The sequence below is a fragment of the Schistocerca cancellata genome, chromosome 9 (genome assembly GCF_023864275.1).
Source record: "Schistocerca cancellata isolate TAMUIC-IGC-003103 chromosome 9, iqSchCanc2.1, whole genome shotgun sequence".
NCBI lineage: Eukaryota > Metazoa > Arthropoda > Insecta > Orthoptera > Acrididae > Schistocerca > Schistocerca cancellata.
Genome location: NC_064634.1, coordinates 129,616,328 through 129,688,416, shown reverse-complemented (window position 1 = coordinate 129,688,416; position 72,089 = coordinate 129,616,328). Strand labels below are relative to the sequence as shown.

General features: G+C 41.1%; 1 protein-coding gene across 1 annotated transcript; it reads right to left on the bottom strand.

The window, feature by feature from the left end:
- Nucleotides 1–15,981: 15,981 nt before the first annotated feature.
- Nucleotides 15,982–66,334, bottom strand: LOC126100508 (uncharacterized). The gene is made up of 3 exons (XM_049911118.1): nucleotides 66,199–66,334; nucleotides 23,797–24,089; nucleotides 15,982–16,424 (listed from the first exon to the last, which is right to left on the bottom strand). Coding segments are annotated over exons 1-3 (717 nt in total). The 5' UTR covers nucleotides 66,200–66,334; the 3' UTR covers nucleotides 15,982–16,001.
- Nucleotides 66,335–72,089: the final 5,755 nt, after the last annotated feature.

Here is a 72,089-nt window from a genome sequence, read left to right as displayed (position 1 = left end):
TCTTCGGACGATAATTTTATTTTTTTAAATTTAGGACCTGACAGCATTCTCAAATTTGATGAATAGTAATGGATTTCTAGATTGTTTTCATGAAAATGCTAGATGTTTATCCTGCTCTGTGTGTATTACAGTGTAGCAAAAATATGTACATTTATTACGTGTGACTCAGTGGTTATCTCCGTCCTTAGCTGCCATGCTGTGAAGTCATGCACTGACCTCTTCCTGAAGCAATGATATTATTTATAAAGAGGGTAATCGTCACTTCCTTTCGCGGTGTAGCTTCGTAGTTGCAAGTACAATGTGAATACCCTTTTCACAAAAAAAAAGCTTTGTGAAGAATAGTGCACGTCCGTCTCCGTTCTCCTTTTGGAATTGGCTTTTCAATGAAGAAAAATTGCATTTTTAGAGGTTCAGATGGAAAACATTACAAAAACCGTATTTGTGAAATGTGTTAGCGGAAGTTTGTCAAAGGACAGTACGAGATACTAACGGTACAGTAAATTTAAGCACGATGATGTTTCGGTGAGTGTGGTTGTAGTTAATTATGTTGATTTAGGTTTACAGACTGTCGGAATTGATAATTATCCCTTTGTAGTTCTGTCTCATAAGTGACGAGATAGTCAGGCCTGGATTTAGGGGGAGGGCAAACCGGGGTATCTGCCCCGGGCAGCAATTTCAGGAGGCCCCAAATACATATTCTTGAAGAAAAAACCTTCTTTCACAAATGTCTAGCATCCAGTGCACTTTGGCCTATCGATTATTCATATGATTCTGAAACGTGTCCCAGTTCTTTTTTGAACATTTCTGAACGTGTCATAAGTTGATTTTTGAATGCGTGCTTAGTATACGTGATGTCTCTGTCATGGGAATCCTTACCGCATGAAGAAATAAAAAAACTTTCCCGCGGACAAAAGGGGCGGGGATATACGAACTAAGCCGAATAAACTCGAACGAGTGAATACTAATCGCTACTTTTTTATGTTATTGATTGGATGTGCAAATAATAAGCATTGTTATAATTGAAGTTAAAAATCTTCTGGGTTATTAGGCTTCGTCATATTTCTTCTAAAATGATCAACGTTTCGACTCCTCTGCTGGGATCTTCCTCAGGATCTTCCAGTGTCCATTACTGCTTGAACAGTGGAAACGTCGATCATTTTAGAAGAAATATGACGCGGCCTAGTAACCCACAAGATTTTAACTTCAGTGACAACGTCCACGAAAGCCGGCAGACTTACTTTGTGCCGGCCGCTGTGGCCGAGCGGTTCTTGGCGCTTCAGTCTGGAACCGCGCTACCGCTACGTTCGCAACTTCGAATCCTGACTCGGGCATGGATATGTGTGATGTCCTTAAGCTAGTTAGGTTTAAGTAGTTTTAAGTTCTAGGGGACTGATGACCTCACGTTAAGTCCCATAGTGCTCAGAGCCATTTGAACTTACTTTGTTATAATTGTTAGCGAAATCCATAGATTCGGACTACCACAGTGGAAATAAACGACTGACAGGAATAACAGGTAAGAAAGAGTACATGTTATTTTCCGGCGTATCCAAGAAAATGAAATTTTGACAGAAGATTTTTGCCAGATCGCTACATTACTAAGGCGTTGTTGTACAGTCCCCGGTTAGCAGCCCCTTAACTTCTATTCTCGCAATAGCGCGGGAAACGCGTTGTACAACATGTAATAACGCATAACCGGAGAATAAACGCGAGGTATCTGAACCGGTGAGTCTGGCATGGTTATCAAAATTAACTGGAGAATAAGTTTTGACAATGGCAAAAATAGTTACAGAATTAGTGATCACGAGATTGTTCGTTAGAACGCGGAAAGGGACGAAATGGAAACACCACACACATTATGTGGAAGAATAAGACAACTACAAATTTACATAAGAATTTCGTTCTACTATTACTCTTCGATCTTATGCTCGAAAAACTGTAGCATACGAATGAAATGTGAAACTATTTCCTAACATTAAACTTTTCGCTTATAATAGGCCTAACAGGCATTTGATATTGGTACTTCGAGACATATATTCTGTCGTGTTATTTATGTAAGCACGGTAGTTAAAATGACAATTGCCGGCCGGAGTGGCCGAGCGGTTAAAGGCGCTACAGTCTGGAACCGCACGACCGCTACGGTCGCAGGTTCGAATCCTGCCTCGGGCATGGATGTGTGTGATGTCCTTAGGTTAGTTAGGTTTAAGTAGTTCTAAGTTCTAGGGGACTTATGACCACAGCAGTTGACTCCCATAGTACTCAGAGCCATTAAAAATGACAATTTGTGCCAAAACAGTCTCGCGTATTTGTCGTGTGTTACAATTGGTGCAATATTAGAAAGACCTATTTCGTTTTATCTAGCAGACAGTGACAAAACAGACGTAATCAAATCGATAAACCACACCACTCTTTGGTACTTTTCGTATTAACAGCTTTTTCAGTGTTGGACAACGATATTTTGATTTTTCATGTTGCAAACAGTTTGACGAGCTTTGATGAGGTAATTGATTCTTTCGCAGAAAGGAAAGCACTCCGCGTAAAGCTGCAGCAAGATTAGAGAAAAAAAAATGCTGGGACATAAGGACTGGAGAAATGTCCACTGTCTTGCTTGTCTCTTGTCTTCACTGGTTTCACATTTCCTATCTTTAATTTTATGTCACACAAAAGAGAAAGATATTACCTAATAGGCAATAAAGAGTGCAAATTTTCCACAGAGTTCTTATTCTCAAGGTCACAAATAATTCCACCAAGTATTAACTGTGAATTTTTTTAAGAGGGTAGCATGTCAAACCATCAGACTGGGAGTAGGAGAGGCACTGCAGCACATTTTGATTTCCACTGTTCTGATCATAGGTTTGATGGCTTCCATTACAAAACATACTCGTTTGAATTACATAGAGCGAAATACAGTGATGCGCAGTAGAGTAATGCTGTGTGAAGAGCCATGGCCCTGTACTTTTGCACACGTTACACCAAATAAAAGTCTTACATTTCCTCGAAGATACATGTTTTATATATCAAACTCTTCAGAAAGGAGTGCGCTACAAAATGAACATATTTTGAAGAATAGTTTTTTTTAATATTTTGAAGGTCCTATATCAAACGCTAGAGTGGGACGGAGGGTGTGGGGGCGCCACTATCAAGTTTCTGTCCTAGTTCGGAAATATCGTAGAGCCGGTGCTGGAGATAGTCTGGAGATTTATGGCACTGTCCTCGATCTTATGAGAAATAAGTCGTCAGGTAAATTATGTGCTCTTTTTTACAAAAAATAAGTGAATAAATAAATAAATAAAATAAAACAACATGATAATTGCAGATACTCTCACACTAGATATAATGCAGTGACAATCATCAGTTTTCAGTACAGCTGAACGTTTATTTAACGATAAAACTACATTGTAATTAACATTACATAGCTTTATAATAGTTTCCCAGTTGACATCAGTTCGTGGCTGCTGTAGTCTTCACCCCTTCTTACTTTACTGTTGGTATCAGTAGCAAGATCTCTGCATTTCAGCTGCGCAGGGTAGCCGTGCGGTCTTAGGCGCCTTGCCATGGTTCGCACGGCTCCCCCTGTCGGAGGTTTGATTCCTCCCTTGGGCATGGGTGTGTGTGTGTGTGTGTGTGTGTGTGTGTGTGTGTGTGTTGTCCTTGGCGTAAGTTAGATTAAGTAGTGTGTAAGCTAAGGGACCGATGACCTCAGCAGTTTGGTCCCACAGAACTTACCACAGATTTCCAGTTTTCTGCATTTCATAAAAGTCAATAAACCTTCGTACGTACCTCTGTCAACTGATTCCGTGCTTTTATCATATTTTGCAGCTGTGAAGCGAGCAACCAAATATTTGAATTTTTTCCACACTGCTGATGACCTCCTGCCACGACCTATCGACAAATCAGAGCACGTCTTTGAGACAAAGATTCTGGTGCGTGGGACGGGTCAGCGAGAGGGCGCGCGTGTGCTGGAAAAGGGGGATTTCGACGGCGGCGCGAGGAGAGCCGGAGGGAACTGACAAGGGAATGGTCCAATAAGACATGTCGAATCGTACCCTGAAACTGTTTACGCAGGAAGAAGACAACGAAAGAAATGCACTGTCAAAATTTAGTTGCTAAGAAGCACTGCAAGTATTTAAAAAAATAGCTGAAAATTGTCAAATTCCTAGTTCGCCAGGCGGCGGTAGAAATATACACTCGTACTGGCGCGTAGCAACTGCACATGCGCAACTAGACACACACACACACACACACACACACAGACACACACACACACACAGCCGAGGTCGGCGGTTACATCCGTAAACAGGAAACACGTCACAACCCGATCGTAATTTGTAAAGGACGTTTCAGATTACCGTTCGTTGATAGTTCCTATGACATTACAGTAGACATTTACTATTCTCTCGAATTATCCACTCAAGTAATATCTATTACAAGTTATCAGTTGCTTCTTGCAGTAGTGGTAAGTATTGACACAACCGAGCGAGGTGGCGCAGTGATTAGCACACTGGACTCGTATTCGGGAGAACAACGGTTCAATCCCGCGTTCGGCCATCCTGATTTAGGTTTTCCGTGATTTCCCTAAATCGTTCCAGGCAAATGCCGGGATGGTTCGTTTGAAAGGGCACGGCCGACTTCCTTCCCTGTCCTTCCCTAATCCGATGAGACCGATGACCTCGCTGTTTGGTCTCTTCCCACCAAACAACCCAACCAAGTATTGACACTACAGATACAAGCTGAATTAATATTTATTGTACTTTAGTAAGGCATGCCTACTAATAGTACCTTTATTTTAATTCCAGTTTCAGAGTAATGGGGAATCCAGTTAACGTTCTCAATTTAACGATTTTATTTTATTTAGCATATGGCATTACATATGAACAGCGACTAGCAATTGTGGATTACATAGTTTTACAAAAACTTACAAAAATACATTAATTTCATAATTTATAATTTAAAATATAAGTCTATAAATTAATATCTAATTTGTTGATCCATTCAAGGACTGCATCTATCACTTCAAAGAAGCCTTATAAGTTCCCATGGTAGGCTCGTTTGCTGCAGCTTGTTGAAATGTGATGGATCGTCTGGTGTTCATTTTCACAATAACACTGAGAAGATGAAGCCCTTCCCCATCGGTAGAGGTTTTCAGCACACATGCCGTGGCCTGTGCGGATCCGATTAATTGTTTTCCAGGCACGTCGCGTTAGTTCCATACCGGCTGGTCTCGTGTCAGGTCTTTAGGGGGTCCGATGCTCCCCATGGGCAATAGTGTTCCGCATTTCTGTCCACTTTTTGTTGATACTGAAAGTAGCTGCCTGTAGCGTTTCTGCCAGTGGGGCAGATGGCTACCTAGATTTTAATCAGTTCTTTCGGAGTGCATGAATGTCAGAGTGTATTGGAAGCTGTGGGATTTTAAGTAATTTTTGGTATTCCTTGAGGAGGGCGTTCTGTCTTCGGAGGTCTGGTGGCGTAATGTTGCCTATAGGTGGTAACCAGTATAGAGGAGTAGATTTGATGCAGCCAGTTATTGTCCTCACTGCTGCATTTAGCTCCATGTGAATTTTTCTGACATGCGTGCTATTGAGACACACTGGGGCGCAGTATTCGGCAACACAATAGACCAGCCCTAAGGCAGCGCTTCGCAGTGTCGTAGCTCTTGCGTCCCATGAGGTACCACTCAGCTTCAGTATGATGTTATTGCGTCCCCAACCCCCCCCCCCCTCCCCTCTCTAGCGTTTCCCCCAGAAAAAGAGTTCTGGATGAAAGTATGTGTGGTAAAGTGGTAAAGTGTGTGGAGTGCGGGTAGCCAAAGTGAATTTGCAAAAGCAAAACCCGTACCATCTGTTTCTTTGTGGTTACATAGCGTATACATACGAAAATGAGTCCTGTGCTTTGTCAGTTTCCAGTTTAGTGGAGTATTTGAGGGATTCTTAACACCGCAGAAGCTCCGTCCTACTTCCTAGTGACACGGACCACCAGCAGAAGACCACGTACGCGACTATTTTGTCGAGGTGAAATAAAATCAGTGCATCATTTTCGTGTTAAGAGAATCAAGTGGCTCGAGTAGAAGAAACGAATAATGCAGTGAAAAACAAATGAATTACAAATATCGAGCACATCTGAGCCAGCTATACCGAAAACCGGCAAAAGTAATCTGGAGCAACAGCATCAAGGAAATTCAAATTAATAGACAGAAACAAAAAATGAAGCGCGTAGAACAGAAAAGAACTGAAGAAAGTCAGGAAGTAATTCATGAAGCGGAAATGGCATGTGAAAGTGATGCACCAATAATTATGAAAGAGGAGGAAAAGTGAGAAGGCACGAATGAAGAACATATGGCAAAGGGGCGAATAAGCTATGACGAAACTGGAACACACAGCCGCGCGGAATGGCCACGTGGTTTGAGCCGGCACGTCACGGATTGTGTGGCCTCTCCCGCCGGAGGTTCGAGTCCTCCCTCGGGCATGGGTGTGGGTGTTGTTCTTAGCATAAGTTAGTTTAAGTTAGTGTAAGTAGTGTGTAAGTCTAGGGACCGATGACCTCAGCATTTTGGAACCTAACGAATTCACACAGACTTGAACATTTGGAACATATAGAAATTATGATGTAATTCACTCTGAAGGCTGTGAACTGTAACAGCTGCCTGTGGTTGCTGACGCAGGGAACGACATCGTGGAACAACCGAAAAAGATGGCTTCACCTGACGCTACCAGAGAAAGATAAAGCAGATAACGCTCAGCGTCATCTCAAAAACAACGAACGACAATGTCAAAAATTACTGATACTCCAGGTGTTAGCAAAACAAAGCGTAACTCTGGAAACGAAGATAAGGAAGACCTATCACTCAAAGTTATCCACGCACAAGAAAGTGAAGATACGGGAGGTAAGTACCATTGAGAAATGCGTATCGTGGACAGATGAACCTCCAGATTCACAGAGAGATTGTAAATTTGTTTGTTTACAGCATAATACACTGGTATTTAATGGGGCAGAAATATATTGCAACAATTAATGTGAAAAATCTCACGAGTAAATTGAAAATATCATTACTTCCTGCTTTTCTTTGCTGCTATGTGCTATGTAGCTGTCTTACAGGAAGTGCGTATAGAGAAGAGGCAGGTGAAAGGGCTGTGAATCTTACCTGAATGTCTCTATGTCTGCTGTGGCAGGGCAGATATACAACTTAGAATATAAATTTTGTTTTCTGGCCGTGGACCTAATGGGCTTCCTTTTCACACTCCATTTAAATATATAGGGTGGCCAGAAACAGCTTGAAAAGATTGTAAGGGTGTTGCAGAAAAGGGTGTGCTGAGAAATAATTGTTAACAAGAAAATTCGATACATTGCGCTGTTTCCGAGTTAATTAGCATTGAAGTTAGCCAGTCAGGCAGTTGCGCGTGCGAATTCAAGTGGCACACAAGAGATGGGATCGCCAAACGTGTTCTTCATTAGGTTTTCTAAAACACAACTAGGGAGCGATACAAAATACAAAAATTGGACAAGCTATGGTAGCAAGGACCGAAACCGACCCAAGAGGCGGGCAGTCTCGAGCGCTATCATTTATGCTATCAGAACAACTGACACTAATTGTATGTGGAGGGCTACTTTAATTTGGGTGCGCACCGGCCTGATTGGCTAATCTCAGTGTTAATTATCTCGGAAATGACGCAACATACTAAATTTCTTTCCTAAATATTATTCTCATCACAACATACTCTGCAACACAAGCTTTACAGGATGTGCGTGACCACCCTGTATATTCGCTATTGGAATGTCAAAAGGAAACACATTAATTCTAAGGCCAGAACACGGAATTTATTCTCTCACTAGTTAATACACTACGCGATCAAAAGTATCCGGACACCCCCAATACATACATTTTTCATATTAGGTCCATTGTGCTGCCACCTACTGCCAGGTACTCCATATAAGCGACCCTGAAGTCATCAGACATCGTGAGAGAGTAGAATGGGACGCTCCGCGGAACTCATGGACCTCGAACGTGGTCAGGAGATTGGGTGTCGCTTGTGTTATACGCCTGGGCGCGAGATTTCCACACTCGTAAACATCCGTGGGTCCACTGTTTCCGATGTGATAGTGAAGTGAAAACGTGAAGGGACACGTACAGTGCAAAAGCGTACAGGTCGACCTCGTCTGTTGATCGACAGACACCGCCGACAGTTGAAAAGGGTCGTAATGTGTAATAGGCAGACATCTATCCAGACCATGGCAGGGGAATTTCAAACTGCATCAGGATTCACTGCAAGTACTAAGACAGTTCGGCAGGATGTGAGAAAACTTGGATTTCATGGTCGAGCGGCTGCTCATAAGCCACAAATCACGCCGATAAATGCCAAACGTCGCCTCGCTTGGTGTAAGGAGCACAAACATTGGGCGATTGAACCGTTGAAAAAACGTTGTGTAGAGTGGTGAATTAAGGTACACAATGTGGCGATCCGATGGCAGGGTGTGGGTATGGCGAATGCCCGGTGTACGTCATCTGCCAGCGTGTAAAATTCGGAGGCGGTGGTGTTATGGTGTGGTCGTGCTTTTCATGGAGGGGGCTTGCACACATTGTTGTTTTGTGTGGCACTGTCAGAGCACAGGCCTACACTGATGTTTTAAGCACCTTCTTGCTTCTCACTGTTGAAGAGCAATTCGGGGTGGCGACTGCATCTTTCAACACGATAGAGCACCTGTTCATAGTGCACGGCCTGTGGCGAAGTGGTTACACGACAATAACGTCCCTGTAATGGACTGACCTGCACAGATTCCTGATCAGAAGCCTATAGAACACCTTTGGGATGTTTTGGAACGCCGACTTCGTGCCAGACCTCACCGACCGACATCGATACCTCTCCTCAGTGCAGCACTCCGTGAGGAATTGGCTGCTATTCCTCAAGAAACCTTCCAGCACCCGATTGAACGTATGCCCGCGAGAGTGGAAGCTGTCATCAAGGCTAAAGGTGGGCCAACACCATATTGAATTCCACCATCACCGATGGAGACCACCAAGAACTTGTAAGTCAGTTTCAGCCAGGTGTTCGGATACTTTTGATCACATGGTGTATGTCCTGGTGCACGAAACCTCAAATGAATTCGTAATTGCGAATAAGGACTACCGTAAGGTGTAGAATGGAATGACGACAATGAAAATTTGTGTCGGACTAGGACCAGGCTTTTCGCCTTACCATTTGGCTAGCCGTGCACGATTTACGGCCACATCCATATGCCGTCAACGATGTCACGGCAAGCGGGAAAACCGGGCTCGAGTTCCGGTCCGACAAAAATGTTTGTTGATGTCATACCATTCTACACCTGGCGGTAGTCCTTATTCTCAATTGCGAATTCATTTCATGTGTTTCGTAACGGTTCTGATCGCCGCAGTGCCTGTTCCTTTGCACATGCATGCACGCGGTACTCGAACCCGGATTTTTCGCTTATCGCAAGCCGTCGCCTTACCATTTGGCTCATCATCATCATTTAAGACTCATTATGCCTTTCAGCGTTCAGTCTGGAGCATAGCCCCCTTATAAAATTCCTCCACGATCCCCTATTCAGTGCTAACATTGGTGCCTCTTCTGATGTTAAACCTATTACTTCAAAATCATTCTTAACCGAATCCAGGTACCTTCTCCTTGGTCTGCCCCGACTCCTCCTACCCTCTACTGCTGAATCCATGAGTCTCTTGGGTAACCTTGCTTCTCCCATGCGTGTAACATGACCCCACCATCTAAGCCTGTTCGCCCTGACTGCTACATCTATAGAGTTCATTCCCAGTTTTCCTTTGATTTCCTCATTGTGGACACCCTCCTGCCATTGTTCCCATCTACTAGTACCTGCAATCATCCTAGCTACTTTCATATCCGTAACCTCAACCTTGTTGATAAGGTAACCTGAATCCACTCAGCTTTCGCTCCCATACAACAAAGTTGGTCGAAAGATTGAACGGTGCACAGATAACTTAGTCTTGGTACTGACTTCCTTCTTGCAGAAGAGAGTAAATCGTAGCTGAGCGCTCACTGCATTAGCTTTGCTACACCTCGCTTCCAGTTCTTTCACTATGTTGCCATCCTGTGAGAATATGCATCCTCAGTACTTGAAACCGTCCACCTGTTCTAACATTGTTCCTCCTATTTGGCACTCAATCCGTTTATATTTCTTTCCCACTGACATTACTTTCGTTTTGGAGATGCTAATCTTCATACCATAGTCCTTACATTTCTGATCTAGCTCTGAAATATTACTTTGCAAACTTTCAATCGAATCTGCCATCACCGCATATGCAAGACTGCTTATTTTGTGTTCTCACATCTTAATCTCACCCAGCCAGTCTATTGTTTTCAACATATGATCCATAAATAATATGAACGACAGTGGAGACAGGTTGCAGCCTTGTCTTACCCCTGAAACTACTCTGAACCATGAACTCAATTTACCGTCAACTCTAACTGCTGACTGACTATCCATGTAAAGACCTTTAATTGCTTGCAAAAGTTTGCCTCCTATTCCATAATCTCCTAGAACAGAGAATAACTTCCTCCTAGGAACCCGGTCATACGCCTTTTCTGTTTGGCTGCCCGTGCAAAACTCACGGCCAGGCTTGCATATCCAAAGTAACTCTGCATCGTAATCAGAATGACTCAGCCACCGCAATAATGTAAACCTAGCGGTATTCAGGTAAGGTTCACAACAATTTTTTTAAAGACAGAAATAGTATAGTCTTTCTGTAAGAGTCCACATAATTTTAGTGATATTCTACGCATTCATTAAAGCGTGTACTAAGCTGTACGGAAAAATTCGCGTATGGTTAGCTGCATAACATAGTACACATCTGTACTGTGCACACTAGAGGTGGGTCGTTTGCGATGGAACGGGTCAAAAGGAACGTTTCTGTCAACTGAACGGGAGGACTGAGAAATGCCTTCTATAGAGTGATCGTCTGCGGCCCCTTCATAAGTCGGTTTCGTTCTCGCATCGACGTCTTTCGGTCAGTCTCGTTCTTTCTCTGGTGGTCACACATTCCTCATTGCAGTCCCACCGTTTCTCGTTTCCGTCTCGAGGTATAACCTCCGTCGTTTACTACGTTACCCACTTCCTGGTTAGCTGCAACCCATTCACCAAATACCGATTTCTAGTTCTTTGTGTACGCCGGTTAGCGTCCACGATCGGTATAACTTCGTTATACTGGGTGATCAAATAGTCAGTATAAATTTGAAAACTGAATAAATCACGGAATAATGTAGATAGAGAGATACGTACAAATTGACACACATGCTTGGAATGACATGGGGTTTTATTAGAATCAAAATAAAATACAAAAGGTCAAAAAATGTCCGACAGATGGCGCTTCATCTGATCGGAATAGCAATAATTAGCATAACAAAGTAAGACAAACAAAGATGATGTTCTTTACAGGAAATGCTCAATATGTTCACCATCATTGCTCAACAATAGCTGTAGTCGAGGAATAATGTTGTGAACAGCACTATAAAGCATGTCCGGAGTTATGGTGAGTCATTCGCGTCAGATATTGTCTTTCAGCATCCCTAGAGATGTCGGTCGATTACGATACACTTGCGATTTCAGGTAACCCCAAAGCCAATAATCGCACGGACTGAGATCTGGGGACCTGAGAGGCCAAGCATGACGGAAGTGGCGGCTGAGCACACGATCGTCACCAACGACGAGCGGAAGAGATCTGTCGCGCGTCTAGCAATATGGAGTGGAGCGCCATCCTGCATAAACGTCGTACGTTCCAGCAGGTTTTATCAGCCAGGCTGGGGATGATGCGATTATGTAACATATCGGCGTGCCTCTCACCCGTCACGGTAGCTGTTACAAAACCAGAATCACGCATTTCCTCGAAGAAAAGAGGCCCGATAACGGTAGATGTGGTAAATCCAACCCATACCGTGACTTTCTCGTCGTGCAATGGAGTTCCCACGACAGTTCTAGGGTTTTCGGCAGCCCAAATTCTGCAGTTGTGGGCGTTGACAGACCCTCGGAGCGTGAAATGAGCTTCGTCGGTCCACAACACGTTAATCAATCAATCGTCATCTTCCGCCATCTTTTGAAACGCCCACACAGCGAATGCCCTCCGCGTCACTAAATCGCCAGGTAACAGTTTATGATGCCGATGGATTTTGTACGGATAGCATCGAAGGGTACGCCTCAGTGCCAACCAAACAGTAGTGTATTGAATGCCGGTGCGACGTGCGACTGCACTAGCGCTGACTTCCCCGTGCATAGACGAACCCGCTACAGTCTCCATTTCTTCCTGAACTGTCTCAGCAGCATTACGGCTTGTGCTCGGTCGGCCACTACGGGGTCTATCGTCTAAACAACCCGTGGCTTCGAACTTAGAAAATCATTCTCGCCACAGCTGCATTTGTCAACGGACCTTTACCCGTTCAAATCCCCTTCTTATGGCGATAGGATCGTAACGCTGAACTAGTACATTCCCAATTCTGATAATACAGCTTCACTAAAAGCGCCTTTTCGGGTGACATGAACATGCTGCGACTGCTGGCGCATCTGATTCTCTCTCTCATTACAGTTCCTTTTATATATAATTGTCATGCGCAGTCACTAACGTTTTGCTGTCCAGCGCCATCTGTCGGACATTTTGTCAACTTCTTTTTTTTTTTTTATTCTAATAAAACCCCATGTCATTCCAAGTATCTGTGTCAATTTTTACCTCTCTATCTACATTATTCCGTGGTTTATTAAGTTTTCAAATTTATACTGACTTTTTGATCACCCGGTACTCTAATTCTTTATTAAAATTGCGAGGGCGTGCTGATAATTGGTGTCTCCGATTTTTTTATGTGCAAACTCTTACAGCTTTTTATATACAACAAACAGTATTAACATTCTACTTCTTTATTGTTCATTTCCACATATTTATTTTTTAACATAGTCACCTTGCCGTCGAACGCATGTTTCCCAGTGAGAGCTCCCAACAAGAGGCCCCTTTTGTTGATGTCATCACTGTAGAATGTTTGGCTTTGGTGACAAGGCGTCTGATTGTTGCAGATGACGCAGCGCTCGTGCTGTCTGGCATTATCATGCTGAAGGAGAGGATGTACCACATTTGGACGAACTAACTGTTTGAATTCGAAACTGGATTACAGTACTCTGTTTCTCACACACCAACATAGTTACGTCACACGTCGCCATGTTACACGATACAGTTCGAAGCCCTCCAGCGACAGAGGACTGCAAATACGCAGACATGAAAAATAATAATGAAGAAAGTTAACAACGTTCGTATTACTTAAAAAGTTTTAAGAGTTTTCATATAAAAAATTCAGGGCCATTTCTTTATAGCACGCCCTCGTGAAACAGTAAGTCTTGATTTACTCGAACTCGCTTATCGACATGCTAGTCCATGTTTCTGAAAACAATGAGCCCATAATTTCCGCTTCAGCTTTCACAAATAATATTTATCGAATCACCCACTTCGCAGCACAGTGGAAGGTTCATTCTCGAATATTTATCAATGACAACGTTTAAATTAGTGCAAAATTGTTCCTCGACTTGTTTAAAAAATAAAATTTTAAAATGGAATAAAATCAATTTATCAAAACAGTTCCCAGAACCATTTTCACTTTCCAACTACTGAGGCACAGTTTGTAATTCTGTGAAGGCATTGGAGGGCGGTCTGAGTACCTGGAGTTGATTCTCTTTCAGTCGTTCAAGTCACCAACTTTTTCTATTCGAGTTTTGAAAATTTCTGATTCCAGTTGAATTTTCCGTATGTACAGTATTTATCTAAACATCTCAATTTTTAAAAGACTAGTTTTTTGTTACCGACATATGGTTTTTTTAACATCTACATCTACATGGTTACTCTGCAATTGACACTTAAGTGCCTGGCAGAGGGTTCATCGAACCATTTTTATACTGCTTCTCTACCATTCCACTCTCGAATGGCGCGTGGGAAAAAGGAACACCTAAACCTTTCCGTTCGAGCTCTGAGTTCTTTTATTTTATTATGATGATCATTTCTCCCTGCGTAGGTGGGTGTCAACGAAATATTTACGCATTCGGAAGAGAAAGTTGGTGATTGAAATTTCGTAAATAGAACTCGCCGCAAAGAAAACCGCCTTTGTTTCAGTGGCTGCCACCCGAACTCGCGTATCATATCAGTGACATTGTCACCCCTATTGCGCCTAACACGAAACGAGCTGCCCTTCTTTGCACTTTTTCGATGTGCTCCGTGAATCCTACATGGTAAGGATCCCATACCGCGCGTCAGTATTCCAGCAGAGGACGGACAAGTGTAATGTAGGCTGTCTCTTTAGTGGGTTTGTCGCATCGTCTAAGTGTTTGCCAACAAAGAGAAGTCTTTATTTCTCCTTCCACACAATATTATCTATGTGGTCTTTCCGATTTAAGTTGCTCGTAATTGTAATTCCTAGGTATTTAGTCGAATTGACAGCTCTTAGATTTGTGCGATTTATCGTATACCAAAAACTTATCCGATTTCTTTTAGTACCCATGTGGATGACTTCGCACTTTTCTTTGTTTAGTGCTAATTGCCACTTTTCGCACCATACAGGAATTCTCCCTAGATCATTTTGTAATTGGAACTGATCGTCTTATGATTTTACTAGATTGTAAACTAAAGCGTCATCTGCAAACAATCTAAGGGGGCTGCTCAGATTATCACCTAGATCATTTATATAAATCAGGAACAGCAGAGGGCCTATGACACTACCTCGCGGAAAGCCAGATATCACTTCTGTTATACTCGATGGATTTACCGTCTATCACTACGAACTGTGACCTCTCTGAGAGGAAATCACGAATCCAGTGGCACAACTGAGACGATACTCGATATGCACGCAATTTGATTAATAGTCGCTTGTGAGGAACGGTATCAAAAGCCTTCTGGAAATCTAGGAATATGGAATCGATCTGAGATCCCTTGTCGACAGCACTCATTACTTCATGGGAATAAACAAGAACGATATTTCCTGAATCGGTGTTGGTTATGTATCAATAAGTCATTTTCTTCAAGGTGATTCATAATGTACGAGTACAGTATATGCACCAAAATCCTACTGCAAATTGAGGTCAGTGATATGGGTCCGTAATTCAATGAGTGTACTTGCCTCGAGAGGAAGAGTTTTCAACTTTTATGAACTTCATTTTTTTGAAATTCTGCTATAATTGTTATCCGACATTCAGGATTCACCACGAAAGTAGTATGAAATGCCTCACCCGAAGCCCACCTCGTCCCTCTCCATTGTTCATAGTCTTGGCTCTCTTTTGTTGGGATATGATACTCCCAGTTTTCATTTTCACTTTTTTTAAGACCCATATAGCAATACGAACTCAGGTAAAAGAAAAAGAACAGTGAACAAGGAAAAATAAATGGGTCTGTAAAAGATCCGATCACCAGTGAACTAGTTCTCAAAGATGAATTAGTTCAGCCGTCTCTAGCTCGCACATGGCGTCCAGTTCTAAGAAGTAATCAAAAGTTCTTGCTTTTCCTGCAGCCATTGCATCATATGCCGTCGCAGTGATCAAAACTAAGAAGAAAAATGGTGATTATGGGTGAAGTAAAGGATGATCAGATGGAAGAAAGGTCAAAGCTTTACATTTCTTCGGAAAGAATTGTTACAGGACTAATATTCGTTTCGAACTAATTTGAGGACGCGCAAGAATAATTACCGGTTCCTACTGGAACTTCTGCAATGGAAATTAAGGAATTAGCACTCTGTGACGAGAAAAGCAGTTATACCTTTCGAGAAGTAACCCATTACTCTAAGATTCCTTACCACCCGTAGACACTACCAAAATCTGGAATACTGGCTTCTGGTATCAAAAGCAAAATTATGCCATGTGATACCTAAAGGTTTTGACACTTTTAACACACTGTAGAAGCCCTTAAGAACGATTATTTGAAAATGAGTGAAAGAAAACAATAAAAAAGATTACTGAAGTGATAATAATTATTATTATGAGACCACTACCCCACAAAATTACAGACTTTGTTACAGTGCATCAGAATATGTCGTATATACAATATCCTGTGATGACTGGAAGTAGGTTACGTCTTCTTTAGGTGTTATTGTTGCAGGTGAAGCTTGAACTGTAGAGACCAATCTGTGGGCTGTACTTGGACCAGGTGTGGAGAGAGTAGACGATGAATTTTGACAGCCGTTTTGTGAGACGGTCTTGTGGCTCAGAGCTGACTGCTTCCGCATTCCCTCCGTTAATGCCAACATAATATTGGCCTTTGTTTCCTGGCGTACTTCACAGCACATTTGCCGCAGTTCGGATGCAACAAATTTGCAAAATATATCTTCAGCACTCATAGTGGCACTGTCTGTGATGCTATTAGCGTATTGTGATGCTCCTCGTGCGTCATCGAGCAAAGGTTCTTTGCTGCGGTTCTTCTTATTTCGAGGCTGCACCTGGTAACAAAAGATCATACTGTTGAGACATAACTGATACGCTTGTTGTTATCCTAATACAGTGTAATGGTTTCAGTAAGGATGTCTGGACAAATATTGCAGAAGCGTATTCTAATGCACCGAGGCAGTTCCCCCAGCGTTTTTGGGCCTTGCATGAAGCGCATATCACATGCAGTGGTCTATAGAGGGATGGATCGGTTTATTACAACTACAAGGGAATGAACAACACAGTTTTACTAGCCTCAGTTGATGCACCTCATAGATTCCTGTATACTGAAGTACGCTGTTGTGCTAGAATTAGGAAATGTAGGATTATTTAGAAGCAGCGACTTGACATATCCCTTGTGAAAAACGCTGATGGGTATTTTGCAGCAAATAAAACTATTGGAGACTACAGAAAACTATTGTAGTTCGGCCGTTTAGGTTTTTATGTTGGTAACGCCACGTAGCGCTCTGTATGAAAATCAATGACTGTGCTGTGTGCAATCTGTGGCTGGTTGGCATTGTTGGAATATTCGCTACTGTAGTGTTGGGCAGTTGGATGTGAACAGCGCGTAGTGTTGCGCAGTTGGAGGTGAGCCGCCAGCAGTGGTGGATGTGGGGAGAGAGATGGCGGAGTTTTGAGAGCGGACGATCTTGACGTGTGTCCGTCAAAAAAAAAGGAGATTTGTAAGACTGGATGTCATGAACTGATATATATATATTATGACTTTTGAACACTATTAAGGTAAATACATTGTTTGTTCTCCATCAAAATCTTTCATTTGCTAACTATGCTTATCAGTAGTTAGTGCCTTCAGTAGTTAAAATCTTTTATTTAGCTGGCAGTATTGCCGCTCGCTGTATTGCAGTAGTTTGAGTAACGAAGATTTTTGTGAGGTAAGTGATTCATGAAAGGTATAGGTTATTGTTAGTCAGGGCCATTCTTATGTAGGGATTATTGAAAGTCAGATTGCGTTGTGCTAAAAAAAAATATTGTGTGTCAGTTTAGTGTTGATCAGAATAAGTAAAGAGAGTACGTTCAGTTTTGCTCATCTGTTTGAAAATCAAATAACGTAGAGGTTTTCCAGCACTGTCATTTATAAATTTTTCTAAGGGGATGTTTCAGTATCTCACACTGAAAGGCTTCTGCTGCCAGCATTTATGCGCATGTTGACAAGCACTTATGTGTCTCAAGAATTTATTCGTCTGCTAGGGTAGTACAATCTTTGGCTGGAAACCGTAAAACACATCTCAGCAAGTCGCATTTTTCTATTTTCTTTTTTTTTTTGGATACGGCAGCCAATAAGAAAGCTTTGGGCAATTTCCGCTGTGGAGGAGGGCAAAACCATTCGTTTCAGTGATCAGATCAGGAATGGAATACTCTTTTTCATGACTCATACTCGCCATTCACTCACAACAATAAAAATAGGAATGTACCTGCCCCTGCCCCTTTTAACTTCCAGTCACTATACCAACACTTGTATCAGACTTGGCCCTGTTTTGAAATAACATTTTTTTTTTTTTTTGGTCATCAGTCTACTGACTGGTTTGATGCGGCCCGCCACGAATTCCTTTCCTGTGCTAACCTCTTCATCTCAGAGTAGCACTTGCAACCTACGTCCTCAATTATTTGCTTGACGTATTCCAATCTCTGTCTTCCTCTACAGTTTTTGCCCTCTACAGCTCCCTCTAGTACCATGGAAGTCATTCCCTCATGTCTTAGCAGATCTCCTATCATCCTGTCCCTTCTCCTTATCAGTGTTTTCCACATATTCCTTTCCTCTCCGATTCTGTGTAGAACCTCCTCATTCCTTATCAGTCCACCTAATTTTCAACATTCGTCTATAGCACCACATCTCAAATGCTTCGATTCTCTTCTGTTCCGGTTTTCCCACAGTCCATGTTTCACTACCATACAATGCTGTACTCCAGACGTACATCCTCAGAAATTTCTTCCTCAAATTAAGGCCGGTATTTGATATTAATAGACTTCTCTTGGCCAGAAATGCCTTTTTTGCCATAGCGAGTCTGCTTTTGATGTCCTCCTTGCTCCGTCCGTCATTGGTTATTTTACTGCCTAGGTAGCAGAATTCCTTAACTTCATTGACTTCGTGACCATCTATCCTGATGTTAAGTTTCTCGCTGTTCTCATTGCTACTACTTCTCATTACCTTCGTCTTTCTCCGATTTACTCTCAAACCATACTGTGTACTCATTAGACTGTTCATTCCGTTCAGCAGATCATTTAATTCTTCTTCACTTTCACTCAGGATAGCAATGTCACCAGCGAATCGTATCATTTATATCCTTTCACCTTGTATTTTAATTCCACTCCTGAACCTTTCTTTTATTTCCATCATTGCTTCCTCGATGTACAGATTGAAGAGTATTGTTGTACATATTGTATATGACCCGTCTCTCCCTATAGCTTACCCCTACTTTTTTCAGAATCTCGAACAGCTTGCACCATTTTATATTGTCGAACGCTTTTTCCAGGTCGACAAATCCTATGAAAGTGTCTGATTTTTCTTTAACCTTGCTTCCACTATTAGCCATAACGTCAGAATTGCCTCTCTCGTCCCTTTACTTTTCCTAAAGCCAAACTGATCGTCACCTAGCGCATTCTCAATTTTCTTTTCCGTTCTTCTGTATATTATTCTTGTAAGCAGCTTCGATGCATGAGCTGTTAAGCTGATTGTGCGATAATTCTCGCACTTGTCAGCTCTTGCCGTCTTCGGAATTGTGTGGATGATGCTTTTCCGAAAGTCAGATGGTATATCGCCAGACTCATATATTCTACACACCAACGTGAATAGTCGTTTTGTTGCCACTTCCCCCAATGATTTTAGAAATTCTGATGGAATGTTATCTATCCCTTCTGCCTTATTTGACCGTAAGTCCTCCAAAGCTCTTTTAAATTCCGATTCTAATACTGGATCCCCTATCTCTTCTAAATCGACTCCTGTTCCTTCTCCTATCACATCAGACAAATCTTCACCCTCATAGAGGCTTTCAATGTATTCTTTCCACCTATCTGCTCTCTCCTCTGCATTTAACAGTGGAATTCCCGTTGCACTCTTAATGTTACCACCGTTGCTTTTAATGTCACCAAAGGTTGTTTTGACTTTCCTGTATGCTGAGTCTGTCCTTCCGACAATCATATCTTTTTCGATGTCTTCACATTTTTCCTGCACCCATTTCGTCTTAGCTTCCCTGCACTTCCTATTTATTTCATTCCTCAGCGACTTGTATTTCTGTATTCCTGATTTTCCCGCAACATGTTTGTACTTCCTCCTTTCATCAATCAACTGAAGTATTTCTTCTGTTACCCATGGTTTCTTCACAGCTACCTTCTTTGTACCAATGTTTTCCTTCCCAACTTCTGTGATGGCCCTTTTTAGAGATGTCCATTCCTCTTCAATTGTACTGCCTACTGCGCTATTCCTTATTGCTGTATCTATAGCGTTAGAGAACTTCAAACGTATCTCGTCATTCCTTAGTACTTCCGTATCTCACTTCTTTGCGTATTGATTATTCCTGACTAATGTCTTGAACTTCAGCCTACTCTTCATCACATGGGAGAAGTAATAAGTTTCCTATGACGCTATTAGTTTTTAGATTTGAAGGTTCTGCATTGCATCTGCTGTAAAAATTAAAGATACTACGACAGAATTCTATATTTTTTATGAAATAGACGAATTTTACAAATAAGGCTAATTTTTGTTGTGTTTTCATATTTTTATTGGAAATAAAATACAGTATAAGAATTGTATCGTAATTGTAATTCATTTAAATATTTATAGTTGTCATTTATAATCATTATGGCAATATATTTCCCCAAAACTGTAAAGTTAATCAGCATTGTGATCTGTATAAAAAATTTAACTTGTTTTAGTCGAAGTGAGTTGGTTTCTTCTCTCAGTGGATATTTTTTTTTGCTTTGAAAAGATACCCTCTCAAGGCACTGACGTAGCTGAGATACATAGTACTTCCAGAACTAGTTGGTACAGCAATTTTCTCGTTTCTCATCAACCTAAGGGACAGCTTTTTCTAGGTATTTACATGATTACTCCGCAAATCACAATCAAGTGCCTGGCAGAGGGCTCATCAAACCATCTTCAAGCTGTTTCTCTACTTTTCCACCCCAGAAGTGAGTGCGGGATGAATGAATGAATAAATCTTTCCGTGCGAGCTTTGATCTCCTATCTTATTATGATGACAATTTACCCTACGTAGTTCAGCGCCAACGAAGTATTTTCACGTTTAGAGGTGAAAGATGGTGACTGAAATTTCATACTGCAACGAAAAACGCCTTTGTTTTAACGATTCCCTCCCCAGTTCACTTATCACATCAGTGGCACTGTCCCCCCTTGTTTCGCGATACCACAAAACGAACTGCCCTTATTTGAACATCCTCCGTCAATCCTACCTGATGCGGATCCCACTCCGCACAGTAATACTCCAGAAGAGGACGGAGAAGCGTAGTGTAGGCAGTGTCTTCTGTACACCTGTTGCATTTTCGAAGTGTTCTGTCAATAAATCGCTGTCTGTGGTTCGCTTTCCCCCCTACAGTATCTATGTGATCGTTCCAATTTAAGTTATTAGTAATTGTAACCCCTAAGTACTTAAAAGGGAATCGTACGAAATTTCCCTCTCCAGTTTGATTCATATTAGGGTATGTAGGACAAGAACAGGACATCAACACATGTAAACAGGAAGAGGCAACTCTCAACCATTTTCGAGAAAAAAATTTTAGGGGCGCTATATACTTCGCATGGATGCTAGTATTCAATGTTTCTGCAGCCGAGCGAGTAAACACTTAGCTTCATAAGCGCGAAGTGTGTGGTTCGAATCTCGGTGTTGTTACTTCCCCCCCCCTCCCCCCCCCCCCGTAATTCTAACGACAGATATGCGTGATACGTCATGGAATTGTATGATGACCGAGAATCGTTTATGAATGTAAATAAAGTTTGTTTTGCCACAGACACACTGAAAAAAGCCATGCATATGCAAAATTCATTTCTTACAAGTCCTGCACGTAGCAACAATGATTGTTTCTTATGTTTCTGTGGTCAGTATCATCCTGTGTCGTGGAGTGCTCCATAGGCTACGCATTATACCAGATGATCAAAAAGTCAGTATATATTTGAAAACTGAGTAAATCACGGAATAATGTAGATAGAGAGGCACAAACTGACACACATCCTTGGAATGACATGGGGTTTTATTAGAACCAAAAAATTCAAAAAGTTTCCGACAGATGCCACTTCATCTGATCGGAATAGCAATAATTAGCATAACAAAGTAAGACAAAGCAAAGATGATGTTCTTTACAGGAAATGCTCAATATGTCCACCATCATTCCTCAACAATAGCTTTAGTCGAGGAATACTGTTGTGTACAGCACTGTAAAGCATGTCCGGAGTTATGGTGAGGCACTGGCGTCGGATGTTGTCTTTCCGCATCCCTAGAGATGTCGGTCGATCACGATACACTTGCGACTTCAGGTAACCCCAAAGCCAATAATCGCACGGACTGAGGTCTGGGGACCTGGGAAGCCAAGCATGTCGAAAGTGGCGGCTGAACACACATTCATCACCAAACGACGCGTGCAAGAGATCTTTCACGCGTCTAGCAATATGGTTGGTTCTAATAAAACCCCATGTCATTCCAAGCATGTGTGTCAATTTTTACCTCTCTATCTACATTATTCTGTGGTTTATTAAGTTTTAAAGCTTATACTGACTTTTTGATGACCCAGTACTTGTCACAAGCTCCATAGGCGAAACATTGTACTTGTCACAAACGTAGAAACAACATTATAAATAAAATGACTACACTGATTTGATTGAAAGTTCTTGTGTATCCCTTTCTCATTTTCAGTCTCCTTACGAAAATTTCTTTCTCGTTTTTCAGGATAAAGATAATCAAAATAATAAATGACTCATTCAGTAATGATAACATGCACAGTCGTAATAATTCTGTTGTTAGAATTACATGGGAAAGAAAAAAAAGTGAGTGCCGGGAGGAGGATTCGATCCCTGGATCTCGCACTTCTCGAACTGTGCATTTACTGGCTCGGCTGCTAACTCTTTTGAACACTAACGATTTCCTCGAATACGGCTGAGAGTTACATCTTGCTGTTTACATATGTTGAGGCACCTGTCGTGTCCTACACATCCGGTCAATAAGAATCAAACCAGTGAGGGGAAGTGCATATGGTCCTCTTGTTAGTTGGATTCACAGCCTTTAGATTTGTATGATTTGTCGTTTAATCAAAATTTAGCGGATTCCGTTTAGTACTCATACGGATGTCTTCGCATGAGTATTCAGTGACCTCCAACTACTCTCGCAACCCTTTAACCAAACTATTAACTGATGAACAGACATTTTTGTCTTTGAAAAATTTTAGTTGCCATTCCATTAATCTTGGCAAGATTTTCATTTTACCAATGAGACAGTTATCTTTCAAGACACCTCTTTAGTTACCTAATCGAAAACTTTCAAAATCTGTATGGCCTATTGCATTATCCCCCAGCGTGTATCCTTTAAGTTTATTAAAGTGATCTATTTGTCATCGACAATAACAAGGCAAGAAACGATGTGATGTTTTACCAGTGTTCCATCCTCTGGGATATCCTTTCAGAAAATTTGGTTAAGGCAAGGGCACACTTCTTGAAAAATACAACTGGTCTTTCGAGCTTGTCAACGGTTTTCTGTATGGACTTCCATACTGTGTGGTGCGCAACGAGGTTTCATAACTGTGTAAATATGGGATATGTGAAAATTTCAAAATCAAGGCAGCTGATCTCACATTTAAATCAGTCTCTGTTATTGTGGCGGTGATGTAAAAATTAATATTACAGTTGGTGATAACAGTCTTTCCTCAATTTCTCTGTGGTGTCTATTTCTATGAACTGTAAGCAGTCTAAATGGTATAAAATGTACTTTAAGCGCATAGAAATTAGTGTTATTTATACTTGTCCACTTGTCAGACGTAAGGCAAACTATCTTTGCAGTAGGTAAATCATTCTTCATTTTATCACTTAATCGTGATACAAACTGGGCATTAAAGAGCTTGATAACTATTTTCCTCATGGGGAATTATAATTTAGGCAAATAATATATATGATCTTTTTTTTAAACTCTGCATCTTCAAATACAGAAAAAACATGGTTTCTTTGTAAATCAATTTTAAAAGTTGAGGATCTATTGCTGTACTGTTATTTAACTTGATGAGCTTTACAATATTAACAAATTTATTTACGGGTTCTTGCAAATGAAAAGCGATTTGGCGTGAGGGTGTCACAAAAGAAAATAAATCAGAACTTGTTCCAGTGCCACATGACAACGGCGGGCTGGATGCAGCGTCAGACTCAGTTTGACTTACTTCATCTGAGACAGAAGCAGACATCAGTGAAGACGTTTCGTGAGAAATCATCTCTTGAATTTCTGCATCAGTTGATGGCGAACGTGAGCGATTTCCTGACACATACATTTCCAAATACGCTGTTGGATGCTTCGATTTGAGATGTCTTTTTAGGTTTGATGAGGACCCAGTAGAACAGGAAATTATCTGTGGGCAATAACGGCATTTTCCTTTTTTTCCAAGTTTGGTAAAATATTTCCATACAAGGCTTGTGGTTCTTCGTGGAGTCGATGTGGCTGATATATCCTGCTCCACTGAAAAGTAGATTGGGAAAATTAAAACATTTACCTTTAGGATAAAATTTTTTAATAATAAAAACTTACAATTAGAATAAATGTACATGCACAGGTTTTACAATCAGAAATTATAGAGTGATCATAGGACATTGTGACTTGTGGTAGCTAGGCTCACAGTTGTGAAGCATGTATCATACAGGGAAAATCTGAAACCTTCATAGTGAAGAAGAAATTCGAGAAGACAGGTCTAATAATATGTAAGGATATAACTTCTGAAAGATTAAGAATTTTGGATAGTGTGATATCTGAATTTGGGCTATCCAATGCGTGGACAAATGATGGCAGGATAATGGCGAGGGTGGAAGCTGTAAAAATGTTGTTAGTTGTGGAAATGAACTTTAAAGCATGTGCTTTAGGAGCTAAGAAGGTGTCAATTCATACAGCCAAAAAGTTCTAACAGTGTGTCTGTATTGTTACTGTAGAAGACAATTAGCCATAATGTACTCATGTATTTGTTCATTAACTCATTGATTAGCTCATTTTCTTACTGTGCTAATTCATGTTAGTTTCGTTTATTGTTCAGCAGTTCTTAATGACATCATGAGCGTTACTTGTCATTAGCAGCACTAACATTAAGAGTACTCTTTATCATCATTCTTTTAATTTTGTTTATACTACTGTTATGTGAAGATGAGTTTTGTTCTTCGGAATATCAGGTTTCTGTCTCTCCTTTCTGCTTCCGCCTTCCGTTCCAGCATCTTTCCAGTGCATTCACTATCTTCTCTCTCTCTCTCCTTTTTTTCATTTTTTACTGCTAAATCCAAACACACAGTTCTCCATGTTTCAAACGTGAATGTTCTATCACTGCCACCTCATCTCGACGAACTTTGCCATCTATTTCAGAATACAGATATCCATGTAATACTTCTGTCGCGGACTTGACTCAAGCCAAGCATGCCTTCCAGTTCTGTAAATATAAAACACAATGTCCTTCAAAGGCACCACACAAGTAACATACGATGGGATGAAGTAGCAGCACATTTCACTGTAGGCTTGTACCATGGGAAGCAAGGAGAGGATGTTGTTTAGTGGCCAGTGTCCTCTTTCTATAACACATGCACATGTGTATTAGCAGGGCTCTTTATTCAAAAGGACAAGAAGTTACTTAAGACAGTCCAGGTGTTGTAGTACAAGCTCTCCTTATAGCCCTTAGCATCACGGCTTGTGAAGTATAAGTCTCTGGTCTCTAGATACTGACTGACTCTGAGCTAGAGGCTGAGCTAATTGCAGCTGCAGCTCCCACTGGGCTGCCACTGATGACTTGACAGGTTGACTCCCTGGCTGACTGACTGGCCTGGCGGTCGAGAGGGCGTTGGTGGCGCGTTGATTGCAGGTCTGTCTTTGGCCTCTCTCCTGATAAGCGCATCACTTGCGCCTCCTATCGATCTTCTCGCAACCTCTTTGCCGGCTGGTGTGCTGGCAGCAGCTTATGCCAGCACACAGAGATGTTAAGAGCATCCATGCATCTGAACATGCAGCGGAGGCACAGGACAGAGTTTTGCAGACTATTTCCATTCCATTCTGTGACATAAAAGACAATCTGCATCAATTTACTACCAAAACTTACTTGACTGCACGATAAATATGCTTAACTAAAGACTAGTAAACTTAAACCTGCAACTTGGTTGGCAAATTACTTTGCTTTAGATGCAGCAAGGGCCTTATCTATCATACGCCTGCTCTATTAGCCACTTCCATTTCTTCCTGTCGACTGCACTGTCTGTTCACTTGTTGCTGATTTTCGTCCTAGATGTGTCCTCCCAGATGATGTTATCTTGCAAAGTAATTCCGGGTCCTCTTCTTCTTCATCATCATCTTCTTCTTCTTGTTCCATCTATTGTCCTGGCGAATGCTTCTCTAAGTAGTACATTCTCATTTATTCTTCATATATGGCTTGCCCAATTCAATCTTCTCTTCTCTAGCACTTTGGCGATGTTATGGTCCTTGTACAGTTCTCTTAATTCTTCATTTCTTCTTCTCCCCCATTCCATGTTATTTTCATCATATACAGGTCAAAAAACTTTCCTTCCAAATATACAGCTCTATGACATAAAAATGGTTTCAAATTTATTAAGTGATTTTTTAGTGTTTTCAACGCTGATTTCGGGAAAAATAGTGAAACAATTCCATCACGTACAGTTATTTCACAAACTGCTTGTCTAGTTTTAGCTGTTTTCGATATTTCAGCACTCTAGTGAGTTTGAATTTTGGTTTTTAGGATCTCCATAAACTGTTATTTAGCCGTTTTTACACTAGATATATGTAAAATAAAGAGTAATTAGGAGAACCAGCAGTATTTTCATGTTAGTGCCTATCCATAGTGCTGCCCCTTCCCCCACCATCACCAAGCAGTGAGGTTCTGCTATTGTCCTTCACTCTGTGCTGTTCACGTGTTGTTGTTACTAGTGTTTTAAAGTAGTGACTGTTTTCTTGTGTTGTGAAGCTGTTTTATGGACAATGGCTACCAGAGGATGTAAAACTCGCCAGATTGCTTCTGCTACATTTGTGATAACTGTACCGTTAAAAGGCAACAAAGAAACATTTCCTATTTTGTTGAAAAAGTATATTTCGCCTATTTTGGTGTAAAGTTAGGCGATCAAGATAAGCCTTGGGGTCCACACAAAGTTTGTTCAATGTGTGTCGAAGAACTGAGGCAATGGTTTCAACGTAAATAGCAGTCCTTACGTTTTGGAATACCGATGGTTTGGAGGGATCCCAAAAATCATAGTGATGACTGCTATTTTTGTTCTTGCAACGTACGAGCTTTCAATTTGAAAAACAAAGAGGATATTTCTCACCCTAACATTCAATCAGCTATTCGCCCTGTTCCTCATGGACATGAAGTACCAATACCCTCTCCTCCAGATTCTTTGGATGATATAGATGATCACGAGCCATTCGCTCAGCAAGGTGATAGTGAAGAAGACAGAGACTGCTACGATCCTGGCACAACCGATCCCATTTCATTCTCACAATCTGAACTGAACGATTTAGTTAGACATCTAGGCCTTTCTAAAAAATCGGCAGAGGTTTTAGGATCTAGATTGAAAGATAAACATATATTAGCTCTGGGTATATCTTCTTCTTGGTATCGATCGAGGGAAAAGGAGTTTGTATATTTCTTCTCTCAAGAAGGTGACCTGGTGTTTTGCAGTGATGTTCCTGGACTTCTACATTTACATCTACATTTATACTCCGCAAGCCACCCAACGGTGTGTGGCGGAGGGCACTTTACGTGCCACTGTCATTACCTCCCTTTCCTGTTCCAATCGCGTATGGTTCGCGGGAAGAACGACTGTCTGAAAGCCTCCGTGCGCGCTCTAATCTCTCTAATTTTACATTCGTGATCTCCTCGGGAGGTATAAGTAGGGGGAAGCATATATTCGATATCTCATCCAGAAACGCACCCTTTCGAAACCTGGACAGCAAGCTACACCGCGATGCAGAGCGCCTCTCTTGCAGAGTCTGCCACTTGAGTTTGCTAAACATCTCCGTAACACTATCACGGTTACCAAATAACCCTGTGACGAAACGCGCCGCTCTTCTTTGGATCTTCTCTATCTCCTCCCGTCAACCCGATCTGGTACGGATCCCACACTGATGCGCAATACTCAAGTATAGGTCGAACGAGTGTTTTGTAAACCACCTCCTTTGTTGATGGACTACATTTTCTAAGGACTCTCCCAATGAATCTCAACCTGTTACCCGCCCTACCAACAATTAATTTTATATGATCATTCCACTTCAAATCGTTCCACACGCATACTCCCAGATATTTTACAGAAGTAACTGCTACCAGTGTTTGTTCTGCTATCATATAATCATATAATAAAGGATCCTTCTTTCTATGTATTCGCAATACATTACATTTGTCTATGTTGAGGGTCAGTTGCCACTCCCTCCACCAAGTGCCTATCCGCTGCAGATCTTCCTGCATTTCGTTACAATTCTCTAATGCTGCAACTTCTCTGTATATTACAGCATCATCCGCGAAAAGCCGTATGGAACTTCCGACACTATCTACTAGGTCATTTATATATATTGTGAAAAGCAATGGTCCCATAACACTCCGCTGTGGCACGCCAGAGGTTACTTTAACGTCTGTAGACGTCTCTCCATTGATAACAACATGCTGTGTTCTGTTTGCTACAAACTCTTCAATCCAGCCACACAGCTGGTCTGATATTCCGTAGGCTCTTACTTTGTTCATCAGGCGACAGTGCGGAACTGTATCGAACGCCTTCCGGAAGTCAAGGAAAATAGCATCTACCTGGGAGCCTGTATCTAATATTTTCTGGGTCTCATGAACAAATAAAGCGAGTTGGGTCTCACACGATCGCTGCTTCCGGAATCCATGTTGATTCCTACATAGTAGATTCTGGGTTTCCAAAAACGACATGATACTCGAGCAAAAAACATGTTCTAAAATTCTACAACAGATCGACGTCAGAGATATAGGTCTATAGTTTTGCGCATCTGCTCGACGACCCTTCTTGAAGACTGGGACTACCTGTGCTCTTTTCCAATCATTTGGAACCTTCCGTTCCTCTAGAGACTTGCGGTACACGGCTGTTAGAATGGGGGCAAGTTCTTTCGCGTACTCTGTGTAGAATCGAATTGATATCCCGTCAGGTCCAGTGGACTTTCCTCTGTTGAGTGATTCCAGTTGCTTTTCTATTCCTTGGACACTTATTTCGATGTCAGCCATTTTTTCGTTTGTGCGAGGATTTAGAGAAGGAACTGCAGTGCGGTCTTCCTCTGTGAAACAGCTTTGGAAAAAGGTGTTTAGTATTTCAGCTTTACGCGTGTCATCCTCTGTTTCAATGCCTTCATCATCCCGGAGTGTCTGGATATGCCGTTTCGATCCAGTTACTGATTTAACGTAAGACCAGAACTTCCTAGGATTTTCTGTCAAGTCGGTACATAGAATTTTACTTTCGAATTCACTGAACGCTTCACGCATAGCCCTCCTTACGCTAACTCTGACATCGTTTAGCTTCTGTTTGTCTTATGGCACGTTATGAGTGGGGTCTCTTTATTGATTCTTCACAAAGAAGCCTTAAAGCAGTACTTCTACACAATGGCAATAAGTATGCGTCTATACCAGTTGGACACTCGGTTCACTTAAAAGAATGTTACGAGAACGTTGAACTGGTTTTAAGCAAACTCTGCTATTCAGACCACAAATAGACACAATGTGGTGATATAAAAGTGATTTCAATGCTGCTTGGTCAACAAAGTGGCTGTACAAAGTTCCCTTGCTTTCTCTGTGAAAGGGTCAGTAGAGACAGAAAGCAACATTACATAAAACAGCTTGGCCCTTGAGAAAAATCTCACAGGTAGGAGTTAAAAATTTTGAGAGGAGAAGCCTTGTGGATCCCGAAAAGGTGTTATTCCCACCACTTCTCATTAAGTTGGGGCTGATGAAACAATTTGTTAAGGCATTGCCAAGAGAAGGGGAGTGTTTCAGATACTTTGTGGACAGTTTCCTGGTTTATCCGAGGCAAAGCTAAAGGAAGGAATCTTTGTCGGACCAGACATTAGAAAACTAATGACAGATCCCAACTTTGTGGACAAAACGGAAACAAAAGAAAAGGCAGCATGGACGTCTTTGAAATTTGTTGTTACTGGTTTCCTAGGAAACAAAAGAGATCCAGACTACAAGACAATCGTCGCAGACATGCTCGACAACTTTGAGAAGCTGGGCTGTAAGATGAGCATTAAAGTTCATTTTCTCCCCTCACATCTTGACTACTTCCCTGCAAACCTTGGTGATATAAGTGAAGAGCAGGGCAAAAGATTCAACCAAGACATCAAAGAAATGGAAAGAAGATGGAACGTCAACATGATAACGGACTACTGCTGGATGATAAAAAAAGATGATCCTCAACGAGACCACAGCCGGAAAAGCAAAAAAAGAAGCTTCGACAGAAAATGAAAGCGTTATTATAAGGACTTATGAGAAAAAGATAAATGGAAGTGTACTGGAAATGTAGTTTAGAACATGATTTATTAATAAAATAAAATTTTATAACTTTGGGAAAAATGTGATAAATTGCTTAAATTTTGTTATTATACCCAAAAATACTCCCTTTTTGTGAGAAAACCTGGCTTAATAGAAAAAAATGGATTACATTTTTGAAATCATCGCTGTAAAGTACATATCAAATTCAAACAACTTTCGAAAAATATTTTTTTGCAGACCTGTGATATTAACAGTTTTTCTTCATCTTTGCCGATCGGTGTGGCCGAGCGGTTCTAGGAGCTTCAGTCTGGAACCGCGTGACCGAAACGGTCGCAGGTTCGAATCCTGCCTCGGGCATGGGTGTGTGTGATGTCCTTAGGTTAGTTAGGTTTAAGTAGTTCTAAGTTCTAGGGGACTTATGACCTAAGATGTTGAGTCCCATAGTGCTCAGAGCCATTTGAACCATTTTTAGTACCATACTCGGCGACAACAGAGCTAGAGACAACCAGCCAAACTCTCCAAGTTAATCTGCAAGTCCTTGCATATGTTTTTGAACTTGGACTGTGAACATCGCTACGAGAAAGAGTTTCTGTTTGAACAGTGCTTCGGACTGTATTACCAACGACAGTCTACTTCATCACAAGTGTTAGACTGGTTCTATCATTGCGTATAATTGTACCTGGCAATCACAGCAAAAAGGACGTTGTATAACAAAATATAAGGGTTCATTTTCACTGTAAATATATTTCAATCCTTATATTTTACGCATGCAATAATCATGTCGTTTACTACTGGTTAAATCCCAAACATTTCTGAGAACTCGACACAACAGATATAGTAGTTGACTGATACAAGAGAATTTTAAATATAGTAATAAATTATCTGTATTTTCTTTATAATTTTGATGAAACTCAAAAGTGTTTTGTACTCCGTTGCTAGACAGGCATCTATTTTCATATCCGTTCTATTGTTGTTCTGAAAAGACTTGCTATGTACTTGAAGTGGTCAATAGTCTTGAAAGTGAATGGATCTACAGCCAAAGCTGCATCACTTCCGATTTCCTTACTTATGACCAGGTATTCTGTCGTTTTTCCATTTCGTAAAAGGTTTGAATCATTCTGATTCTGTAGTGAAACTACTTATTAATGCTAGATCATCTACGTAAGCAAATCTAATAATGTTCACATCCTACTTTTATATCACTTGTTGTTTAGTTTTAGTAAATTCTCTATCTTCTTTAAGACGAGGTTGCATAAATTAGGTGAAATGGCATCCGTTTCTCTCAGCCCAGAGGACACCTTAAAAATTTCAGTTTCCCCTACCGGTGTCTTTATACGCCATGAAGTTCCCTGTATACAAATTTTAACTAATCTGTTTAATTTTGAGGGTCGTTTTCTACATCTACATGGTTCCCCAACCAATCAAACTTAAGTGCCTGACAGACGGTTCCTCGATCCACCTTCACAGTAATTCTTAATTCTGTTATTCCACTCTCGAACAGCGTGCGGAAAAAAAGAACACTTATATTTTTCCGTGCGAGCTCTGATTTCCCTTATTTTATTGTTATTGTTGTGGTGTACAGTCCAAAGAATGGTTTGATGCAGCTCTCAATGCTACTCTATCCCATGCAAGCCTCTTCATCTCTGAGTAACTACTGCAACCTACATCCTTCTGACTCTGCTTACTGTATTCCACTCTTGGTCTCCGTCTACGATTTTTACGCCCCACGCTTCCCTCCATGTAACGCCGCTACCCTTTGGACACAAAAATGAAAAATATAATCTAGTCCTCACACCCCAATACAAGCCCAAGCCCAAGATCCAAATTTCATCAATGGAAAAAAGTCCCTCTGTACTAATATTGCATGACTAGTAGCAAGTAGACTGAAAAAAAAGTAATATAAAAAGAAATAGAATGGAATCTTGGTAGCAAAGTTACTTAATGTTTTGAAAAAGAATAAAAAAGAAATAGAATCCATTAGTTTCAAGACAAAATAATACACTCCTGGAAATGGAAAAAAGAACACATTGACACCGGTGTGTCAGACCCACCATACTTGCTCCGGACACTGCGAGAGGGCTGTACAAGCAATGATCACACGCACGGCACAGCGGACACACCAGGAACCGCGGTGTTGGCCGTCGAATGGCGCTAGTTGCGCAGCATTTGTGCACCGCCGCCGTCAGTGTTAGCCAGTTTGCCGTGGCATACGGAGCTCCATCGCAGTCTTTAACACTGGTAGCATGCCGCGACAGCGTGGACGTGAACCGTATGTGCAGTTGACGGACTTTGAGCGAGGGCGTATAGTGGGCATGCGGGAGGCCGGGTGGACGTACCGCCGAATTGCTCAACACGTGGGGCGTGAGGTATCCACAGTACATCGATGTTGTCGCCAGTGGTCGGCGGAAGGTGCACGTGCCCGTCGACCTGGGACCGGACCGCAGCGACGCACGGATGCACGCCAAGACCGTAGGATCCTACGCAGTGCCGCAGGGGGCCGCACCGCCACTTCCCAGCAAATTAGGGACACTGTTGCTCCTGGGGTATCGGCGAGGACCATTCGCAACCGTCTCCATGAAGCTGGGCTACGGTCCCGCACACCGTTAGGCCGTCTTCCGCTCACGCCCCAACATCGTGCAGACCGCCTCCAGTGGTGTCGCGACAGGCGTGAATGGAGGGACGAATGGAGACGTGTCGTCTTCAGCGATGAGAGTCGCTTCTGCCTTGGTGCCAATGATGGTCGTATGCGTGTTTGGCGCCGTGCAGGTGAGCGCCACAATCAGGACTGCATACGACCGAGGCACACAGGGCCAACACCCGGCATCATGGTGTGGGGAGCGATCTCCTACACTGGCCGTACACCACTGATGATCGTCGAGGGGACACTGAATAGTGCACGGTACATCCAAACCGTCATCGAACCCATCGTTCTACCATTCCTAGACCGGCAAGGGAACTTGCTGTTCCAACAGGACAATGCACGTCCGCATGTATCCCGTGCCACCCAACGTGCTCTAGAAGGTGTAAGTCAACTACCCTGGCCAGCAAGATCTCCGGATCTGTGCCCCATTGAGCATGTTTGGGACTGGATGAAGCGTCGTCTCACGCGGTCTGCACGTCCAGCACGAACACTGGTCCAACTGAGGCGCCAGGTGGAAATGGCATGGCAAGCCGTTCCACAGGACTACATCCAGCATCTCTACGATCGTCTCCATGGGAGAATAGCAGCCTGCATTGCTGCGAAAGGTGGATATACACTGTACTAGTGCCGACATTGTGCATGCTCTGTTGCCTGTGTCTATGTGCCTGTGGTTCTGTCAGTGTGATCATGTGATGTATCTGACCCCAGGAATGTGTCAATAAAGTTTCCCCTTCCTGGGACAATGAATTCACGGTGTTCTTATTTCAATTTCCAGGAGTGTAGTAGATCGCAAGGTAGTAGACTTTTAGGTCACGAAATATTACAAGTGACCTCAAAGAATACTCCATGTGAGTACTATTTTGAGCGCACTGCGAAATACAGAAGCAAAAGTTGTACAACGTTAATGTGCTTCTGGCGCTTGCCTTGTCGTGCCGTAACTGAGCTTGTGCGCTCGTACATAATATTGGTAGGCGATATAAGATGGTTTGTTGCATTTTGAAGATTTGCAACCTGCTAGAAATGATTAAAAACTGAAAGAGGTAAATCAGCAACTTTGAAAATATCTTTGAAGTAATTCAAGCTAGGAAAATAACCGAATATATTGTCTTAATTTGATTATTATCAACGAAAGACTGAACTTAGACCCAGTGCGATAGACAGTAAATAGTTCAACTGATAGGAAGTGATGAACAGTGTAAACTGCGAGGAATACATCTTGTGGTGTCACCGCCAGATACCACACTTGCTAGGTGGTAGCTTTAAATCGGCCGCGGTCCATTAGTACATGTCGGACCCGCGTGTCGCCACTGTTAGTAATTGCAGACCGAGCGCCACCACACGGCAGGTCTAGAGAGACGTACTAGCACTCGCCCCAGTTGTACGACGACTTTGCTAGCGACTACACTGACGAAGCCTTTCTCTCATTTGCCGAGAGACAATTAGAATAGCCTTTAGCTAAGTCCATGGCTACGACCTAGCAAGGCGCCATTAACCATTTCTGGAGAGAGTCTCACCTGTATAACCATGAGCGATGTACCACAAGGATGAATTAAAGTTAAGTGTTAAAGAAGCTACGTACTTTTCTTGATAGCATTCATAACGTATCCTGTTTCAGACCTCACGCAAGCCGGCGTGAGTTAACGCGTGCATTTCGGTTACCCGTCACTGTGGACTGGCTGTCTTGTCAGGCCACAACACATCTAAACCGAGTTAAAGTAAATAACTTAATCTGGATCTTGCTGTTAACTCTTCGTCTGAATTTACATAACTAATTCCACCCATTTGAAAGAAAGGTTACTTCTATAAGACAATGATAGGATGTGCATAGACTAGAATAAACCAACGTAAAGTGAATATACAGTGTTTGACATTTCTTTCAACCCATTTAATATTACATGCTCATGAAACATGTATCTGTGCGACAACATAAATTATCAACAGAGCGCAGCATTCATAGATATTCTTTGGCGCTCTAGAAAGTTATCGTACTATTTAGCTCACGCGAAATGCAAACTTTCATAGATATACTCTGGATGTTTACAGATTGTAAACATGATTAGGGCAATAAACTCAGTGTGTATGCATTTACGTGTAGTTAGGCTCGTACACGTGGGGGGGGGGGGGGGGGGGGCAAATATTCATCTGAGTAAGCCGGTACAACTAACACTCACTCGGCGTAAATACAGTGGAGCAAGATAATTCTTTTTTGTGAATTTCCTCGCAAGCACTCTACCGCAAGCTAGCCGGAGCCTGAGCATCATTCATTAACAATCAATCAATGGAAAAGGGGAAGTTACAGGGTGTTTCAAAAATGACCGGTATATTTGAAACGGCAATAAAAACTAAACGAGCAGTGATAGAAATACACCGTTTGTTGCAATATGCTTGGGACAACAGTACATTTTCAGGCAGACAAACTTTCGAAATTACAGTAGTTACAATTTTCAACAACAGATGGTGCTGCGGTCTGGGAAACTCTATAGTACGATATTTTCCACATATCCACCATGCGTAGCAATAATATGGCGTAGTCTCTGCATGAAATTACCCGAAACCTTTGACAACGTGTCTGGCGGAATGGCTTCACATGCAGATGAGATGTACTGCTTCAGCTGTTCAATTGTTTCTGGATTCTGGCGGTACACCTGGTCTTTCAAGTGTCCCTACAGAAACAAGTCACAGGGGTTCATGTCTGGCGAATAGGGAGGCCAATCCACGCCGCCTCCTGTATGTTTCGGATAGCCCAAAGCAATCACACGATCATCGAAATATTCATTCAGGAAATTAAAGACGTCGGCCGTGCGATGTGGCCGGGCACCACCTTGCATAAACCACGAGGTGTTCGCAGTGTCGTCTAAGGCAGTTTGTACAGCAACAAATTCACGAAGAATGTCCAGATAGCGTGATGCAGTAATCGTTTCGGATCTGAGAAATGGGCCAATGATTCCTCTGGAAGGAATGGCGGCCCAGACCAGTACTTTTTGAGGATGCAGGGACGATGGGACTGCAACATGGGGCTTTTCGGTTCCCCATATGCGCCAATTCTGTTTATTGACGAAGCCGTCCAGGTAAAAATAAGCTTCGTCAGTAAACCAAATGCTGCCCACATGCACATCGCCGTCATCAATCCTGTGCACTATATCGTTAGCGAATGTCTCTCGTGCAGCAATGGTAGCGGCGCTGAGGGGTTGCCGCGTTTGAATTTTGTATGGATAGAGGTGTAAACTCTGGCGCATGAGACGATACGTGGACGTTGGCGTCATTTGGACCGCAGCTGCAACACGGCGAACGGAAACCGGAGGCCGCTGTTGGATCACCTGCTGTACTAGCTGCGCGTTGCCCTCTGTGGTTGCCGTACGCGGTCGCCCTACCTTTGCAGCACGTTCATCCGTCACGTTCCCAGTCCGTTGAAATTTTTGAAACAGATCCTTTATTGTATCGCTTTTCGGTCCTTTGGTTACATTAAACCTCCGTTGAAAACTTCGTCTTGTTGCAACAACACTGTGTTCTAGGCGGTGGAATTCCAACACCAGAAAAATCCTCTGTTCTAAGGAATAAACCATGTTGTCTACAGCACACTTGCACGTTGTGAACAGCACACGCTTACAGCAGAAAGACGACGTACAGAATGGCGCACCCACAGACTGCATTGTCTTCTATATCTTTCACATCACTTGCAGCGCCATCTGTTGTTGAAAATTGTAACTACTGTAATTTCGAAAGTTTGTCCGCCTGAAAATGTACTGTTGTCCCAAGCATATTGCAACAAACGGTGTATTTCTATTGCTGCTCGTTTAGTTTTTATTGCCGTTTCAAATATACCGGTCATTTTTGAAACACCATGTACATAAAACTGACGCCCATAACGCGGGGCCCGAAGCCACGACGCATGACCCTAAGATTAAGAATGTAGGACTTTAAGTAGCAAGAAAGGCGTAGGCGCCACATCTGCGCCACAATACGACAACGCAGAACTTCGAGTCGACGCCGGAGGACGCACTGCTGACCGAGCTACGACGACGCGCCGACTTCGAGAGCGACGACTTCCGGCGCCGTGTGGATTGGGGGGCGCTGTTGCTGCCAAAGCTGACTGCACATCCGCCGCCTCCACACAGCAAAACACAAAGAACGGAACAACTCAGGTTAGTGAGTACTAGACACAAGTTTATTCGTTGTGGTGCAACACCGAAATCCTTGTACCATTATTTGTGTATCTGTGTAACATTGTGGGTACCCATAAAGGCAACTGAGTACTTATTGTGCAGAAAGGTTTAGTAAACTGTTAATCAGAGAATAATAGTTTTCAAAATGTCAGAGAGAACCAGAAAGGGTAAATTAGATCACGACAAAGATGAATCTGAAATCAGAGAGGAATCGGTAGAGGAAACGAGTCAAAATGCAGAAAACATTCCTTCTCTTAACACAGAAAATGAGCCAAAAGAAAGAATGTACGGACCGAAAGTGCTCACGACTTCCGACGATAAGATAGAAAAAATTCCGGATATCGTGCAGGCTCAATAACAGTAATTAATAGTCAAAGAGAAACTTCTTGGTTGGCGAATGCTCCTTCCACGCAACACTTTGATATGAATATGTTGTTCAATTTCATATCTAAGATGGAAGAACGTGATGCCGAGCGACAAGAACGTGAGTTGCGAATGGAAGAACGTATAATCAAATTGGTTGAATGGGATTCCCGCCTGGAAGAGCGTGACTCACGTCTAGAAGAAAGAGATAGAATGTTTGAAGCTGATATGTCTGAATTTATAAACAGAAAGAATTAGAAAGAGAGAAATATCTTGCACAGAAAGAGTTAGAAAGAGAAGAATATTTTAGAAAGATAGAATAGGAAAGGGAAGAACAGAACAGAAAGTTTAAGCAGGAAATGCTAGAATTACAGAAAGCTTGTGATCTCAGAAACTCAAAAAAGTACAGAATGAGATCAGTGTCATCTCTGGTGCTGTACATACACTAGGAGAAAATCTCACCGTAGTGACATCAACTTAAGACTCTGTAGTACAGCAGTATAGGAATTGTCCGAAAAAATGAATCAACACTAAAAAAATGATGATTCGTTTCTACCTCAAAAATCTAGTCAGTGGGAAAAAGAAATGTCCGTATGGATAGATTAGAGGAGATAAAAAAGCGAGTAAATGACACTGTTGAACTTAAATTAACTTCAACTGCTGAAACAAAATTAAACGTATCTAGTGCCGAGGACATTGAACAACTAAAAGAGGAATTTCGTGTGATTAAAAACAAAGTAATCAACTAAATACCTAAGGATATGTAGAATTCAAGTTGTTTTGACTACGATCCGATTGATAGCATAAAAGATCGTAACCAAGACGTACGGGAATTTTCTGTTAGAAGTCAACATCGCGACTGTAGTCCAGAGAAAAGAAGGCGTCACGAATATAGAACAGCAGGAATCGATAGTGATGAACGATCTTTGCCTGATTCTGAGTGGTTCACTCAGAAAAACTTCTTTGTCATCAATTACAATTGAAAACAGCTTATTTAAAAGCAGGCAGTTTCCAATATTATCGTCGGAGAAGAACACAACTCACCCCAAAATTTTCATCCACAGTTTTAAACGAATATTTCCAAAGGTATGGACAGAGTATGACAAAATTCACTTTATAGTTTCGAAAATAGTCGGTGAGGCATCTCTCTGGGTGAGTGAAATGAGTGAAACATGTAGGACATGTTATGAGTGTGAAAAATTATTTCTGGCTAAGTACTGGTCCACGAGCAAGCAAGAGCGTTTGCCGAAGGAAGTGTACGATCCAGAGTGTTATAACCCGAGGAAAGGAACTGTACGGTCCTACTTTGAAAAGTACATGAATAAAACTCGATATTGGAAAGATCCTATATCGCACCGCGAAGTTATTCGTGAAATGCTTGTCCATGCACCTGATAACGACTTTGAACAATTTCTGTCCGTGGTCAGGAGTCAAAGCAGGAATAGCACAATGGGGTGTAGGGCTTTACATCAGGAAAGAAATGGAACCCAGCGTAGTTGCAATAAGGTATGTAAACGAACGACTGATGTGGATAGATTTGACAGTGTCTAGCAAGAAAATTAGGATTGTGTCAGTATATTCGCATTGTGAAGGGACAGATCAAGATAAGATGGATAGTTTTTATGAGGCACTCAGTGATGTAGTTGTTAGAGTAAAGGACAAGGACAGTGTTCTGCTCATGGGTGATTTTAACGCCAGGATTAGAAATCGAACAGAAGGGTATGAAAAGGCTATGGGTAAATTTGGAGAGGATATGGAGGCCAACAGGAACGGGAAACTACTCTTGGATTTCTGTGCCAGTATGGGCTTAGTAATCACAAACTCCTTTTTTAAACATAAGAACATTCACCGGTATACCTGGGAAGGCAGGGGAACCAGATCTGTCATTGACTATATAATAACAGATCAGGAATTCAGGAAGGCTGTGAGGGACACGCGCGTATTCAGGGGATTCTTTGATGACACTGATCATTATTTAATCTGCAGTGAAATTGGGATTGTGAGGCCGAAAGTGCAGGATGTCAGGTCCATATGTAGGAGGATAAGAGTGGAGAAACTTCAGGATAAGGAAATCAGGCACAAGTACATAACAGCGATCTCAGAAAGGTACCAGTTAGTTGAATGTAGTCAATTACAGTCATTGGAAAAGGAATGGACAAGGTACAGGGACACAGTACTAGAAGTGGCTAAAGAATGTCTTGGAACAGTAGTGTGTAAAAGTAGGATGAAGCAAACAGCTTGGTGGAATGATACAGTCAAGGCAGCCTGTAAAAGGAAAAAGAAGGCGTATCAAAAATGGCTACACACCAGAACCCAGGTAGACAGAGAAAGTTATGTTGAAGAAAGAAACAAAGCCAAACAGATAATTGCAGCATCCAAGAAGAAATCGTGGGAAGACTTTGGAAACAGGTTGGAGACTATGGGTCAAGCTGCTGGAAAACCATTCTGGAGTGTAATTAGCAGTCTTCGAAAGGGAGGTAAGAAGGAAATGACAAGTATTTTGGACAGGTCAGGAAAACTGCTGGTGAATCTTGTTGATGCCTTGGGCAGATGGAGGGAATATTTTAAAGAATTGCTCAATGTAGGTGAAAATGCGATCAGTAATGTTTCAGATTTCGAGGTAGAATGGGATAGGAATGATGATGGAAATAGGATCACATTTGTGGAAGTGGAAAAAATGGTCAATAGATTGCAGTGCAATATAGCGGCTGGGGTGGATGAAATTAAGTCGGAACTCATCAAATACAGTGGAATGTCAGGTCTTAAATGGCTACACAGGATAATTGAAATGGCCTGGAAGTTGGGACAGGTTCCATCAGACTGGACAAAAGCAGTAATCACACCAATCTTTAAATATGGAAACAGAAAAGATTGTAACAACTACAGAGGTATCTCTTTAATCAGCGTTGTGGGTAAAATCTTCTCAGGTATTGTTGAAAGGAAAGTGCGAGTATTAGTTGAGGACCAATTGGATGAAAATCAGTGTGGGTTTAGGCCTCTTAGAGGTTGTCAGGACCAGATCTTTAGCTTACGGCAAATAATGGAGAAGTGTTATGAGTGGAACAGGGAATTGTATCTATGCTTTATAGATCTAGAAAAGGCATATGACCGGGTTCCTAGGAGGAGGTTATTGTCTGTTCTACAAGATTATGGAATAGGAGGCAAACTTTAGCAAGCAATTAAAGGTCTTTACATGGATAGTCAGGCAGCAGTTAGAGTTGACGGTAAATTGAGTTCATGGTTCAGAGTAGTTTCAGGTGTAAGTTAAGGCTGCAACCTGTCTCCACTGTTGTTCATATTATTTATGGATCATATGTTGAAATTAATAGACTGGCTGGGTGAGATTAAGATATGTGAACACAAAATAAGCAGTCTTGCATATGCGGATGACTTAGTTGTGATGGCAGATTCGATTGAAAGTTTGCAAAGTAATATTTCAGAGCTAGATCAGAAATGTAAGGACTATGGTAAGAAGATTAGCATCTCCAAAACGAAAGTAATGTCAGTGGGAAAGAAATATAAACGGATTGTGTGCCAAATAGGAGGAACAAAGTTAGAACAGGTGGACGGTTTCAAGTACTTAGGATGCATATTCTCACAGGATGGCAACATAGTGAAAGAACTGGAAGCGAGGTGTAGCAAAGCTAATGCAGTGAGCGCTCAGCTACGATCTACTCTCTTCTGCAAGAAATAAGTCAGTACCAAGACAAAGTTATCTGTGCACCGTTCAATCTTTCGACCAATAATCACTCTCCGTCTAACGGCAGCAATCATCGTCAATCTAGTAACAGAGATTTACAACGTAGACAGAACTTCAATAATCAGAATTTCTATAATCCCAGTTACAACAATCAAAACAGCAGAAATGTATACAGTCAGGGATCGGCATCACCGGATGCACACAACATACATCTTGGCGAGGTTCAAAATCGAAAAAGAAAACACAATGACACAAGGCAATATACGAACAGGGAACAAAACAATACGTAAAATCGTAATCCTTCATATCAATGGGTTGCAACAAATTCTCGTTGGAACAATCCGGTAAACCAAACAAATGTACTTAACTGTTTACGTCAAAACGCTTCTGCAGCTATTCCTTTGGGAAACAGTGCAGCTGACGTTCGAAATACCAGATATAATCCACAAAATCATTATGTCCATGTCGTGGAAATAGATGAGGAGCCACGTCATGAACCAAATAACTCAACAAACTAGGACCAGCCAGACCTAGACTTCTGGGGGTGGCTGGTAGGCTTAATGGAGGTCAACATAACCAATCTGTGCGTTTACTATGATACAACTCTGGAGTGGGCATTAGAGATGAATTACTGAATTAGGAAACTTCGCACCAACCTGAATCCAAAGAATATGTGCAAGCTGTAATAGCTGGAGATTTAACTGATATACCTGCACACGTCCTTATAGACACAGGAGCTACCACTAATGTGATGTCGTTTAATCTATTTAAATGTATTAATAAAGTAGAAAGAGTACCTACTTTTCCTGTAACAGGGTGTACTATTTCCGGAGCTTTCGGCACAGGTATTCAACCCATTAAAGCTCAAGTGCAGATTGACTTACAAAAAGGGATATGTGTTTTAAATACAATCAACGGGATCGTTGAATTGTCTTTGTTAAGGGAAACAAGGATTCTCGACAAATACTGTCGGAATCTACCGTTGTTATGTAATTATAATAACGTAATGTCAACCGACACGATTAGTTTGCCTGTAGCCGATTCCAAATCAGATCTTGAACAAGTTATCAAAGACCAAATAATAGTGTCTGAATATTTGTCAAGTGTACAGAGAAAGGAACTGTCGAATTTACTATTTGAGTATGCATCAGTTTTTAGCAACAATCCTGATGTTCCGCTATAAAATTAACCAAACCCGTAAATCGGGAGTAGGTAAAATTAGCAGTGAATTACGAAATATTTTTCTTTTACAGCGATCCTGAGGCTGACTGCATTTATTACTGGTTTTACATTTGTGCATTCATAGGCGGATAATTAAAGTTGAAGTTGTTAATCTGTTGGTTCTTTCAATTTCTAAAGCAAATAACTTAAACGTATAGTGAAGTGTGTTTTGTCAATGATAATTAAACATTCAGGTCGGCTTGGCTATGCTCCATAGCTAACGCCGGTAAAGAATTCAGTAAATATTTAAAAACCCACTGCATTTAGAAAATGTGTGTCGTGGCCGAAATACGTAATAAAATTTAATTTAAATAATTTTCAAAGTCATAAATGTTATTAATCAGTTAGTTTGAATTTATCAGCATGAGAGGGTTGCTAAAGTTCACGTAATTTTAAAAGTGCTTAATTCTGTCTAAATGAATTTTTATTACCACACGTACAAAAAAGGATTTTACAACAAAGTTCGTACTGAAAGAGTAAATAACAAAAATATTTAAAGCCATTTCTTCCCCATTTTCATCCATTCATTTTTCATAATAATTTTTTTTCATTAAAGCGCCACTACTTAATATTGCCCCAGTTTGGAAATACTAGTAATAGTAAATCTGGGGCTGATACACAGAGCAGTCTGCGTTGTGGTGGGGAGGTGGTTCATCTCCACGTGACCTGTGTTTACGTTCAGTGATTTTGTTGTTCCCTCTTCGTTTGTTGCTCTCAAGTCAAATGATAACAAAACGGATTTTTGTGGCTGGGAGCTATCAAATGAATTAAAATACGTTCACATGATTACGGAAGGCCAAAATTTGTTATTAGTTTCAGATATTATTTCCACCTTTCTGACAGTCAAGCTTAATCGCCTTGCAGAACAATGAAGCTATTTTTGCCGATTTGCTAAAGAGATTTGGCTTTCATTAATCTTTTCTGCTGAGGCAGTCAATTTATTTGAAACGAAGTATTTAATTTCACACTATTGGCCAGTTTCAACAGTTCGCTGCATTTCAAGTGCACATATGGCATTATGCCATAATAAAGAACCATTTTACTATAGTTCATGAAATTCCGACGCTCTTGAAGTATCCTCTGATGTCTTGTTTCTATTATGACATAATGTAAGATTTCTTAATGTTTTACACGTGCTTCCTGCGTCATCGTAGCTTCGCAAGCGTGGTGACGCCTGTTATCTGGCGCTCTTTTGCAACTGCTGAAACGAACCTATTTCCAACAGGTCGCAGGAAAATATTGCGAATGGTGGTTTCAAAAGTGTTACATTCAAAGAAATTTCCTTTTACGCAATATGAACTGTGTGCGAGAATGTACGATGAATTTTTTAAATCACAAAGCGTTTGACTCTGATTTAAAAATCAACTCTTTGAGGGCGACCATTTAGAAGAATTTCGAGCCCAGAAGATCAGACATTTTAGTCGTAATTAAAAATTTTACTGGCACATTTGTGTGACGTATCTTAAAGTGTATCACGCGCAAAAAAGATCAACATTATATGTGGAAGCTTAACTTCTCTTCCAGCTTATTAATTTTCGAGATCAATATTATATGTGAATGCTATGTATATTAATTTAAACTATTAACTTTTCTTATTTGTGTGTTTGCACTACTTAAGAGTGATCTTGCTACTGGCTGACTATATCACGAGTTCCTATGCTGTCATCAGCTGGCGAGATCACGTGACATGAGCTATGACTGGTCTACAAAAGCGCATCATAATCTCGATTTCAGTGCTTCGGAAAGTGGCATGCGTTGTTTGGCGGAATTCATATTATAACTTCGTAATACGAAAATATGTAGCGTACATGTTGGTGCACATCAAAGATCTTAAAAAACGTATCCCCCTCCCCCACAGCTTCGTTTTCTAAAGTGCCGGGAAATTCTACGTCAGTATATAAAACCATAAACATTCAAAGGCTTGAGTTTCACAGAGCCGAGGAATAACTTAACACGAAATAAGTGTATTTTCACCCGGGAGAAAATGTATTTTTAACCGGAAAATCCGGGAAAAATCTGGGAATTTTTTTTTCCTTGTCCACGTATACACCCCATAGATGTTGACTATGAAATTATTGGTATATCAGAGCACCACTTAAATAATCTGACAGTTCAGAGGCTTCCTTTACCAGGCTGCAGATTAGCTGGCTGTTTCTCAAGGAGTTCCTTGTAGGGTGGGGGAGTGGCTCTGTAAGTAAAAAACAGTATTCCATTTGAGTCCATAGACATATCATGACACTGCACTGAGCAGATATTTGAATGTTGTGCAGTGGTAGTTGAATTTAATGAAACTAAAGTTCTAATTGTTGTTTACAGGTCCCCTAACTCTGACTAAAGAGCAGTTCTGCTCAAGCTAGAGAGGGTGCTTGATTCACTTTGTAGGAAGTACCAGAAACTAGTTATATATGGTGACTTCAATATAAATTTTGTATATGATGGTGCAAGAAAAAGAATGTTGGTAGATCTCCTAAATTCATACTATCTGATGCAAACTGTGTTTTTTCCTACTGGGGTGCAGGGGAACAGTAGCACAGCCATAGACAAGACAATATTTTTATTCATTCTTCATTACTAGATGGGCATTCTGTTAGTAAAAGCGTGAATGGCCTTTCAGACCATCATGCACAAATTTTAACACTAGAAGATTTTGTACTCAAACCAATGTCACATTTAATTACAAACTATGTAGGAAAGTTAATCCAACAGCAATAGAGAGTTTTTTAAACCTCGTCAAGGAACAAGAGTGGCAGAATCTTTATAGTGTTGATAACATAGATGATAAATACAATGTTTGTCTTACCATATTTCTGATGCTCTTTGAGAGTTACCTTCCATTAGAACATTCTAAATGGGGTACTAGCAGTAATGGGCAGCCCAGGTGGCTGACTAGTGGGATAAGGATATAATGTAGAACAAAGTGGGAATTATACAAAAATATTAGAAGTAGTCACAATCAAGCTACAGTAGCCAGTTACAAACAGTATTGTAAGGTGCTTAAAAATGTTGTCAGGAAGGCAAAGTGTATGTGGTATGCAAATAGAATAGCTAATTCACAGGATAAAATTAAAACCATATGGTCAGTTGCGAAGGAAATGTCTGGTCAGCAGCACAAGGTCGACGATACAAAGTCAATTTGCAGTAAAAATATTTCTGTTACTGATAAATCAGATATATGTACAGCATTTAACAATCTTTTCTGAGCATTGCAGGTGAATTAAATAAAAATTTAGTTTCTGCAGGAAATCATATAACTTTCTTGGCAAATGACTTTCCGAGATTGATGTCTGAAATACTCCTCTGTGATACAGACAAGAAGGAGATTGAGTCAATAATTAAATCACTGAAGACTAAGGACTCTCATGGTTATGATGGAGTGTCTAACAGAATATTAAATTACTGTGTTGCACATGTTAGCCCTGTATTTAGCCATATTTGTAATTTTTCCTTTAGGAATGGTCAGTTTCCTGAACAATTAAAGTACTCAGTAGTAAAGCCGCTTTATAAAAAGGGAGAAAGGGATAATGTAGATATTTTAGACCTATTTCTATGCGATCAGTGTTTGCAAAAGTTATTGAAAAGGCTATGTATGTAAGGATAATTGATGATTTTATATCACACGATTTGCTATCAAATGTACACTTCGGCTTTAGAAGTCGTTTAACAACTGAAAATGCTATATTCTCTTTTCTCTGTGAGGTACTGGATGGGTGAACATAAGGTTTCAAAAGCTGGCATATTTTTTGATTTAACAAAGGCATTTGATTGTGTTGATCACAAAACATTCCTCCAGAAGTTGGACCATTATAGAATATGGGGAGTAGCTCACAAATGGTTCACCTCTTACTTTAGCAACAGGCAGCAAAAGGTCATTATTCACAATGTTGAAAACGGCTCTGATGTGGGGTCTCTGTGGGGCACTGTCAAGTGGGGCGGTGCTCCAAGGATCAGTGTTGGGGCCACTCCCGTTCCTTATTTACATAAATGATATGCCCTCTAGTATTATGGGTAACTCTAAAATATTTCTGTTTGCTGATGACACTAGCTTGGTAGTAAAGGATGTTGTGCTCAACATTGGCTCCGTTTCAAATAGTGCAGTACATGATCTCAGTTCGTGGCTTGTAGAAAATAAACTAACGCTGAATCACAGTAAGACTGAGTTCTTACAGTTTCTCACACACAATTCAACAAAACCTGATGTTTTAATGTCACAGAATGGGCATATGATTAGTGAAACTGAACAGTTCAAATTTCTAGGTTTTCAGATAGATAGTAAGCTGTCTTGGAAAGCCCACATTCAGGATCTTGTTCAGAGACTTAATACTGCCATTTTTACTATTCGAACGGTATCAGAAGTGAGTGATCGTTCGACACGAAAATTAGTCTATTTTGCTCACTTTCATTCGCTATTGTCGTATGGTATTATATTTTGGGGTAACTCTTCTCATTCTAAAAGGATATTTTTGGCTCAGAAACGGGCCGTTCGGACAATAAGTGGTGTTAGTTCACGAACTTCTTGTCGACCTCTGTTCACGAGTCTGGGTATTTTGACATTGGCCTCTCAACACGTATATTCATTATTGTCGTTTCTTGTTCCCAATATTAGTTTATTCCCAAGAATAAGCAACTTTCACTCGGTTAATACTCGGCTGAAATCAAACCTGCATTTGAATCGGATTTCCTTAACTATTATGCAGAAAGGTGTGCAGTATACTGCTGCATCCATTTTCAACAAGCTGCCACACGAATCCAAAAATCTTAGCAGTAATCCACGCGCTTTCAAATCGAAACTGAAGAGTTTCCTCATGGGTCACTCCTTCTATTCTGTCGAGGAATTCCTTTGAAAATTAAGCTGATTTTTATTGTATTGCTGACAGCGTTTACTTAAACTTATGGACCGACTTTTTTAAGGTTCATGAACATTTATTTTTACCTGTTATTACGTTTATGTTGTAATTTTATGTACTGACACGTTCCGTGACCTTGGAGATTTGCTCCTCAATTTTGTCCTACGGAACTTGACAAGTAACAAATAAATAAATAAATAAATAAATATGGTTTTAGGTCCGGACTTATTAAATGAGGTAACCTTGTATGTCGATGACTTCCTCGTGACAACCGACAACTGGGAGCCTCATGTAGAATTGTTACGAGTGTTCCGTCGTTTTCCAGACTATGAAGTAAACGTAAACCTTCCTAAGTCCGAATCTGGGAAAGAAAGAATTACGTTTCTCGGGCATATTATCTCTCCCATAGGCATAACACACCTAACCCCAAAAAATTGAAAGCAATAAGTGATTGTCCGTACCCGTGCACTCGTAACCAACTCAAGTCCTTTCTCGGTTTGGCATCTTTATTCAGGAAATTCCTATCTGATCAGGTGCTAAACCAGGTTTGTTTGCTTAACCTGTTGCGAAAGCACGTTTCGTGGCATTAGACAGCTGAATGTCGCGAAGCGTTTGACAGAATACGAAACGCTTGCTGAATGCGCAGATATTGCACCACCCGCAGATCGACAAACAGTTTTATATAGCCACAGATGCTTCACACACTGGTCTGGAAGCAACACTATTTCAGATGGATATTCCAGATAATATTAGTACTACCAAAATTATAAATTTTGGCAGTCGCACGCTCACAAACTGTGAGAGAGCTTATACAACTACGGAACTGGAAGTGTTAGCCTTGGTGTGGTCACTAAAGAAGTTTAGATCTTTTGTGTATGGAAAACCAATAATCGTTTATTGTGACCACCAAGCTGTGATTTTTTTGATGACATGTAGATTGTTACACGCACGGCTAACCAGATGGACATTACTCTTGCAGGAATAGTCGTTAGAAATACGACATATTCGTGGCAAGGATAATGTTATTGCTGATGCACTCTTCAGGTTACCGCGCGGTATCGCTGGAACAAATGCCATAGTAAACAAAAATGACAAATTTCGAGTAATGTTGATTCAGAACTCTCCATTCGAGAAAGACATCGAATTCGTGTGCCAGAACATTATTAAACCTCAGGAACAAGATTCTAAATGGAAAATTATTAAACAATCCCTCTCTGAAAGTAACAGTAACCATCAAAACACGAAACATTGCCTTCGCGACAATATTCTGTTCTACAAAAATAGTGATTTTTTCCGACGGTGGAAATCTTGCATTCTCTTATATTATGTACAAAAATTCCTGTGGCATACACATATATCGTTGGGACATGCAAGTGGTTATAAGTGTGCTAAATTAATAATGGCGTATGGGCATTACCCAAATTTAAAGCGTATTGCACAGAAAATCTTGAAAACTTGTGTAATATGCCAAAAAGTTAAGCAAATTAGTTAATCGACGAGAACAGAGTTGCGACCTTTAGTAGTCAACAATATTCTTGATTTAGTCTCGTGTGACATAATGGGTCCTTTGCCAGCATCAAAGGGTAATTTTAAATATGTGCTAGCATTTTACGACCTGTTTAGCAAATACGTAAAAGTGTATCCACAAAATCTGTAAGGGTAAAGCCGATGTTAAAGTTATTAACAGAGAAATACGTAGTTCAAGTGGGAAAACCGAAAGCCTTGTTAACGGACAATGCTTCGTATCTTTAGTGTAGATCCTGGAAAGAGTGTCTACGCGGAGTAAGCATTGGCCACATCCAGGTTTCTCGTTTCAAATCGAAAAGTAGTCCCATTCAACGCGTATTCAGAGAATTAAATCGATTCGTGAGGACGTACGTCTCCAGCCAACACTATCACTGGATAGAGTATTTGCAGAAATTCGAGGAAGTGTATAATCAGTTACCCTAATCGTCTACCGGTTTTACTCCTTGCAGTATCTTATTTGGTGATTGTCAAACGAACAAATGGAATGAAAACCTACCAAAATTGAATAATCCATTACCTATAGATAAATCTGCCTTATTTAACCGAGTGCGTGCTGCGCTTCATCATCACGCAAAATTAAGGAAAACTTACTATGATAAACATCTGATTAATCGTGTTACTTATCGAGTTGGAGAAAGTATCATGTCAAGATCTCATCCAAAATCATCTGCCATAAAGAAGTTAAAAAGAAGTTAAACAAGAAGTGGCAATTAAAATATGAAGGTCCTTTCAAAATAGTGAGAATACCTCATCCTGGAAGTTATGTTTTGTCTAATTATAAGTGAATGAGCAAAGGCATCTACAGTCACCAGGATTTAAAACGATTTTGGCAGTAGATTTAAGTTTTTTTTTTTTTAAGAGAAGAAATGTTTGTAATTTTAAGTTGTCTTGTCCTATAAACTGAACTGAAGATTTGTGTGTAAATAATTTTACCTGTAGACTTGTTTGTCGAAAGAAAGTGACATAGAAGAAGATCTTTAGCAATACTAATAATTGAGATAACCTATGCTGAAGAACCTTAAAGATAATATTGAGAATTTGACATTAAACTAAGAAGCCGTAACCTGAAACATTGTTATAAACTGTTGTTGTACACCTTTAGTAACGGATTCGTGTACTGACCAACCTTATGAAAGAAGAGAAGCAAGGAACTTAAACTTAATCATAAAGAGACTTCACGATTTGTGGAATAAGACATTCTATGATTAATAGTATTTAAACGTTCTTCATTTTCTATGCTTTTAGTTACAGAACTAAAATACTTAGTGCAAGAAAAAAGTTTAAAATCATTGTTGCATTCTGCAACAGAAATAATAGCTAGAATATTTTTTCAGCAGTTAAACTGAATTTAAGTTTGAACATTTATTATTATGATAAGTATTTCAAAGTTGTATTTGTATTTAGAGTAAGAATAGTACAAATATTTTCTTTTCAGAGCCAGAATGGCATTAACTGTTGCATTTTTCAACTTAGTATAAAGAAATAATTTCATTGTGTGCACGATGTGCTGGTTTATAACTTTCAATTTAGTAAGCGGAACAATAAGTTTAAGTACCTCACAGAATACTATGGAACTGTTTAAACCAATAATAGACTCAAGAGAATAAATGTGTGAATTTCGTAACGAAGAAACTTATACTGATTATGATGTCATGTAATTGTCTTCTCGTAACAGGAAATTAGTTGTAGCCAAATTCGTAGAGATAGGAAATGGTACAATGATTTCGGTGTTTCGATTTAACCATGAAGTAAATGCAGGAGTAGGAAAATTTGAACACGATAGCTGACTAAGAGGAGTTGTGTCACGCAAAGGGTAACTGAATATAAATAGTGTATAAACATGAGTGAAAAGCGTTTCGTGTGACGAAATGGCGTTAAGCGATCTTCCAAATGCAAGTCGCTGTGATCAATTATTTTCTGTTGAACTTGATAAAAGACATGCAATGATAATTTACTATAACAAGAATTGCAATACGAACATAGAAACCTGAACAGCTGAACCAAAGTATCCTTTAATAGACGTATGTGAACGAACCAGAGGAATGTTGTCAGCAATGGAATAATGAATATTTGTATTGATTGTAATTTGGTATATTGATATTATTTTTGTTTCATATGACTGCACGAAAATGAGGTCAGCAGCTTTCTGATGACCTGCTGCTGACATCGCGTCTCGCCACCCACGAGATAAGAAGAAGGCAAAAATGATGGGGGGCGCACACGTCTGCAGCCGTCCCTAGAAGAAGAATCAGAGCCGCAGTCAACAACAATTCTCGGTACTTCTACGTCTGGCCGGCAACTATTCAAGATGGGCGAGTTAGAGACTTATCGATGTCGGCTGCTTTACCAGCTAGCAAGCAACAGCAAACAAGATACTTCAATTTCTGCAGCTCGCCAAGAAAGAGGCGGCATATCGATCAAGAAGAGCCCAATCCCGGTACTAGCCTATTCAAGAGGTAGCAGAGGAGAAGATCGCATCCTGCTACTAGCCTATTCAAGAGGTAGCAGATGAGAAGATTGCACGACGCCTGGGTTCCTGTTGCCTAACCATCCGAGAGGCAGCAGAGGTAGAGGATGATCAGACTGTACAGTCTGGTCCATCTCTCATGTGAGAAAAACGACCCGATGAGGACCTAAGCGCTGACTTCAGACGAAATCCAGAACGTACTGTCTGCCTACTCTTCGAGCGTCGTGCAAGAAAGAAGACAATGGAATTGATTATTGTACATACTTCCTAATGTCATCATTATTTGTAGTCTAATTAATTTAATAAGGAAATTTGCAGACATAGCAAACACCATAGGCCATTACTATATTACTTAGTCATAATTGGAATTATTTAAGACCTGAAATAACTAGAAGGCACTTTCCTTAGGCCTGACGTACTTTAGAAATGTGATATTTAAGTAATGAAATATTTAAGGAATGAGATATTTAAGGTATGAAATGTATAACTGTTAAAATTGTTAGGCCTTAATAGGCCTTAATATAGAACATTTGAAATTTTTAAACGGGCAATCCTATTAGACCCATAGACTAAAATCCTTGACAAATACCAATGTATTTTTTATCGATGTATCTATATTGTGATAAGGAAGTAACTCACAAGGTCAAATCATCAACGCACCGTACAGTAAAAAGGGGATTGCGCTGATAATCACCCGGGAGCCGGATGTAACGCTGCTACCCTTTGGACACAAAAATGAAAAATATAAACCTATTCCACACACCCCAATACAAGTCCCAAGGCCAAGATCCAAATTTCATAAAAAGAAAAACAAAGTCCCTATGTACTAACATTGCATGACTAGTAAGTAGCAAGTACACTGAAAAGAAAATAATATAAAAAGAAATAGAAAGGAATCTTGGTAACAAAGTAACTTAATGTTTTGAAAAAGAACAAAAAAGAAACAGAATCCATTAATTTCAAGATAAAATAATAGTAGATTGCATCACGGAGTATAACAAGTGGCCTAAAAGAATACTCCTTGTGAGTACTCTTTGAGGGCACTGCGAACTACAGAAGCTTAAGTTGTGCATTGTTAATGTGCTTCCGACGTTTGCCTTGTCGTGCCGTAACTGAGCTTGTGAGCTCGTGCGTAATATTGGTAGGCGATGTGAGATGGCTTGTTACACTTTGAAGATTTGCGATCTGCTAGAAATGATTAAAAAGTGAAAGAGGTAAATCAGCAACTTTGCAAATATCGTTGAAGTAATTCAAGCTAGGAAAATAACCGAATATATTGTCTTAATTCGATTATTATCAACGAAAGACTGAACTTAGACCCAGTGCGACAGACAATTAATAGATCAACTGATAGGAAGTTATGAATAGTGTAAACTGTGAGGAATATACCTAAACTGAGTACAAGTAAATAGCGTAATCTGGATCTTGCTGTAAACTCTTTGGCTGAATTACATAACTAATCCCACCCATTTGAAAGAAAGGTTACTTCTATAAGACAATGATAGGGTGTGCATAGACTAGAATATACCAATGTAAAGTGAATGTACAGTGTCTGACATTTCTTTCAACCCATTTAATATTACGTGCTCATGTAACTTATCTGCGCGACAACATAGATTATCAACAGAGTGCATCATTCATAGATTTTCTTTGGCGCTCTAGAGAGTTGTACTGATTCAGACTACTTAGCTCACGCGAATTGTAAACTTTCATAGATATACTCTCGATGTTTACAGATTGTAAACATGATTAGGGGAAAAATCTCAGTTTGTATGCATTTACGTGTAGCTAGACTCGTACACGTCGGGGAGCAAACATTCATCTGAGTAAGCCGGTACAACTAACACTCACTCGGCGTAAACACAGTGCAGCAAGACAATTCTTTTTCTGACTTTCGTCGCACATACCCAGTAATAAATTTGTGATTCCTTGACGGCTCAGAATGCGTCCTACCAACCGTTCCCGTCTTCTAGTCAGGCTGTACCACAAAATTCTCTTCTTCCTAATTCTATTCAGTGCCTCATTAGTTACATGATCTACTCATCTAATCTTCAGCATTCTTCTGTGCCACCACGTTTCAAAAGCTTTTACTCTCTTCTTGTCTAAACTGTTTATCGTCCATGTTTCAGTTCCATACATGGCTACATACCATAAAAATACTTTCAGAAAGGCTTTTCTGACACTTAAATCTATACTCGATGTTTACAAGTTTCTCTTCTTCGTTTACATTTGATATCCTCCCTACTTCGACCAGTATCAGTCATTTTGCTTCCCAAATAGCAAAACTCATCTACTACTTAAAGTGTCTCATTTCCTAATTTAATCCCCTCAGCATTACCTGACTTAATTGGAATACATTACATTATCGTCGTTTTGCTTTTGTTGATGTTCATCTTATATACTCCTTTCAAAACACTGTCCATTCAGTTCAACTGCTCTTCCCAGTCGTTTGCTGTCTCTGACATTATTCAAAGTATTTATTCTTCTCCCTGGACTTTTATTGCTACTCTGAATTTTTCTTCTGTTTCCTTTACTGTTTGCTCAATATATAGCTTGAATAGCTTCGGAGACGCTACAACCCTGTCTCACTCCTTTCTCAACCACTGCGCCCTTTAACTCTTATAACTGCCATCTGGTTTTGCACAAATTGTAAATAGTCCTTCGCTCCCTGTATGTGGGCGCTGACACCTTTAAAATTTGAATGAGAATATTCTAGTCAGCATTGTCAAAAGCTTTCTCTAGGTCTGCAAATGCTATAAACATAGGTTTGCCTTATTTTACTGTGATGATCGTTTCTCCCTATGTAGGTCGGCATCAACAAAACAGTTTCGCATTCGAGGAGAAAGCTGGTAACTGAAATTTCGTGAGAAGTTCCCGTCACAACGAGAAACGTCTTTATTTTAATGATGTCCACCCCAAATCCTGTATCATGTCCGTGACCCTCTCTTCTCTATTTCTCGATAGTAAAAAACGTGCTGCCCTTCTTTGTACTTTCTCAGTGTACTCCGTTAATGCTATCTGGTAATGATCCCACACCACACAGCAGAACTCCAAAGAGGACGGACAAACGTAATGCAGTCCGTCTCTTTATTAGATCTTTTGCACCTTCTAAGTGTTCTGCCAATAAAACGTTTGCCTTCCCCATAACATTTCCTATGTGTGCTTTCGAATTCAAGTTGTTCGTAATCGTAATTCCTATGTATTTAGTTGAATTTACGGCCTTTAGATTTGATGGTCGTGTAGCCGTAGTTTAACGGATTCTCTTTTTAGCACTCTTGTGGATGACCTCACATTTTTCATTATTTAGGGTCAAGTTACCAATTTTCGCACCATACAAGTATGTTATCTAAATCGTTTTGCGATTGATTCTGATCTTCTGATGACTTTACTAAAAGATACACGACAGCATCATCTGCAAACAACCTACGACATTTGCTCAGTTTGTCTCCTAAACCGTTTGTTTGGATAAGGAACAACATAGGACCTATAACACTATTTTAGGGAACGCTAGACATCACTTCTGTTTCACACAACGATCATCCGTCATGTACTATGGGCTGTGACCTCTCTGGTAACTGAAATTTCGTGAGAAGTTCCTGTCACAACGAGAAACGCTTTTATTTTAATGATCTCCACCCCAGATCTATATTCCATAAGTACACAATTTGATTGCAAGCCGCTTGTGAGGCAGGGTGTCACAACCCTCCCGAAAATCTGGAAATAATCAGTCTGAAATTCCTTGTCGATAGCATTAAATGCTTTGTGTGAGTAAAGAGCTAGCTGTATTTCACAAGAACGATGTTTTCTAAATCCGTGTTGATTATCTGTCAATAGACTGTTCTCTTCGAGATAATTCATAATGTTCGAACACAATATATGTTCCAAAATCCTGCTTCATATCAACGTTAATGATATGGGCCCCTAATTTAGTAGATTACTTCTATTGCCTTTCTTCAATATTGGTGTGATCTGTCCAACTTTCTAGTCTTTGGGTATGGATCTTTCGTCGAGCGACCGGTTGTATATGATTGTTAAGTATGGAACTATTGCATCGACATACTCTGAAAAGAACCTAATTGGTGTAAAATCTGGACCGGGGGACGTGCTTTTATTAAGTGATTTAAGCTGCTTCACTACTCCGAGGATATCTACTTCTAAATTACGCATGATGGCAGCTGTTCTTGATTCGAATTCTGGAATATTTACTTCGTCTTCTGAATTGTTTCTGTTAAAACTGTAGTTTCAGTTACAGTTGTGACCCACCATTCTTTGATGACTGTGTATATCCCGCCTTCGCCGCAAGCCTTGTTATTGTTTAACTTTTTACTTCCTGATGTATTTCGTTTTCTGATGTGTTGTTGACATGTACATAAAGTGTATCAGGTTCTTCATATTTAAAGTAACAGTTTATCACTGCAGCTGAGTTGCTGTGAAAAGAATATCTTCCTTTTTTTTACGTTAATCTTCTCAGTCAGCATTTTATCACGCTGATCCTTATTTACCAGACGATTTTTTTTTTAATACATCGGTCTTTCCCTGTGATGCTTGAAATCATCCTCTGCTTCTCTTATCTTATTGTAGTATTCCATTTTTTCTTGTGTTAGGGTATGTTGTGTTTCCTGATAGATTTTATAATATCTTTCCTTCACTGTCATATGGTTGCTGTCTTGAAGCCATGGTTTCCTCATATTTCTTCTCTCCAGCACTTTTTCTTGGTACTTTATGTTCAATCAGATTTTGTTACATCGTTTTCTTCTTCCTATAACTTTGATAGTTACTTCTTAAACACTGTTCTTAAGGTGTCTCCATTTGCCTTCGATATTTTTTTGTTTTCTGTTGTGTAGTCAATTTTTGTTAGATTTTTTCCATTTCTTTTATAAAGATTCGTTTAATATTTTCTTTCACCTTATTTCCTATGTAGTAAACGACCAGTGGGACGACATAGGTGGCAATGGCTTGAAAGCCTACTTGAAGATCTCAAGTCTGCACCATGATCAGGCGCAATATTGGATAAAACGGCAACAGACAGCCAACAGCCAAGACAACGGACCTTGTCAGCATGTGGGACAAACGCTAAGTAAGCAAAAGTACACCTATAAATGCCTTTTTGAATGATGCACTGTTGTGAATGTTATCATTATTAGCAGTAGTAGTAGTATCGCTAGTATCATTGCTCTTGGTCAGAATTAGTATTGCTAACCCAAAAGGTATTGATTAAATTCAATTGCTCTTTCTAACTCTATTTTATATCATCAGTGCATATCACATTATATATATTATGATTTTTAAGTACCACAACTGTGAAGTAATAAATTTTTTAATCACATGTAAAACTCTTGTTTGAGGTGAGATCCCCAATCTGAATGTGTTAAATAAATAAATAAAAATAAAAACAAATATTATATACATGCAATAATACACACATACAGGAGAGAACAACTCTCACAGATTTTCCCGCTCAGTACAGAAGTGAGGCAAGGAGACATTATTTTATGTATATTATTTATAGTCTAGTTAAATCGTGCTCAGAAACGCCAAATAGTGGAAAGTTTTGTAGAAGTATTTTTGACAAGCTTTAAGTATAGTTTCGAAGGTTTTGAACGAGAAGTGCCAGCAAAATTTCGGCCTGGAAGTGGGTGAAAAACGGAAAAAACCACAAAAAATTGTGCTTCTTTAGGTTTTTCGCTTAGAACTCGGGAACGACACAATTTTCGGCAAAGTTGATCATTTATGAAAATAAATAATATAAAATTTCACGAACAGTACATCTCTTTGAATTTTTCGTCAGACCGTCTGTGTAGTGTCACGCATGTTAAAGTTAGCGGGATTTCAAAGGTGAAGTGATGGGCCATCTCAAGACCTTGCCACCCTTGTCCTTCCATTCTTTGTTGCATATCCATTGCCGGATTCCATCCAGCAACGTTACTGGAGTGGTTGGCAGTTAATATTTGCTGTGGTGGTGATGGTGTGGTGGTGGTGGTGGTGGTGGGAGCAGTAAGATGTTTATCAGATAGTGTTGATCTCCCCCTCCTGATGTCTGTCGCATCTAGCTGCTTCTCACAATGAGCAGCCATTTTCAGATATCTATGACGCCTATGTTTCTTTTATTCAGTCGCACTACAATTCAGAATCTGGTGTTGTGTTTGATGATTATTCTGACAACTTGAGAGCCAGCAGCAGGGGAACTAATGAGCGACAAGGTCCCACAAACACAGTTCTGTAGAAATAATCTTCAACGAAACGATGATAACATGTTCGCCCACGAAAAAAATCCTCTCTAGTTCAGAGAACAGGAACCACTTAATATCACTGTTAGTTCAGAAATTGGGTAAAACAGACATAGCTTGCAAGCAAGCTGAGGATGATGCTGATACCTTGATTATCAGCATCGCACTATCTTTGGCTCCCACACAGTCAACCATTGTAGCTGTTAGGGATCCGATCCGATCCGAGCAAGGAGGCAGTAGCATCGCTTGTGGTAAACTCAGCTTGCCCATTTCGCACATGATATAGTGCTAACTGTGGACGGAGGGCAACAGGCAGATTCCATATTTTTAGATTTGTGGAAAACATGGTGCTCCATTGACATGTAACATGGTGCCCCATTTCAGGTTGCTAACAGAGGTACAAGAATATGGAATAATTTCACAGATGTGGAAGTGGCTCGAATACCTCTTATGTACTCGTAATACACTCATGCTCATAAATTAAGGATAATTGCAGAATGTGGTGCCACACAATGTGGCACTACACAAAACTAGCGCTAATAGCATAGGCACAAAGGGAACACACACGACACAGATCTGTAAGTCCACGGTATTGGTGATAAGTTGATAAAACCGTCATGCATGCGCTGCAAAACACCCCTGTTTTCTGCGCATGTACCCTGACATCAACGTGGGATATGATCACCATGCACACGTACACAGGCCGCACAATGGACTGGCGTACCCTGGATCAGGTGGTCGAGCAGCTGCTGTGTTTGACCAGCCCCCAGTCACCCTAGTATTCTACCCCTCATAACGTCATTCATATGTGTTCTTTGAGCCATTTTCAACACAAAGTCACCATTAGCACGTCTGAAAAAGTCTGCACACTTACTCGCTGCACCGTAGTCTGACATGCACTAACACACCTCTGTGTATGTGGGCTGCTGCCAGCGCCACCATGCGAAGACCGCAGGTCAAATGCATCGCATGGTCATACGCCGAGGTGATATAAACCCACAAACAGACTCCCAGAGCGTTGTTTCACCATGTATCAGAATTATTCTTAATTTATGAGCACGAGTGTAGAACCCAGTACGTTGTCCTCGACGGCGAGTGTTCATCAGAACCAATGGTATCGTCAGGAGCAGCCCAGGGAAATGTGGCAGGACAGCTGTTGTTCTCTATATACATAAACGACATGGCGGATGGGGTAGGTAGCAACATGCGGTTGTTTGCTGATGGTAAGGTAACAATGTTGCGTGAATGTAGGAAGATACAGGATGACTTAGATAAAGTTTCTAGTTGGTGTGATGAACGGCAGCTAGCTCTAAATGTGGGAAAACGTACGTTAATGCGGATGAGTACGGAAAACAAACCTGTAATGTTTGGATACAGCATTAGTAGTGTACTGATTGATACAGTGACGTCGTTTAAATATCTGGACGAAACATTGCAAAACGATATGAGGTTCAAGAGCATTTGAGGATTGTGGTAGGGAAGGCGATGGTCGACTTCTGTTAATTGTGAGAATATTAGGAAAGTGTGGTTCACCTACAAAGGAGGTCGCATATAGGATGCAGGTGCGACCTATTCTTGAATACTGCTCCAGTGTTTGGGATCCATACCAGGACAGATTGAAGGAGGTCATCGAAGCAATTCAGAGGTGGGCTGCTAGATTTGTTACTGGTATGTTCAAACAACAATGAAGTGTCACAGAGATGCTTCAGAAACTCAGATGGAACTCACTGGAGGGAAGGCGATGTTCTTTTCGAGGAACACTATTGAGAGAATTTAGAGAACGGACATTTGAAGCTGACTGCCAACTGATTACTGCAGCCAACACACGCTACACCTAAGAACCACGAAGACACGAGAAATCAGGGATCGTACGGAGCTATACATGTAGATGTCATTTTTCCTCACTCTGTTTACGAGTGGGAAAGGAAAGGACATGACTAGTAGTGGTACAGGATACCATCCACCACACACCGTACAGTGGCTTCGGACAATCTATGTAGATGTAGATATAGATGTAGTGGATGGGTGTAAACGGTTCCTCATAAGACTGTATGCTGGTGGAAGTGAAGAATCTCTGAACTGCCTCAGATACAGAAGCTGCATCTACGAGGGCTAATCAGAAAGTAGGGAACGTTTTGGCATTAAAAAAACATTAAGTACAAGAAATACAATTTATTATATACACTCCTGGAAATTGAAATAAGAACACCGTGAATTCATTGGCCCAGGAAGGGGAAACTTTATTGACACATTCCTGGGGTCAGATACATCACATGATCACACTGACAGAACCACAGGCACATAGACACAGGCGACAGAGCATGCACAATGTCGGCACTAGTACAGTGTATATCCACCTTTCGCAGCAATGCAGGCTGCTATTCTCCCATGGAGACGATCGTAGAGATGCTGGATGTAGTCCTGTGGAACGGCTTGCCATGCCATTTCCACCTGGCGCCTCAGTTGGACCAGCGTTCGTGCTGGACGTGCAGACCGCGTGAGACGACGCTTCATCCAGTCCCAAACATGCTCAATGGGGGACAGATCCGGAGATCTTGCTGGCCAGGGTAGTTGACTTACACCTTCTAGAGCACGTTGGGTGGCACGGGATACATGCGGACGTGCATTGTCCTGTTGGAACAGCAAGTTCCCTTGCCGGTCTAGGAATGGTAGAACGATGGGTTCGATGACGGTTTGGATGTACCGTGCACTATTCAGTGTCCCCTCGACGATCACCAGTGGTGTACGGCCAGTGTAGGAGATCGCTCCCCACACCATGATGCCTGGTGTTGGCCCTGTGTGCCTCGGTCGTATGCAGTCCTGATTGTGGCGCTCACCTGCACGGCGCCAAACACGCATACGACCATCATTGGCACCAAGGCAGAAGCGACTCTCATCGCTGAAGACGACACGTCTCCATTCGTCCCTCCATTCACGCCTGTCGCGACACCACTGGAGGCGGGCTGCACGATGTTGGGGCGTGAGCGGAAGACGGCCTAACGGTGTGCGGGACCGTAGCCCAGCTTCATGGAGACGGTTGCGAATGGTCCTCGCCGATACCCCAGGAGAAACAGTGTCCCTAATTTGCTGGGAAGTGGCGGTGCGGTCCCCTACGGCACTGCGTAGGATCCTACGGTCTTGGCGTGCATCCGTGCGTCGCTGCGGTCCGGTCCCAGGTCGACGGGCACGTGCACCTTCCGCCGACCACTGGCGACAACATCGGTGTACTGTGGAGACCTCACGCCCCACGTGTTGAGCAATTCGGCGGTACGTCCACCCGGCCTCCCGCATGCCCACTATACGCCCTCGCTCAAAGTCCGTCAACTGCACATACGGTTCACGTCCACGCTGTCGCGGCATGCTACCAGTGTTAAAGACTGCGATGGAGCTCCGTATGCCACGGCAAACTGGCTGACACTGACGGCGGCGGTGCACAAATGCTGCGCAGCTAGCGCCATTCGACGGCCAACACCGCGGTTCCTGGTGTGTCCGCTGTGCCGTGCGTGTGATCATTGCTTGTACAGCCCTTTCGCAGTGTCCGGAGCAAGTATGGTGGGTGTGACACACCGGTGTCAATGTGTTCTTTTTTCCATTTCCAGGAGTGTACATCTGAAAGAGCGACTGACGTATTACTTTTCCACATAGTCACCAAACACATTGAGGCACTTATCATAGCAGTGGACAAGATTTCAAATACCTTCGTCCTACAATTCTGCCACCTGAGACGTCAGCCAATGAATCACGTCCACCTGGAGTTCCGTGTCGTCATCAAAGTGCTGCGTTGCAAGCCAGGTCTTCATCTTAGGAAACAAGTGGAAGTCGCTTGGTGCAGGGCAGATGAGGGAAAATTTCCCATTTGAATGAATTAAGGAGCTCTAAGTGCGGCTTGCTTTGTAAGGTTGGGCATTGTGCCAAAATAAAATTTTGGACGTCAGCTTTCCTCAGCGTTTGTTTTGAACTCCTAAGGCTGTTCAAAGTTTGATAGTAATGGGCAGAATTTATGGTTGCTCCACATTCGAGAAAATGCATACCTTACCTGTCCCAAAACACTGTCGCCATCAGCTTCCTTGCTGACAAGGTTTGCAAACATTTTCTTGGTTTACGGGGAGACCTTGTGTGCCCCCACTCCATGGACTGCAATTTTGTCTCGCAATTGACGTGTTTCACCCAAGTCTCGTCACCGGTTATGATTCGATCCAGTAATGAATCACCATGTTTGAGGTAGGCCTCTAGAAATGTCAATGTTGCCCCCACTCGCTGTTCTTTATGGTGCTCTGTAAGCATTTTGGACACCCATCATTTGTGGTAGCCTAGCTTTTGAGTAACAATTTCAAACAACAAGTCAGTGAAACTTGTGGAAAAGAAAGCGAAAGCTCCGTTATTGTGAAGCGACGGTTTTCACGAATCGTTTCATCAACTTAAGCGACAAGGTCGTCAGTCACTTTAGCGACAGTTTCCTTACATCAAAACAAGCAAGAAATGTCTAGTAAACAAGGGCTGTAAAGCACAAACCTTAAGAGACATCAGCACTTGTTCATCTTCGATACTACGAAACACATCTCTTAAATTGCAAGCTCATATCTTTTCATATTATGGGAGGAAGTAGTATGGGCCAAAACAAGAAAAAAAAGTCTAACAGACATGAGTTGGTGCAAATGGCTCTGAGCACTATGGGACTCAACATCTTAGGTCATAAGTCCCCTAGAACTTAGAACTACTTAAACCTAACTAACCTAAGAACATCACACACACCCATGCCCGAGGCAGAATTCGAACCTGCGACCTAGCAGTCCGGCGGTTCCGGACTGCAGCGCCAGAACCGCTTTTTTTTGTTCGTTGTTGGTCGATTGACTCAGTTTTTTTATTACAGAGGGCACGTAACCCTCTGACCGAACACGCTGAGCTACGGTGCCGGCAACCGGTAGACCACCGCGGCCGGCAGACATGGGTTCTAAATTCAGTACCTTAAGAGCTATGAGCACTTGTTGGTAGAAGAGATGTGTTTCACACTAGTGAAGATGAACGGGTGATCATGACTCTTGAAGTAGGTATTTTAGACCCCATTTTAGCCAATACATCCTCCTCCCAAAATACTGAAAGCTAAGACCTTGTAATAGCAGATACGTGTTTCATAGTATCGAAGAAGAACAAGTGCTCACACCTCTTGAGGTATGCATTTTAGAGCCTAACTACTAGACTTTTTTACTTATTTCTTCTGTATAAGGAAACTGTCCTTAAACTTTGTCGGGTTTTGTTTTTTGGCGCACCCTGTAGCCTGTATTCTCATTTTCGAATCAAGTGAACAAGACGGTATTAGAGCGCGAAACACAAAGAGGATGAAACTTGTTTGAAATGTCTTTAAAATTAGTATATTAGTAATATAAATATTGAAACTTCCTGGTAGATTAAAACTGTGTGCCCGACCGAGACTCGAACTCGGGACCTTTGCCTTTCGCGGGCAAGTGCTCTACCATCTGAGCTACCGAAGCACGATTCACGCCCGGTACTCACAGCTTTACTTCTGCCAGTACCTGTGGCTAAGCCATGTCTCCGCAATATCCTTTCTTTCAGGAGTGCTAGTTGTGCAAGGTTCGCAGGAGAGCTTCTGTAAAGTTTGGAAGGTAGCAGACGAGGTACTGGCAAAAGTAAAGCTGTGAGTACCGGGCGTGAATCGTGCTTCGGTAGCTCAGATGGTAGAGCACTTTCCCGCGAAAGGCAAAGGTTCCGAGTTCGAGTCTCGGTCGGGCACACAGTTTTAATCTGCCAGGAAGTATCATATCAGCGCACACTCCGCTGCAGAGTGAAAATCTCATTCTGGAAGCATCCCCCAGGCTGTGGCTAAGCCATGTCTCCGCAATATCCTTTCTTTCAGGAGTGCTAGTTCTGCAAGGTTCGCAGGAGAGCTTCTGTAAAGTTTGGAAGGTAGGAGACGAGGTACTGGCAGAAGTAAAGCTGTGAGTACCGTGCGTAAATCGTGCTTCGGTAGCTCAGATGGTAGAGCACTTGCCCGCGAAAGGCAAAGGCCCCGAGTTCGAGTCTCGGTCGGGCACACAGTTTTAATCTGCCAGGAAGTTTCATATCAGCGCACACTCCGCTGCAGAGTGAAAATCTCATCCTGGAAACATCCCCCAGGCTGTGGCTAAGCCACGTCTCCGCAATATCCTTTCTTTCAGGAGTGCTAGTTCTGCAAGGTTCGCAGGAGAGCTTCTGTAAAGTTTGGAAGGTAGGAGACGAGGTACTGGCAGAAGTAAAGCTGTGAGTACCGTGCGTGAATCGTGCTTCGGTAGCTCAGATGGTAGAGCACTTGTCCGCGAAAGGCAAAGGTCCCGAGTTCGAGTCTCGGTCGGGCACACAGTTTTAATCTGCCAGGAAGTTTCATATCAGCGCACACTCCGCTGCAGAGTGAAAATCTCATTCTGGAATATAAATATTATTATTATCAAATGCCAATAAGTGAAGCATAATTTTATGCCCTTTAGATAAGTTATTCGAAACTTTTTTAATTGCAGGCGTGACGAAATCTTTTATTTTGATACGTTTCTTGTAGTGGCTATTTTCGCAGTAGCTGTATATAAATTGCAGTTGTTTCAAAGAAAATGCCTGTTTTGCATGCTGCACATTGAAATTTTTATTTTTATTTATGCACCCAGACGCGTTTCGCCTTTTTAAAAAGGCATATTCAGTGGGTGTCCTGAAATATTACATGATTTGTCGGTTTTTACACGTAGGTTGGGGTTTCACATCTAGGCTATAGATTTAAAGACGGTTCCTTAACTTTTCTTATGAAATGGAAAGGTACTTACCGGTAACTTCTAGTTAATTGCATCTAAACAAACTGCTTTTTCTCATCTGGCAACCAGGTGGATATCTTACAGTTCACTTTCAGTTCACTGTTTACGTTACACATCACTATAACTGCCATCTTTTTAATACAGAGTTTTATTTGTTTTTCTCAGTGTTACCAACATTTTCAGTTTTCTCCATTCAACTGTTTTGTGAATGTGTGTGTGTGTGTGTGTGTGTGTGTGTGTGTGTGTGTGTATTAGAGGGGGAGAGAGATCTTTTTATAAAATAAAAATTATTTATTTAATTTTTATTACTATTTTTTTCATTTATTTATTCTTAAAAATAATAATAATTATTATTATTGTATTTTCCTGTATATGCTTATGAGAGGAATCAGATGTGTTATCATTTGTTGGGATTTCTGTCTACTATATGATCAATCAGTGTAAACAGTGAATTGTTAGTCCTATTTACTTGGTCATTTAGTAATTGTTTCTTTTCGGCCTTTGTTTTGTATATATGATAATTTTCCTGTAATGTTAGGAGATGTCTTTCATTATTTATTCTAATTATCTTCATATCATTTTCTTTTGTAGAAGGGTTTGTGGTTATTTTCTCTCAAACGTTCTGCAAAAGTTGAGTGGCTCTTCCATATTTCCATGTTCTGATATGTTCATTCTACAGTGTGTCAAATGTTCTGCTGGTTTGTCCTATAGACCTGGACACCCACTGAAGATGCCTTGGTAGTACTTTGAAAATTCGGCTTCATTAGCCTCGAAAACATATGGAAAGCTTGTCAAAATAGCTTTTGCACAGCTTTCCACTAAGAATCACCGTTTAACAGGTCTATTAAATGTGTCCTGGAAAATGTCTTCGGTGAATGGACCATCAAACGTTAGATCAAAGGTGGAATCGCAGTAGGCAGCCTATGGATTCCATGCCCGGCTTTTATTGATAACCTACTGGCAATCGACATGCAAAAGGCTTCAATGAAACTCTGAACACTGCTTTTAATATAAGAGAAAACAGGTTTGTAGATCAACAACGGAAAGGTCGAATTCATTACGAACACTAGACTCCCCTAGAACCATGAAAGCACCACCAATCATATCAAGAGTGTCAATACCGTAACGTACCTTGGAGAATGGATCTCTGTAACACTGCAGCTCTCGAACAAAAGAAAATTAAACTAGGTAGGGCATACTGGCTTACAGAGAAACATGTATAAACGGCGGTCTAAAAGTTTCCGCTTCAGAACGTTGCTGCAGTCTACATGCAACGTAGCGCGACTCCGATGCGACATGTAAGCAAGGGATTACTTTGACATTCGTGTCTTTCCGACGTGCGTACAGTAAATTCGGAAACGTGAACTATGGCAATGATATTTCCAAACCAGCGTGACACGGTGTGCGTTCGTGGGGAGATCTCCTCAATACCCTTAGAACAGAAATGTATTTCTTCGCACCTTATACCTGGAAACAGATATCGATTAATACAAAGAAAGACATTACAACATGGGAGTCAGTTCATCAGTCCTCTATGCAGCAGCGCGCCTGTCCCTATCCAAGAAGATCCTAGAAGAGTCCCCGAATTACAAAAAAGCAAATATAGTGGGACTAAGGATTCTACTACATGGTACCATAAAAACCGAATCTTGAACTGTACTAGCATCAAGAAAATCTCACCATTATTGTTTCTATGGCCATCTGTACAGAATTGACTGCCTCAGGTTGTCTATACATGTCTTCAAAGTAGCTAACAAGAATAACACAACTGGATTCTTGTGTGGGCAAGCAAATAGATAAAGACCATGCAGAACTTTATAGTAGGCAGTATATAAACTAACAGGGGTGTCTACAATTTTGCTGTTGAAACCAGACCCTTCCTAACCTACCTTACATAAGTTAACCACAATGGGACCTGCAAATGGTCTAAGTATTGCACAATAGAGTTCAGCAGGAAAATGAATGAATACTGGACTAGCAGTAAAGTGGTAAGGTGCTAACAAGAAAAGAGCTACTAAACTTCACCAAGAACATCACAAGTGGCAGATGACAACAGCACAGCAAAAACAAAAGCACCATAGTTACAGGTGGCCTAAATGAGTTTAAAAAAGTACATGCACAATCATATATGAGCAAGATAATTGTATAATATACATACTGTTGTTATTATAAAGACGAACTCGGTTGGCGCTAGGTCATGTAAGTAACAGGTCGAGCTGCAAGTTGACAATCTCCTGTGTCGCCCTGCTATCTGCTACAAGCGAGCTGCAACGTGGCAGCGCTGGCGGGAGCTGTGAGCGACTGGCGAGAGCTAGTGCAATCGCTCTCCGCTAGGAGTCACTTGTGTGCTGCTCCCTCGCTCCCGAGTGAGTTCTGAGCGCTCTTCGCTCTGTCGCTAGGGGTGAACCATCCAGAGGGCCGGTGCGGCTGTGTGGGAAAACAATGAGCTTCGAATAAAGACATCACAAACTGTTGCAACAGTTTTCAAACAGCCTGTACTGCACACGCGCATCTCAGCAGTAGTTGCAACCGTCAGAACGCGTATTTCGCATGTTTCGTTGCTCGGCCACTTGTAACGCAAGTTCGCATCTTATCCACAGAACAGACAGTATACAGGACAGCAGATGCCGGCTCCTTTAAACTGTTTGCAGTCAAAAGTTGCGCTCAACGCCATATTGAAACCGCGTAAACGCGAAACAATGGCTGATGTTACTACAGCTCGAAATAGACTTTCTTACAAAACGGAACCAATCTAACTGACTAAATGAAAACTTTTACGAAAGGAAACGCTAGTAAAACTAGTTGTGATAAATCCATAGATAAAAGCTTATCGCAGAAGTCTTTAAACTTATTACTGTTTGCATACGCAAGCTGTGAAATATCACTGCTTTTATCTTCACTTCAGACAGAGCCGTATCTAGACGGAGGGGGCCGGGGAGGGGGGGGGGGGGGGGAAGCAAACCATACCAGACTATCTGCCCCGAGCAACAATAATTTCAGTGGATGCAATGTTCATATTCTCGAAGGAAAAAATCTTGTTTCACAAGTGACTGCACGTTGGTCGTCGATTATTCATATGATTTTGAAACGAATCCCAGTTGGCTTTTGATCATATTTGAACACATTCTAAGTTGATTTCTGAACGAATGTTCAGTTGACTTTTGAATTCGTGCATATTGTATGTGCTGTCTCTGCCAGGCTAACTCCCGTCGCGTCTATAAGTAAAAAAACTTTCCCGCAGTCAAAAGGGAATGGGGCTATAAGAACTGAGCCTAATAAACCCGAACGAATGAATGCCAATCGTCGTTTGTTTATATGGTTGGTTGGATATGCGAATGATCAGCGTTGTTATAAGTATTAGCGAAATCCTTAGATTCAGACTACCAGAGTGGAAATTTCTTCTCGGTCTACTAAGGACGAATTGTACAGTCTTCGGTTAGCAGTCGCGTAAACGCGTTGTACGAATGCGTAATGACGCCTAACCGAAGAATAAACAGAACCTGCGATTCTGGCAGGGTTAGTGAAATCAACTGGAGAATAAATTTTGTCAATGGTAGGAATAGTTACATAATTAGTGAGAACAAGATTGTTTGTTAAAATGAGGAAGGAGAAGAAATGGGAACATCACATAAATGATATGGAAGAATATGATAATTCCAAATCTGTATAAAAATTTTGTACTACTGTTTCTCGATCTCATGCTTGAGAAACTGGAGCATATGAATGAAATGTGAAACTATTTCCACACATAAAACTATTTGCTCGTAGTACGCCTGATAGGCATTTGATAATCGTATTTCGCGAATCGTATTCTGTCGTGTTATTTACGTAAATAAGGTACATAAAAATGACCATTTGTGGCAAAACAGATTCGCGTATTTGGCGTGTGTTACAATTGCAGAAATGTTAGAAAGGCCTATTTCGTTTCATATAACAGACAGTGACAAAATAGACGTAATCAAATCAAGAAACCACGCCACTCTTCGGTACTTTCGTATTAACAGGTTTTTCAGTATTAGACAACAACATTTTGATTTTTAATGTAGGAAATCATTTGACGAACTTTGATTAGTTAATAGATTAATTCGCAGAAAGGCTGTAGCAAGAGTGGAGGGAAAAAAAATGCTGGGACCTAAGGATTGGAGAAATGCGTACTTTTCCTTTCTTGCCTCTTGTCTTTACTGGTTTTATGTTTCCTATATTTAATTTTGTGTCACACAAAAGAGAACGTATTACCTAATAGACAATAAAGAATACAAATTTCTGAAGATTTCTTACTCCCCTGGTCACAAATAATCCCTCCCAGTATTAATTGTGAGGTTTTTTTTAAGGAGGTAGGATGTCAAACTGGCCGATTGGGAGCAGGAGAGACACTACACGGCATTTTAATCTCCACTGTCCTGAATAGAGGTTTGATGGCTTCTATTACAAAACATACACGTTGAATTCACGTGCGATAGAAGAATTCAGTGGAAGGAGGTGAGGCATTGCACTTAGGCAAACTTGCGATGAAAAAACATGTCGTACATTTTCGAACACATATGTTTTATATATCAAACTTCACAAAGGTGTGCGCTACAAAATGAACACATTTTTGAAAAATCAATTTTTAAAAAACTTTTGACGTCCTATCTCAAACGCTTAAGGGGAGGGGGGAAGGGGGGAGGCGGGAGGGGGGGGGGGAGCAAGACTGTCAAGTTTTTGCCCCAGTTCGGAAATATCGTAGATCTTTGCCTGGCTTCAGATGACCCTGAGCCTACTTTGTTCTGTAAATATTGCATTTTTCCTTACAGAAATTTCCTCTTACTTCTTAATTTTTCTTTTCTGGCACTTACTGTTGATAAAACAGCTTCAGTATCAGAGCCGGTACTTTCCTTCACGTTTCGAACCTGAAAGTAACGTAAGTATTACTTTAAATGGTTACATTAAGCTGTATTAAAATTTAATTAATGTAAATGTTTTGAACTGGGTCCAGACCTGTAAGGCCACTCCAACATATTATGTTAAACGAATCATATTCATTTAATAAATGCCGTCTGATAGACTGAAGTGTACGTGTTGCAAACAAGCTGTTGTCAGGCTAAATATGAGATACGTTTCAGCTTTTCCAGTATGTAACTGTTGGTGTGGAATGTCTTCTTCATCGTCGTCGTCCAACAACAGTACAACAATAAATCCTGATGACTAATTTGAGAAACGTGCGTCTACTTACACGTGACGCCGACAGTCAGCGTGTAAATGATCCAAACCTGAAGTAGCCATTTTTCACTGCAAACCCTTAAATTTTATACTGCAGAACACTTGGAAATTATGTATGACAGTAGTTATGACCAATATCGAAAAAATAGACACATCAACATCGTGCTGTGATATGAAACTTTAACTTACAAAAGATATAAATTTTGTGCCCCAATTAGTTTCCTCAGAATCGAATGATAGGTATTAATATACAGCAGTAAAGTCGTTTTTAGTTGAAAAGAAGAACCTCTGACAAAAACTAAATCCAGGAATCCAGTTACTTTTGCTTCATTTACATACAGTAGTTTTTCCAATTTGATGAGTTTTCATTGTTTACAGTAAGAAAATCGGAAAACTAATTTTTATCATGTACTGTATCCGGCAGTTTTGTGCTCGTTACTTTCCCTCTTACTACACTTCATTAAAATATTTTCAGCTTTTACAGTACATGAAACAACTGTTTACTTGCAGGTAAGCCCAGCAGCTAAAATGCACAATTAATAAACTAAACTAAATGTATCCATTAATCTTTGGCTTCAGACTCAGCTGTTTACTCGGCTTCGACGTGGCAGATTTTGTTCATGCACTCCAAATTTTGGCACATAGGTTGCAGCCGAGTTTCGAACATCACACCTGGTACGTATTTTTTTCATGCTTAGCACTGCGTATTTCGAGAATTTATTCTCATTTTCAGGTACAAATATTTACGTAAGTATTTTGTGTAGTGTTTATACGTGTGTTGTGCCTCTCTTGCACTGTACTACATCGTCTTTTTCAGGTTATAAGGTACTGTGTAGCCTCCATTATGCAGAAAATCACTCAATCGATGTGAAGTCCTGCACAGCGTGAATTGTGTGTTGCGCGGGTGTAGTTTTGTGCATGAAGGCGGATGCACAGTAATTATAACCTCAAAAACACGACATAGTACAGTCCAAGAGGGGCCGAAGAACACACAGAATGCTAATGTAAATATTTGATCATGACAATGTGTCGTACTCAGCATGAAAAAAAGTACGTAAATGGTACAGTATTTCATTATTTAAATAATGAATGACCTAGTTGCAGACTTTTGAAAAAAAAATGTATTATGATTAAGAAACTGAGCCAAATGTTTCTCTTCCCAACTGTGACTGGGACTTTTAGAAGGAGCAGTGACACAAAATGTTAACTGAAGAAGTTGTGAATTATTTCTGCCATCACTTTCCTCATCAACATTCTGTTTTATTTCAGATAAGTAGGTTGGAACTTAAATAGTGACAACACTGCTGCGGGGACACTATGCAACAGAATTTACTATTGTTGCTGATACGTTGTTGACATACCTACCTTACCTCCGAGCAAATGGACTCGCCAGCCCCACGTCACCGGCGGGCGCACAATCGAGGAAAACACAGTCACTTGTTAGCGAACGGTGTAACGTAACGGTGTCACTTATGTTTTCCAAACAGGAACAACGGAACTGGCTCAAGATTGAATGTGCCAGAGGTCGTACAGCACGACAGTGTCATCAAGCTCTTCAAGAGGCGTGCGGGGAATCGACATTGCCGTAAACAGTGGCCCTTAGGCAAAAGACTTCAACGAAGTTCGGCAAACTATGGCAGACATGTATCGGGCAGGTCGTAGTAGTGTCTCTGAAGAAGAAGTGCATGCTGTTGCCGCGTTAGTGGACAGTGATCGACGCCATACGATTCGTGAGCTCGCCCACGAAACCGGATTAGCGCATACGACTGTGCTTCGCATCCTGAAGGAACGCCTGGGCATGCGAAAAATTACATCACGATGGGTTCCGCATGACTTGACGGAAATGCAGAAATGGATGCGTTACGACGCTGCTGAGACGCACTTGGAGCGCTATGAGCGCGAAGGAGAGGCTTTCTTACGCCGTATCGTAACACTGGATGAAGGTCGGGACACACATGCCCGGACCGTGGCCGTGCGGAGACAAGTCCGAGTATCGGCCGTCACCCGGACAACGAAATACATCATTAAAACAATTGTAGCGCAGTGGGCCCCACTTGACCGGGCCGTGCACGGGGAACGTCCACGGGCCGGGGCCGGGCCGGGCGGGATACGCCGTTTTTAATTTTTCACGTGACGGACACGGCCTGAAGGTAGAACTGTCTTGTGAGCTGTGCAACTGCGCAAGACTGTTCTGTGTACAAAACATGGATGTGGAACGACTAATAGAAGAAGTTCATAAGTTTCCTGTTCTTTACGATCAGGGAAGTGAAAACTACAGGAATATCGAGAGCAAAGACAGAGTTTGTCATCAAGCTAAAAGAGGATATTTTTTTCAATTGTATAAGACTTTGAGGTGAAGCAACTCATGAATCACGTATCAGTCCATCAGTTCACTCCATCATCCTCCAATTCCTCAGCAAAATCTGTTTCAACACCATATCCTTCACATGTGGAAAACGAGTCAACAGAACCTACACAGCAGCTTTTGGATCTGCAAAGGGATTCCCACAATTCGTATGTAAATAACCAAAGCGATCATCCTCCAAGTTCCCCTGCATCCTCATCAGCTTCAGAAACTAATTCACTGAATAGTCCTCATTTGTTTTTCTTAGGGTAGTAGAAATTTAACTGTATTATTTACTAACTTATGTATTTATCTTACAATTACTAAAGTAATAAAATAAAAATGGTGTTCTTAAAACTTCATATTTATTTATGTTCTGTGTACTTTTCTTTATCCTACCTTAAAAAACAGCCAGTCGTTCTTTGGGTGAAACTGATACTCTTCAGAAAGTGTCGTATTTTCTCAGTCTTGGTTCTAGTTTCTTTAAAAGTTCACAGAAGCTGTAC

Excerpts from the sequence above, each read along its gene's own strand:
- LOC126100508 (XM_049911118.1), bottom strand. Across the intron at positions 16,425-23,796 it reads CTGCTTCTGTCTCAGATGAA|GTGCAGCCTCGAAATAAGAA; the intron begins GTAAGTCAAACT and ends TTTTGTTACCAG.